This window comes from Solanum dulcamara, chromosome 6 (genome assembly GCF_947179165.1).
Source record: "Solanum dulcamara chromosome 6, daSolDulc1.2, whole genome shotgun sequence".
Taxonomy (NCBI): domain Eukaryota; kingdom Viridiplantae; phylum Streptophyta; class Magnoliopsida; order Solanales; family Solanaceae; genus Solanum; species Solanum dulcamara.
Genome location: NC_077242.1, coordinates 15,060,916 through 15,133,004, shown reverse-complemented (window position 1 = coordinate 15,133,004; position 72,089 = coordinate 15,060,916). Strand labels below are relative to the sequence as shown.

At 35.3% G+C, this 72,089-nt stretch overlaps 2 protein-coding genes and 1 long non-coding RNA gene across 5 annotated transcripts; all 3 read left to right on the top strand.

Annotated features, from left to right (window-relative positions):
* Positions 1–38,157: 38,157 nt before the first annotated feature.
* LOC129893366 (uncharacterized) lies at positions 38,158–43,437 on the top strand. Of its 2 annotated transcripts, none has more exons than XR_008767423.1 (3): positions 38,158–38,255; positions 41,486–41,532; positions 43,225–43,437. It is a non-coding gene; the product is annotated as an uncharacterized LOC129893366 (long non-coding RNA). The 2 variants fall into 2 exon arrangements; XR_008767422.1 differs by lacking the exon at positions 43,225–43,437 and adding an exon at positions 42,558–42,914.
* Positions 43,438–44,718: 1,281 nt separating this feature from the next.
* LOC129892285 (uncharacterized oxidoreductase At1g06690, chloroplastic) lies at positions 44,719–58,465 on the top strand. Its single transcript, XM_055967852.1, has 10 exons — positions 44,719–45,102; positions 53,373–53,464; positions 53,562–53,602; positions 53,718–53,882; positions 53,980–54,002; positions 54,084–54,155; positions 54,381–54,548; positions 55,289–55,371; positions 55,450–55,512; positions 58,024–58,465. Exons 1-10 carry the CDS (start codon positions 44,892–44,894, stop codon positions 58,207–58,209), a joined length of 1,104 nt encoding a protein of 367 aa, XP_055823827.1. The 5' UTR covers positions 44,719–44,891; the 3' UTR covers positions 58,210–58,465.
* Positions 58,466–61,323: 2,858 nt separating this feature from the next.
* On the top strand, positions 61,324–64,972 carry LOC129892284 (transcription factor PIF4-like). Of its 2 annotated transcripts, XM_055967851.1 has the most exons (10): positions 61,324–61,395; positions 61,508–61,557; positions 61,851–61,932; positions 62,046–62,898; positions 62,977–63,075; positions 63,169–63,234; positions 63,516–63,581; positions 63,850–64,155; positions 64,289–64,415; positions 64,670–64,972. In XM_055967851.1, the coding sequence occupies exons 3-9, from the start codon at positions 61,862–61,864 to the stop codon at positions 64,376–64,378; spliced, it is 1,551 nt and encodes a 516-aa protein (XP_055823826.1). In that variant the 5' UTR covers positions 61,324–61,395; positions 61,508–61,557; positions 61,851–61,861; the 3' UTR covers positions 64,379–64,415; positions 64,670–64,972. The 2 variants fall into 2 exon arrangements, with proteins under 2 accessions (XP_055823826.1, XP_055823825.1); XM_055967850.1 differs by lacking the exon at positions 61,324–61,395 and having other exon boundaries at positions 61,432–61,557.
* The last annotated feature ends 7,117 nt before the right edge of the window (positions 64,973–72,089 follow it).

Here is a 72,089-nt window from a genome sequence, read left to right as displayed (position 1 = left end):
AAAACAGGAATAATAACACAAAGATCTTTTAGTGGAAAACCTCCTCGCTAAAGGAGTAACAACCAAACTTTCTATTACCTTTACAACTCAAAGTTATATGATTACAACTAATAATCAAAGGAACTAACTCTAGTACCTAAACAAAAATAATTCACTAGAATTGTTTCAACTATCTCTATCTAATACAAGAAGTCAAACTCACTCCTTGCAACAAACACTCAAACAAAAACGATATAAACTAGCTTCTATCTTGCCTCACAACTAACTCTTGATTAATGTGTATTGCTCTTCTTCAAACTTCTCTCTATTCGTGTATGTGTTTTTTTATCTGTATGACCTTTAATGGTTTATATAGACTCAAGAATATTGAATCCTATTTAAACTTAAATTGCGAAGTTGACTCTTATTTGGACATAGTTGCTGCAAGTGACGAAATAGGCTTGGCTTCCCTTTTTCTAGTTGGTTTGCAATTCTCTTTGATACTCTTTCCTTGTTCAACTAGATTTTTTCAAAAATAAACTTTGCCTCATCAAAACATGTAAAACCCACGTGCTACTCATCTTCACTCTTCAACCTTTAAATGAAAGAATATAATAAAAGAGAAAACATGTCAAGATTCATAGCAACAAAAGATGTGTATTTTTCAATTGTCTAACTATGTATGAATTTTGTTCCTACTTATGTTAATTGGCGATATCCTTGTCCAAATATACAAATCGTCAAAGTGTGTATGGAAATCTAAGCGACTTTCCAAGCATTCATTTTAGCCTTTCTTTTCTTCATTTTCTTACCAAATTAAAAGAGAATATGATTTGCTTATATTATCTTTTTTGAATAATGGTCAAAATGCCTTTAATGTAATAAAAATGGCTTTAAAATGTCCTCGTTTAACCGATTGGATTAAATTATCCATCATTATCGGTGTCTTTAATGTATTAGACATGACTCAAAAAGGATAATCATATGTTCACCTATTTGATTAAAGTTTTCTCAAACATTATTTTCAGGCTTAAAATTTATTCATCCCTTAACGACACAATTATATGATATTTAATTAAATTAAATTAAACACTTGTTCTTAATTAATTTTAGAATTCAACTTGATAAGAGAATCATAGATTTACTGTAAATATTGATCAAGCCATTGCCAATAACATGATCATATCATTCTCATGTGCCATGAACATGTCAGAAATACAATGGCTGATAACTTGCAGGTCTGAGCTATGAAATTTATTCAATAACAACAATAATAACTATGGGCTCAAGTAAGACATAATAAAGTAATTTTTTTAAAAAATACAGAAATAAAGGGGACACATAAATAATAGATTCAGCACTACATTGTATTCCAAAAATAAGGAACAATAACAACATTCAAACAATGTGATAATCGAAGCACAAGAACGAACAGATAGTAATGTAAATCATAGGACAAGAAATTATGAAAAATAATGCTACCGTTATTGGTATGAAAGGAGAAAAAGGTACGTTGCACCACACTACCACCAAGCTTATCCCATAGGAACGAGAGACAACAGTCAACTACCTACTATCTTTCTATCCTAATCCACAATCTCCATATATTTTTCTTGTTCTCAATAACTTGAAGATGTGTCATGTCATGTCTAATCACATTTCTCCGATATTTCTTCAGCCTATCTTGACCTCTCATTAAATCCACCATGGTCAGCCTCTTCAATGGGGCATCTGAGCATCTCTCTTTCACATGGCCAAATCATCTAACCCTCTATTGAGCTAAATAGCTACAGGTGCTAGGGATAGCAATGTGAGCTACATCATCTATTATATTGAGAATCATTGGACATAAAAATTTAATTTCTCAAAAATATAAATATTTTGGTTATATCATCAATTATATTGAGATCATTGAACAATACACTTTAATTTAGTCAATACTTGAAATAAGGTACCCTACCTAAATTTTTGAACCTTATTTGGCAAAGTTTGGTGAAGGAGTAATATGATAGATTGGTTAATGAATAATAAATGGCCTGAATCGGTTTGGAGGCTACTCTTTCTCGGAGGCTCGCAGCGAAGTTTAATAAGTGTTTGGCCCTAACTAGTTTTTGAGAAAAACATGAATTTTTTTTGAGAACTAGTATTTGTCCATATAATTTGCCATTTTTTGGCAAATATATTTGGCAAAAATCTCAAGTTCCCCAGTTCTAGAAAAAACTAGAACTTGGAAACTTGGAAAGTTTTATAAATCACCCCAAACTTTTATATTTTATAAAAACACTCATTATTTATTAATTCCAACTAAATATTTATCTACCAACTTATTCCATTAATATGATCAACCAACACCATTAAATATGACTGGTGTACTGACTTTTCGAATATTTCTATCAACTGATTTTTAAAAATAATTATAAGTTATATTCTTTAATGGAGCTCCTTTACAGTTGATGATATTTGTATTTGCCTTTTTATAGGATTGCATTGGTGCAATTGATGGAACATATATTCAAGGGGAGGTCCCAGGAAATAGGAAATGGATATATCGTAACCGCAAAGAAAATACTTCATAAAATGTCTTATGTGCATGTTATTTCAACATGAGGTTCACCTTTGTTGCAGCAGGTTGGAAGGGTACTTTCCATGATAGTAAAGTGCTTGAAAATGCAATTCTTGACTCATCGGCTAACTTTTCTTTTCCACCACATGGTATGTAAATTAGTAATTTCATTTTTATAGTGTATTAGAAAGGAAGAAATAAAGAAGAAGCGTAAGTATCATCTGAATTACATTTCTTAAATTTTTGTAGAAAAATATTACGTTGTTGACGCTGGTCTTAGAAACACAAAAGAATTTCTAGCTCCATCTAAAGGAGTGGCATATCATTTGCAAGACTACAGGGGAAGTGAAAGAGAACCTAAGAATGACAAAAAGATGTTTAATTATAGACATGCTTCTTTGCGTAATATAATTGAAAGAACATTTGGTGCGTGAAAAAGTAGATTCAGAATACTACGGCAAGGCATGAACAACTATGACTTAGACATGCAGGTGAAAATACTAGTTGCCTGAGCCGTATTACATAATTTTTTGCGTGAAAATCAAAGCAGTGATGGAATATTCACTGTATATGAAAGTGATGATATGATCGTTGATAAAAATAATGAACAATCGACTGAGAGTAACAATATTGCTTCGTCTTCTTGGTCATGTGATCTAGAAATGAAAGCTTGTCGGAAAGAGATTGTTCGTACAATGTGGGAAGATTTTATAAAAGAATAGTTTGTTATTACCTCCCCGGAAAAGAATAGTTTGAGTGACAAGATTGAGAAAAAAATAATTTGTTTTTAATTCGATTAATGTATTGATCTTACCCATATTGTTATTTTGTTGTTATTAATTGTTATCAATTATGTTATAAGGTTATTTTTTAATGGAACATGTTCATTATAAAATGATAACACAAGCTTATGTGTATTTTTAATAATTTTTAAAACGTACAGGTACGAAATAATATATTTTAAAACTTCACTAAAACTCGGAAAAATTTGTGGCCAAACACATAGTAAAACGTTATCCAAGAATAACTTGCCAAGAATATTTGAGAACTTGAGGCCAAACGGCACCTAAGTATGAAGTGTTTGCATCTTTTCTTAGACAATTTAGGTCAATATGTTGGATGAGCTATTTGACTCCTAATATGATTAATTTAGATGACTCTTTTAAATATAATATACTATATATTATCAATTTTAGTATCTGCCATTTATTTAATAAAGAAAAAGTCACGTAAATACAACTTTTTAAAATGACAATTAAAGTGTTAAAACTATTTTCTGAAAATTATATTTATACAATTTATTTAAACCAACTCATCTTTAGTCATCCACTAGATTTTCAAATACACAACATAAACTTTTCTTTTTAGTGTACTGACCGTCTGCACCTTGAGGCAGATAGATTAACTTCATGTATATATTCCTTTGATTTACTTGATAGATCTCTCTTAGGATAAATCTCTCTCAAGATGATCCTGTTTATTTATTGAAAGCTTAAACAAAATTGGATATAAATATTAAAATCAAAAGCTTTAAAAAAAATTAACAAAATTAGCTTGAATACGAATATCTAAATTAAATGTAACACGTAATATCAAATTGAATACGAATATCAAAATTGAAAGCTTATATAAAATTAACTCACTTTGGAGAATATTTAGTAAATGCAAATCTTATTGATCAATTCACAAACCCAAGGAAAAAGTGATAATCTATTACTTTTATTAAAGAGTAAAGAAAAAACAATAACATGAATAATATATATGAAAGTATAGTAACAAGAGTTTGAAGAGAAAAAAATATGTTGATTTCCCTCTCTCCATGTTACAAAGAGAAAAAAAATATGTTGATTGATTCCCCTCCCCCCCTTCATGTTACACAAAGTTGATAGAGAAGAATTGAGACAAAATTGCCATTTCTATCTTTGAAAGATTGAGTTTACTACACTAGAAAAGTAGCATCGAAGCATTTTATCTTTTAGAAGCAAAAGAAAAGGGCAATAAATCCTATTTTCTCTAGTAACCTTACTTGAACACCACTTAATTGCAACTTGATAGTTGATATCAATGTAATGATGTGTATGTGTACATACATTCTGATTTGTACTAGACAATATAAATAAAAGAGAATTAACATTGCCTTCTTTTAGTATTCATAATTGGTTTTCTAGACTAAGGCATCATTTGTATTTATTAAGATTAAAATGTTTGAAACTGAATGCACATCTAAAGATTAAGATGTGCATTACGATTTAGAGGTATGAATCTAAATATACATTTAAATATTAAAATATTGCATTAAGATCTGAATACTAAATAGTTAAGACGATTTGTGTTTTCAACATCTAAATGTATAAAATTTATCTTTATTTAATGTCAAGACCCAGTTTCTCAAGTCATAATAACACATGCTAACACCCACCAGTAGGTAAGCATAACCCTTCACCCTTAGCCCGGAATCAGAGGCAGCGGGCTATCAAGTGGAAGATGAATGAGCAAAGCGGAAGGTAAATGCCAATGAAAAGAATGAGAACAACTGAAATAAAACATGAGGAACCACCTCAAGACCTGTCATCAGTCGGTAATCGAGCATCTAAATTAAAATACAAATACAAGGCTTTTACAGATACAAACATAAGTACATGTAGTCTCCGAAATCAAGTAAAGACTAGTCCTAGTCCAACATAGATGGAAATCGGCAACTCCGGACGCCAAAAGCTCACCAAATCTCCGAATCAAAGCTGCTCCGTACCAATCCAAATCAACGACGATAACTCTTACTATGATCTGCAGGGGGCAAAAGTATTGTATAAATACCAAATGAATGGTACTCAGTAGGCATAGGCCGACTGAGCTCCACAGATAAAAAAATATAAATCATAGGTAATCAGGTAAATATAGCACAAGTACACAGATAAGATCTAATAGAAGATAAGCAGAAAATGAGAGTAAAGAACTAAGATTTATAAGTAAAGGAGAAGGAGTTAGAGAAAGCACTAGAGTACACCAAGCCACAACCTATTTACAATAAGGAGGCACAAAAGGAGTTACCTAATTAAGGACGGAAACACTGTCTTCCACTGCTAACACAAAGCCACCTAAGGACTAAGCCAACCAAACTAACAGGAAATACCAACAATAATCCAGACTACGACACCGTGCAAACCAACTATAATACAACAAGAGATAATTACAGGTATAATCAAATAATAACCGACCGGACACCTATACCCCCGGAAGGTACAAACAATGACAAATATACCCCCAGCCCCCATAAACTGAGGGACCACACCAAACAAGTATGTTGGTGATAGGCGATGCTAATGAATATAAGTTTGTAGTAGAAACCAGTAACATCATTGGTGGCTCTCAGCGATCATCAACAACTGTATAGACCCACTCCGTCCCGCAGCCTGCTAGGTGGGACCCATGTAGCTCCCTCATCCAATTCAGTAGTGCACTGGCCAGAGAGGCCCATAGAGGACGCGAAAAGTCCGTATACACTGCCTGGGATCAAACCAGGTCTTACATAAATAATAGCATCCCTATATTCGTATCGAAGAGAGAGTGGCCAAGCCAATGTAGAAAAAGGCGATGCCACACCGGATAATGAAGTAAAAACTAAAGGCATCCTAGATGCTGTCAAGGTATAAAAAAGGCGATGCCATACCAGATATTAATAAAATTGAACACATCCTTGATGCCTCTTGAATACGGCCTCTATCCCAATAATAAATAATAAAAAGATGGCATCATAAGCTTATCGCCCAAAAAAAGCAAAATAATTGAGACATGGTTCAGAATCAGATAGGGGGATAAATAGCTACAGGATCAATGTCTTAACACAAAATATGCCATCTTAGCTCCCAACGAGCACAGCTAAGCCAAACTTATGGTTATGATAAGCCACAAAGGTCTCCGACACTAGCACTAAATTACACCAACTATCTCAAGCCCTACCGTGAGCTAGGCCTAGTTATAAGGACACTTGAACACAAAATAAAGAATCTAAGGCTCAATCTAGCCTAAGTCCATCAATACTAATCCTAAGAAGGTTAATCTCGCTAATCCAACACACAACTAAAGCCACAAGGCTAAGATAAGGATTTAATGAGACTACGCCAGTATAAAGCTCACTCGGAGTCAAGAAAATGAAATAAAGGGAGGAAAGCCCTAAACTAGGCTAATATGAACCTAAATCACATGAAATATATACTAGGTGATATCTATTAAAACTCATTCAAAGTGGGAGACCGTAGCCTACCTCAAAGCCGATCACGCGTGCTTTAAATTCACCAAATTGATGTTCTCGACCTCCGAACCACCTCCAATTTTAGTCATGCTAACAAAGTATCAATCACGATGTCAATACGAATGTTTTGATACCAAAATTATATTTTTCGGAGACGAACCCAAGATCGAGTCTAAAATGGAATTATGGGACCTACACTAAAAATTCTGAGTTTGACTTCATGGAAAGATGCATTTGAGCTAAATAAAATTTTGTACAAAAATACAATACAATTCAACGCTCGAGAATATGAAAATCAGCCTATGCGTAATTTTCATCATTAAAGCTTCAAATAAGAGGGAGGGCAGTCCCTTTTGGGATAGAATTACCTCAAAATGATGCTTTCCCAAGCTCCTCAATTACTCTACTATGAACCCACACTGATTCTTGATCAAATGCCTTTAAATCACCTCAATCAGAGGTGTAAAGATCTCAAAAATATAATTAGAAGTTGAGGGACAAAATTGAAAAACGTATCTAAAAAGACCACCACGGATCGCAAAAACAACCCCAAAGTTCGCTTAAGAGAACGCCTCAAAAGAGGCGAGCCTCGCTTAAGTGATGGACTTGTCGCTTTAGCGATCAAGGGTGGCTTTAGCTACTGCACCACGTACAGTTGGTGCAAGAGAGTTTTGAGAATGTCCAAGTCTCCGACGGGGTGCTTGAGATTCGTTTGGAATCCTGTGCGCTAAATGAACTTTGCTACCATACCAAATTTGACATTTCAGACTCAATAATTCATTTGAAATTTCCATTCGAGGTCATTTGATAAAAAGCAGGTCCTACGCCCAAGCGCCACTTTAAGCTAAAATTTATAAGGAGGCTCAGAATGAGATTAAAAGCCTTGAGAACTGCACGAAAGATCATTCTAGACCAAACTCGACATTTTAGAGCTAACCACGCTGATAAAATTTTAATCCGAGCGTGTTTACCAAGAATGTTGACCAAAGTCAACCTTAGGCAAAATTTCAAGGGCTAAAGTAACAGATGGCCCAAACTTACATTAAAATCCTCGATATTCATGCCGACAATGCTACTAGCCTAATTTGGCTATTTTGAAGCAGATGAGACCATAAAAATTCCATTCTGAGGTTGTTTACCTAAAGTTATGACCGAATTCAACTGTTTAAGCTCCAAGAGCTCCAAATCAGGGAAATGGGCATAAAACCCAAACAAATGACAAAGCGACCGAACTATAAGTGCCAGCAAGTCATAAATGACTTGGGGTCACTACATGAAAGCTCTAAATGCTGAAAAGATTAGAAAAGGAAGAAAATGACCTAGAGGGTCATTACAACATTTACTACTAAAAAGAACTTTCGTTCGCTAATTTAGAAAAATAGTCACAACCAGAAGGCATGAAAAGATGATGGTACTGGACCCACACACTCTACTAGGACCTAGGACACCTTCTTGGGTCTAACAACACCATCACAAAACTCTGGGTGAGGAAAATAAACCTCAAATTCACTTCAGACTCTAAAAACTCTTCCAATTCTTTTTTGGGCTCCAACTCTCGCTCAATCAACCCAAACTTGAACGAAAACACCAGATTCATCTGAGGAAGGCCAAACTAAATCAAAACCTCCAAAATGAGAAATACAGGACCATGGCAGATCCAACTAAACTCAAAATTCCAAATACTTACCTTTTGCTTTTAAATCCCTTTCTTCTAGCCATCCAGGGCATTTTTTCCGGTCCTTAGCTATCCTGAAAATTTCCAACACCATCTGAAACTTGCTTACAAAACCAAAACCATACAAACCCTGAAGGATCCATATATATCAATTGAACCTCCAAGGTTGATACCACCTAAAATAGGGAAAACAGCCTGGCCTCATGCCCAAAACCCTAATTTCAACTTCAAAAACCAATAGTCCAATCTAAATCTCAACCTTCTAAAGCTAACACTCCATTCTCAAGGACAATTATACCGTGAACGACAAGATCACTCTAAGACTAACTCCACTAACTTACTTCTACCCTAGGAACTTCTGAAACACCATTACTATGTGCCCACAAACTACTCTGCCATCTCAAATCTGAGCCACCCATCCTAGTCTAAGAGAAACCAAGTTGGTAGGCGACGTACAAACATAGAAAATGGATCGGTAATGGTCTAAGAGAACTAACTCCGACTCGCAAGCACTGAAATCTACCGAACACACCAAAAGCGAACCTCACATCCTCATAAATTCAAAATTACAAACTCCACTATTTATGTTGGCCCCATCCTATAGACAAACCTTCTAGACAGCTTTCTTTCCTCCAGCTTAGGCTACATCTGGAGCCAATCATGAACACCACTTCTCCAACTCTATCTGAAACTCAAAGCCTCGAGAGCTACCAACACAACCGTATAGGACTAACAACATCATTAATAAAGCACAATGAGAGATCATAACTTGTAATTGAGAACAAGACTAAGGAAAATAAGAAGAGACGACCAACTAGGATTTCTAGAATAACACATAAGGATACACTACCCTACTCACATCTCCAACAATCATGAAGCTCCCAACTACCAACAAAACTTCAACACCAAGACCGCCATAGTGTAACCAACCAAGTAATCTAGAAGAGCGCACCGCAACTTCACATCCTTGGAACTGAACCAAAGAATATCCAACAATAAAGATAGACTCCTAAGATAAGAAAATCAGAGTGAAAGAAGAGAAATACTAATCGAGGCGACACTAGCTATGCACAAAGATATGAGGAACTATTCAACTACTAACCCAACGGGACAATATACAACTAAGGCGACTTTAACGCCAACTAGATCCTCTAGTATCAAAACTCCCAGAACTAACACCACTGGTCTAGCCACCTATATAATAAGAATTGGCACCACAACACAATTGACGATAAGAGAAATAAAAGGGTAACAACTAATAAGCTCGACCGTAAAATTATCTCAAACTACAAAGGCAAAAGCATAGAGAGTTTCTTAACCACCACTACTCAAAATAGAAACTCGATCTAGTAGATTCACTACTAAAAGAAATCAACTACGATGCTAAAATATATACCCATGTGTCTAGATATGACAACCATAATAGTCAAGAGGTAACAAATAAGTCAAATAGGCACATATGGGTATGAAAACCCCAAAACCATACAAAATGAGCAATATAGAGCAAAATAAAAAAGTCAACAAATATGATCGATACCTGGATCCTAGACATATGACTAGCTTATCAAAGCATAGAATGGATCATGATCGACCTCAGTCTGAATACCTAAAACATCACCAGCAATACTCTAAGCACTACCTCTAATTGAAGATGACATAAAACCATGGTTGAGCAAACTGCGCAAGGGTACCAAGTCGGGGAAAATTTCTAGGTTGATGGACAAGCTCTCTATAGGTGTGACAAGGTCCAACTGCTCTAGCCTGGTGAGAAGAAAAAGTCTAAATTGTCTAAAATATCAAATCTCGCCTAGGGCACTCCCAAGACTAGTGGTCAAGTGAACCGCAGTCAAAATACTCCATAGCTAAATGCCCTATAATAACCTGACCATGGTAGAAAGGGAGTGAATCCGATCCTCTCGAGCTCCGACCCACCCTAAAACCACCCTGGCGGGGCTGACTTCCATATCTGTCCCTGCCCCTAGCTAACTGTACCGAGGCTGACCCCATGATCTAGGTGTCTAAAATGCATACCTCGAGATCCCAAACCTGAATTCTGCCCATCATAAGCTCCATAACCTGCCTCAAAACCTCCTGGGACCTGAGGTGCTACTGTCATAGGTCTTATGAGTCGAGAAGAAAGATGAACCTCGCTGAATTGATACTAGCCCTAAAGTGGTATGTTGTCACCACTACTGATGGCAAGTCCTCTTGCCATTATCTTTGTATGCCTTAAAGCATGACTACTCCACTACTGTCACATGGCTAACAATGTAGGGAAAAGTAGACCCAACTACTATTAAATGCTCTGATGCCAAACAGAGTGGCAAAGACAACTCCCAGACAAACTCCTGACTCATATACCGATCCATAGGGGATGATGTGGGGTTATTCCCAGCCCACTCAAGAAATTCCATGACATACTACGCTACTGAGGATGAACTCTGTTGGGGAACCACCAACCTATCTCTAGGCTAAGAACCATCTGTTGAAACTCTGGTAGAAACTACTGACGCTCCGATCGAGTCCACTAAAAATCTCATGCTATCCATCTAAGAAAGAATATTCCAAAGGATCAATTTTAGAAGTTATTCAAAGTAAGGACACACGATAGGGAGTCTAAGATAGAATTTTTTAACTATGCCCCATAGCCTCCCAAAGATAGGAGACAAACATCTCCGCACTGATCCGCAGGACTCTACTAAGCAGTTCCCTCATACCAATAATGTCGGTCAACCTAGGGCTCCGATACCAATTTTTCATGACTCAATTTCTCAAGTCATAATGGAACCTGCTAACACCCATTAGCAGGTAAGTCTAATTCTTAACCCTTAGACCAAAACTAGAGGCAACGAGCTATCAAGAAGAAGATGAATGATTAAAGCAGAAGGTAAATGACAATGAGAAGAATGAGAACAACTGAAATAAAACATGAGGAACCACCCAAGACCCGACATCAGTTGGTAATCGAGCATCTTAATCAAAATATGAATATAAGGCTTTTACAAATACAAACATAAGTACAGGCAGTCTTCAAAAGTAAGTAAAAACTAGTCCTAATCTAATATAGAGTACACCAAGCCACAACCTATTTACAATAAGGATGCACAAAAAGAGTTACCTAATCAAGGACATAAGCACTGTCTTCCACTGCTAACACAAAGCTACCTAAGGACTAAACCAACCGAACTAACAAGAAATACTTACAACATCCCAGACTAAGACACCCTGCAAACCAACTATAATACAACAAGAGATAATTATAGGTATAGTCAAATAATAAACGATCAGATACCCATACCCCCGGAAGGTAAAAACAATGACAAATATACCCCGACCCCTATAAATTGGAGAACCACACAAAACAAGTATGTTGGTGATAGGCGATGCTAATGAATGGAAGTTTGTAGTAGAAACCAGTAACATCATTGGTGGCTCTCAGCGATCATCAACAAGTGTATAGTCCTGTTCGAACCTCGTCCTGCTAGGTGAGATCCTGTAAGACCCTATAAGATAAAAAGTCTAACAAAAAGAAAATCTTAAGAAAAATCGACTGACCTTAAGTCTACGAGTTGGTTTACGACTCATAGGGATCTTTACGGGTCATAGACATGAGTTCAGGGTTGGAAAATTGGCTAAGACAAAGTGAAAGTCTACGAGTCGTATGATGACCCATCCTTTCTTTCTCTTCTTTCTTTTTGATACTTGGTTGACAGGGTCAGGGCCTTTCTCACTTGGCGAGCGCATCCGATTCTAAAGGGAAAGAGTCTATGACTCATAGAAAGGATTCGTAGTGAAGGCCTTAAACCCTGGAAACTACTGAGCCTCAATGATTCATCTATGACTCAACAGGACGAGTCTTAGAGAAGATTACGACTCATAGAAATAAGTCGTATGGAAACTTCAAAGACTATCTAAACTTGTAGGCTTTTATACCTGCAAGATGAGTCATTTTGATAACTCATAACCCCAATGACGAGTTGTAAACATGACTCGTAGAAGTAACTTCAGAGACTTGTTCTCAAGCCTTTTTAGGGCCTGCAGGTATGACTCATCACTGTATCTATGATTTGTAGACCTAGTCGTAGAGTTGCCCAATTCAAAATTTAATGAGGGGTAGTTTGATATTTTTCCTACATTCTAATAATGTATGTGGACGTTTTAAGGACTAGATTCATTAAGTATTATATCCTAAATACTCCTAAACTCTTTTTATTTCCCTCATTATTTTGCCAAATAAATTCTAGACTTCTCTCCCAAGGTTCCTCAAGAGTTCATCAAGCTTTGATCAGGGTTTTTTCAAGATCAAGTCTTCTTTCCCAAATTCAAGTCCAATTTCAATCAAGGTATGCGTGGATTGATTCATAGGTCCCTTCCACCCATGGAGTTCAAGGTTTATTTCAAAAATCTCATGAAATCTCATTATTTTTAAAACTTTAATTTTTATTAATTGTGTTGGGCTGTTTCAATTTCATTTATAATCATTACTAACGATCATTATAAGCATCTTTCTATGTAAATCACGTGATTTTAAGTTGAATTATGAATGCCATGCATTAAGTTATTTTTTATGATGAACTATATGAATTATGATTATGAAATTCAAGGTTTTCAAGGTATTCTTATTCTTTTCAGTCAAACTGATTATGTATATGAGTTTTACTCTAAATTCAAGTATGAATTATGATCATGAATTATAAGTATGTTTAAAATATGAATTTCATGCAAGTCATGAGAAAAGGTGACTTAGGGCCCTATGTGGTGACCTAGGATCTTACAATATGAATTATGCAAGTATGATATTGTAATGATAAAAGGTCAATACTTACATTGCAATTATATTATAAAATGAGATATTTTATGAATTATGAAGTTTATGAACAAATTATGATATATACTAAATATGTTTAATATGTTATGTATTCCGTGGGATTTGACTTAGCACCAAGTAGACTTGAGGTGGGGGCCCTACTAAAAGCCTTAGTAGTAGTCTCATGTCTCTTAATCTACGTGCCACCATAGGCTGCCTTCATGGCTTAGCTAGTGGATCTACATATAGCGTATATACATGACCCACCTAGGGGGTAGAGTCTACCTTGACAAGTAGATTCCCCTTTTCTTTGTTGTATGGGGAGACAACAAGATTTCATATTGTAGCTCGCATGGTCTTATTGTCGATTATGATTCCTATCCCACATATTTATGTGATTATTATTTTATTTTATGATCTTCAACTATGTCCCTTACATGCTTTGATCATTATGGTTTTTCCTCATGATTTTACTTATCCTCTTTACTATGTATGTTCTTGATCAATGCATCTTATAATTTATATTGTATGTCATGCTCGAATACTTAGTACATTCAAATGTACTAACGCATATTGTTGGCTACATTCTCTCATAATGTAGGGGTTGAGGTTGAGGATCATAAGCACACACGTGGCTAGTTGAGTTCATACGGCAAAGTCTTGGTGAGTCCTCATCTATCAAGGGAAATTTATGAATTGTTTCTTCTTTCAAAGACTTTTCATTATATTTTATTTTGAGGGTGAGATAGGTACATGTCTTGACCCCCACTCATGTTCATGATTAAAGGCATTAGTTGAACAAGTTGTTTTGAGTCTATGTAGTCAAGTTACATTCTTCTTTATGAATCATGGTTTAGACTCTCTTATGTTGATTCTGCATTTACTTTACCTTATGTATTCTTTATGGTATGTCAAAATTCTTGGTTGGAGCCCTTAGAAATTTTGATTATCGTGTTATGACTAGGACCTAGGTCAGATCGTGACTAACTTGGTATCAGGGCATAAGGTTTAAAATATCATAGGGTGTCTAATATGCCGCATCACGTAGAGTTTTATTCATGGGTGTGAAGTGCACCATATCTATGAATAAGAGTCTATAACGCATTTTAGGAAATTCTCACTTCTTTCATGGTCTATGTCATACTATAGAATCTACCATAAGACTCTCTTTCCCTAACATTTGTCCTTTGCAATTTTTAGAAAAATGTCTTTATGAAGACCACCGTTGCTAAGGGGGAACAATGCTAACAAAGTCCAAGATCCTCCGAATCCTCAAGGCAATGGCCTATTGCCCGAAAAAGTGACACATGCAGAGTTTCGGACCTTTTTTACATGCTAGCCCAAGTAGTGACCAACCAATGGGTTGTGGCTCCTCCTAATGTTCCTACTTTAGCCTCAAGAGTGAGGGATTTTGTACGAATGAACCCTCCCAAATTCCATGGTTTGAAAGTCGATAAGGACCCCCAAGAATTCATTGATGAGATCTATAAAATAGTAGGTATCATGGGGGTGACTTCGGAGGAGAAAGCGGAGTTTGCAGCCTGCCAACTCAAGGGTGTTACTCAAGTTTGGTACACTTAATAGAATATAGAAGGGTGGATGAAGGTCCTATATGGAAAGCCTTCAAACTTGCTTTCCTTGATCACTTTTTCCCTCTTGAGCTAAAGAAATCTAAAGTGTTGGAGTTCATTAACCTTCAATAAGGAAATATGGGGATGAGATACTATGCCCTCAAATTTACTAAGCTATCCATGTATGCTCCTTCATTGGTTGCCGATCTACGTGCCTAAATGAGTCAATTCATACCAGGGGTGTTCGACTTGGTTGCTAAGGAATGTTGTAAATCTATGCTTGTTAAGGAGATGGACATATCTCAGTTCATGACTTTCGGCGAACAAATTGAAGGAGAAAAGCTCAAGGAGAAGAGGATGAGAGATTCTAAGAGGGCCCGATATAAAGGATAGTTCTCTAATGCTAGGACCAGTGGTAGTGGTAGTGTCTATTTAGCTATTTTCAAAATGGCCAAGGTTCGGTAAAGAAGTTTGCTAAATATAGGGTGCCATACCCTAAAGTTCAAGGTAAAGGAGATGTGAATGCTAGTAGCCCTTCTTTCCTAAGTTTGTAAAGTGTAGAAAGAATTATGGGGCAAAATGCTTGATGGGAATGGGTGTTTGTTATGGATGTGGCAATATGGGCCATAAGCAATCCGAGTTCCCTCATATTGCCAACAAAGGTGAAGAAGGTCGTCCAAAAAGAATTCAAGTGCAACAAGGCGCCCAAGCTCAACCTAAGGGTAGATAATCCAACAATCAATTTTACACTCTTCATGCTAGGCAATATGTGGATGAAACTCCTGATGTGGTCACGGGTATGTTATGGGTCTTTAAATTTGATATTTATACATTACTTGATCCAGGTGTCAGCTTGTCTTTCATTACTCCCTACCTTGCTATGAGATTTGATATATCCCCCAAAGTGTTGTTAGAACCTTTTTCGATTTACTTCCGTTGGTGATTCGATATTAGCTAAGAGAGTTTAGAGGAATTGTCTCATGTCGGTCTTGCACAAAGTTATTCCATGTGATCTTGTTGAACTTGACACAGCCGATTTTGACATCATTCTTGGTATGAAATGGTTAGATGCCGCTTATGCATCTATATATTGTAGGACTAGTGTGGTTAAGTTTCACATTCCAAATGAGTCTATTTTTGAATGGAAGGGTAATGATTTAGTAGTTAAGGGTCGATTCATCTCGTCTTAAGTCCCGAAAAATAATTTTCAAAAGGTGCATTTATCATATTGTGCGAGTTAGGGATGTTGATTTCGAAACTCTTAACATTGAATCGATCTCTATAGTTAATGATTTTTTTGATGTATTCCAAACCAATCTAGTTTAGTTTGAAATATGGTGCACACTTTTTCAAAACTGAACACCGAAGAACTGAACACCCACCCCTATATAGCATGTGTACATGACCCACCTAGCGGTGTAGAGTCTACCTTGACAAGTAAATTCCCCTTTTCTACATTGTATGGGGATACAACGAGATTCCATGTTATAGCTCGCATGGTCTTATTATCGGTTATGGTTCCTATCCCACATATATATGTCATTATTATTTTATTTTACGATCTTCAACTAAGTCCTTTAAATGGTTTGATAATTATGATTTTTCTCATAGTTTTACTTATCCTCTCTACTATATATGTTCTTGATCATTGCATCTTATGATTTATATTTTATGTCATGCCCACATACTTAGTACATTCTGTAACACCCCCTAAAACGTTGTATGTGGTGTTTTAATTCTCAATAAAAATAATACTGCTTCTGTATTTTGGGCATAACTTTTCATAGAGTAGTCCAAATTAGGTTATTCAAATTTTTGAATAACTCCTACGGTATTACCTACAACTTTCATGACCATATCATAAGATTCAAAGAATATATAGGTCAAATAAATTAATTTATGCAAGATATAGTGTTGTGATGAAATAGAGTATTTGTAGAAGAAATATCATATCTCATGATAGGATGCTCCAAATCTATTGATTCTTAAATGACATGAAAGTATACTTCTAGATCTACAATTTATATGAAAACACTAAACTTTAATTAGAAAGTTATCTTGTTCAAACGCAGCTCCGCAAAAGGGTATTCTGTTAAAAGAAAGTTTATCTCACCAACCATAGAAAGATCTAGATCCATTTGAGATCACCCATGACATCAATAGTCCTTCATTTGATATCATCCATTAGATCACAATCATCCATTGAATTTTCAAGATTATTTTTTGTAATTATTTTTATTTATTGTTAGGTCCCTCCTCCACACCTATAAATACCAACCTTATTTTCTCATTATATTCATCAAGCTTTCTCAAATAAATCTTCTCTCAATACACTTTTTTACTCATTCTTAAATATAGTTTTAGTTTTTAATAGTATAAAAAATACTATTCTGGTGATTTTTATACTCTGGGTAGTACAAAAAATGCTCCGGTAAGGAAAAACGGCTAGGAGTTCAAGAGTAGTCATTGAGTTCTTCAATTCTGAGTAAAGCTTCGGATTTCAGGTATGTAAGGCCATTCATAGCATTGGATTGAGTTCGTTCATGCGTCCAATATTTAAATTCATCGTAATTGAGTTATATTCGAGTTTTATCCAAATTTTGAATTCTAAATTAATTAATTCTTCTTTTATTGAGTTAGATATATTTATGCATTGAGATTATTATTATTTTTATCTCTCATATTATTGGAATTATTTTTCATGGCTACTTTCTCATGAACCCTAATTGATTTGATGTTCATGAATATTTTTACACGTATTTTAAGTAAAGATGTTGGCTTTTAATATTTATTGATAAAAAGAGTAATTTAAATTAATACTATAAATGTATTTTATTGAGTTTTGAAAGAGCAAAAGAATTGAGTTTAAATGAATTTGAGTAAATGATGTTTTGAGCAAGATGTTTTGATGAGATGTAAATAATGTTTTGAAGTGTAATGATTGATGAAGAGGTAATAAGATGAGTTTGATGTTTTTCCAATAAGGCTAGATGATGATGTTAATATGAGCACATATTTTTGCAGTAGTATTGAGCACCAAGTTAGGTAACAGTTTAATTGACTCAAACTCCAGAACTATATAGCCAGCGTAGGATGGAGGCTATACCTCTTAAGTCCCAAAAAGAGGACTTTGATGATTGGATCCAAGATGGTGATGTCATTTACCCTGGCAGGGTAGTGGATGGATGTGGCAACGACATCGCTTCATTGTATCATCACTAGCTCATAAGTGATGGTTGTCGGTTAGAGAAACTTCCACCTGAGTAAGCATTGCTTATTATTATTATTTTTAAACTTGCATTACATATAGATGTTGAGATGATGTTGAGTTCTAAGCCGAGTCTCCCTGAGAGGAGTTTCTTGATATTTATCCTTACTTTCCTTCCATTTTACATATTCATACATTCCATGTACTGACATCACCAGACCTGTATCATTTTATGATGCAGATACAAGTGTTAGAGATCCTCAACAAGCGCATCATTGAAGATCATTACTTTCCAATTATTTGGTGAGTCCTTCTTTTATTCGGAGGAACTCTTTATCCTTTTATTATTGTTGAGTATTATATTTCTTTTGAGGTAGACATAGACATGTCATTGGCATCGTCTGATAGTGTTAGAGGCTTCATAGATAGAGTTTGATGATGTAATTGGAGTAGTTCTCCTTTAAAACTACTTCTTCTAAGGATTATTTCTTTCATTTTATATTGATGATGGTGAGACCACATAAGTATTCTTATTTTCACTTAAGTCTTCTACTGATGAACGAATAAGTGATGAGACCAAGTGATTCTCTCGAAGGCCAGAGATGGTTTTTGAGTGCCGGCCATGCCTAGGATACCCTCTCGGATCGTGACACATTCAAATGTAATAATGCATATTTTTGCCTACTAAATCTCATAATGTAGGGGTTGAGATTGAGGTTCATACCCACACACATGTCTAGTTGAGTTCATACGGCAAAGTCTTGGTGAGTCCTCATCCATCATGGGTAGTTTATGAGTTGTTTCTTCTTTCAAAGACTTTTTATTAATATTCATTTTGAGGGTTAGCTAGGAACATGTCTTGGCCCCGCTCATGTTCATGATTAGAGGAATTAGCTGGATGAGTGTTTTGAGTTTAAGTTGTCGAGTTACATTCTTCTTTATGAATTATGGTTTAGACTCTCTTATGTTGATTCTGCATTTACTTTACCTTATGTATGCTCTATGGTATTTCAAAAGGCTTGGTTGGAGCACTTTGGAGTTTTGATCGCCATGTTATGACTGAGCCCTAGGTCGGGTCGTGAAAGACCCATGTAGTTTCCTCATCCAGTTCAGTAGTGCACTGGCTAGAAGGGCCCATAGGGGATATGGGAAATCTGTATACACTGCCTAGACCCGAACCAGATCTTATATAAATAATAGTATCCCTATAGTGGTATACGAGAGTGAGTGGCCAAGCCGATGTTGAAAAGGGTGACGCCATGCCAGATAATCAAGTATAGACTAAAGGCATCCCAGATGCTTCTAAAGTATAAAAAGGCGATGCCACGCTGGATATCAGTAAAAATTGAGCACATCCTCGATGCATCAAAAATTGTCAGTATAAAAGGAGTACGTCCTCGACAACTCGTAGGTTTCAAAACTAATGTCCAAATATCCTAGGTGGTACGACTCCCATTAAGATAAGTTTAAATGTAGTAAAAATGGTAAAGTGTTTCTCTTAAAATAGTAGTGAAAATCCAATGACAATACCAGGATCAAACCCCAAAATGAGTGAATATGCTCAATCAATGCAAGCATGCTATCACCAACATTCAAACAAGGTACACACAGTCTGAATAGTACATCCAGTCATACCATACTAACAAGGCAAAGAAACTAACCTTGGGTCCTATTTCTCCTAGAATACTACCTCGGGCCCAATAATAAATAATAGATAAGATGGCATCATAAGCCTATCGCTAAACAAAAGCGAAACAATCGAGACATGGCTCAGAATCAAATAAGGGGAAATATATCTAGTATCGACGCCTTACCCCAAAATATGCTATCTTAGCTCCGAACAAGCACAACTAAGCCAAACATATGGCTATGATGAGCCACAACGCTCTCCGACACTAGCACTAAGTTACAACAACTATTTCAAACCCTACTGAAATCTACGCTTAGCTATAAGGGCACTGGAACACAAACTAAAGCATCTAGGGTTCAACCTATCCCAAGGCCACCAATACTAATCCTAAGAAGGTTAATCTTGCTGATCTAACATATAACTAAAGCCACAGGACTAAGATAAGGATTTCAGGAGACTAACCTAATCTAAGGCTCACTCGGAGTCAAGAAAATGGAATAAAAGGAGGAAAGCCCTAAATTCGGAAAATATAAACCAAAATCACATAAAATATAGTAGGTGATATCCATTAAAGCTCAGTCAAAGTGGGAGACTGTAGCCTACCTTGAAGCAAATCACGCGCGCTTCGAATCCACCAAATTGATGCTCTCGACCTCCGAACCACCTCCAACTGCCGCCACACAAAAAAAATATCAATCACGACGTCAATACGAACGTTTTGACACCAAAATTATTTTTCAGAGATGAACCCAAGATGAGGTCTAAAATGAGATTGTGGGACCCACACCTAAAATCCCGAGTTCGACTTCGTGGAAAGGTGCATTCAAGCTAAATGAACTTGTGTACAAAAATACAATACAATTCGATGCTTGAAAATTAAAAAATCAGCTCATGCATAATTATTACCATTAAAGCTTCAAATAAGAGAGAGGGAAGTCCCTTTTAGGATGAAATTACCTCAAAATGATGCTTTTTGAAGCACCTCAAGCACTATGAACCATGTTGATTTCGGACCAAACGCACTTTGAATCACCTTAATAAGAGGTGTAAAGCTCTCAAAAATGCAATTAGAAGTTGAGGGACAGAACTGAAAAAAGGGTCTAAAAATACCAACAGGGAACACTAAAGCGACCCCAAAGTTTGTTTAAGAGAACCCCTCAAAAGAGGCAGGCCTCGCTTAAGCTATGTCCATGTCGCCTTAGCGAGGGTCACTTTAGCAATCATCTGTCGCTTTAGCGACACTCGCCCAGGGTCCATGGTCGCTTTAGCGACACCCTTGTTGCTTTAGCGAAAAAGGGTGGCTTTAGCTACCGCACCAGGTACAGCTGGTGCAAAGGAGTTTTGAGAATGCCCAAGTCTCTGATGGGGTGCTAGGGATTCGTTCGGCACCCCGTGCGCATAAATGAACTATGTTATCCCACCAAATTTGACATTCCAGACTCAAAGGTACATTCAAAATTTTCATCCGAGCTTATCTTAATAAGAAGTGAATCCCACGCCTAAGTGTCATTTTAAATAAAAATCTACAAGGAGGCTCAAAATGAGATCGGAAGCCTCCCAAACCACACTAAAGGTAGTTCTAGACTAAACTCGATATTTTGAAGCTAACTGCACTGACAGAATTTCAATCCAAGTGTGTTTGCCAAGAATGTTGACCAAAGTCAACCTTAGGTCAAATTTAAAAAGAGAAAGCACCAAATGACCCCAAACTCACACTAAAAGCCTCAATACTTGTACCGACTATGCTACTAACCTAATTTGGCCATTTAAGAGCTAATAGAACTGTTAGAATTTTGTTCTAAAGTTGTTTAGCTAAAGTTATAATCGAAGTCAACCGTTCAAACTCTAAGATCTCCAAAACAAGAAAATGGGCATAAAATCCAAATGAATAACCAAGCAACCGAACTGTCAGTGTCAGCAAGTCATAAATAATTTAGGATCGCTACCGAAAAGATCTAAATGTTGAAAAGATCGGAAAATAGAGAAAATGACCTGAATGGTCATTACATTAAAATAACAATAAGTATAAAATTCAAATAAAATACTAAATTGATCTAATATTATTTAGTAAAATATTTTAAAATTTTTATATAGTGATTGGTGTTGGTGATGACTAACGATGGTGATTGTATTTATCAATTTGAGATGATGTTGACTGTGATGGTGATTTTGTATGGTATCTTATGGTATGATGATTGACAATAGTGATTACATGTGGTTGTTGATGGTGGAAGCTGATAATTTGATGTGAATCAGCCTAGGAAGGCAAGAACAAAACACAAACTTGAAAGACAAGAAAATAAAGATAGATAAATAGACACAAAATAGGAAACTGAAAGCAACTAAAGGGTATATTAAACCCTAAAACCTCAATCATATTAATCCTAAGAAGAACCTCACTCTAACGAACACCTCGAGGGAATTGAATTCACCTCGCAACCCATATTTCTAAGCAAAGTTCAACCCAAGCTTATAGCAAGCTCACAACACCTTTTCTAGAGTTTCATCATATCATATTCAAAATAATCTACCTAAGAACGAAGACAAGGCTAGCAATTTATAGTGTTTAGCTAGTTATTACAAAGATGTCCTAAAATTGACCCCAAATACTTTACGAAAAAAGCCAAATCTGGCCGATAGTCAAGTGACACCCAAAATGACGAGCCGTCACCCCCTTGATAAGGCATAGTTGCCTCTATCTCCCCTGGGCAGTGTATTTCTAGTATCATCCCAAGTGATACCCATGTTGATGGTTTGTCACCCCTTTGACACCCAAGTTGACGGTTGTCACTCCTAGGCAGTGAACAACTTATCTTCTCTTCCACCTCTAATCCAATCATCATGTTGTGGAACCCTTTGTATGGTCTCAAGATGTGCTAAAAAATGATCAACATAGCCATCTTCATAAATAACTTTGAAGAACTTGTAGCTTTCGCACTTGTTTCCTTGTAAATGAATTATAGATCTCATCATACTCCCTCTCTTGAAAAGCATTCATCCTCAAATCCAAGCCTTGCAAAACCATAAGGTAAACAAACAACAACAACATCCTCGGGGCATGAGGGTTAGCGTTAGTAATAATAATTTTATCACCATTCCAAGGTGGCACACACTTAACATATACCCAAGCATCAAATGGTTGAAGCACAAGTTTGTAACCCCAAGGCAAAAGACACTTGGCTACTAAGGAGATTTTGACATGGGGAAAAATCATAAGAACCAACATTGGCTCTACATTTAGGCAAGCGCAAATTCCCTTTCAAATCAAGTAAGACACCATAGCTAAGTGCAAGGTCATAAACAAGATTCACCCAAACTAAGACTTTACCCAACACACTAGCTAATTTCAAGAATAGAATTTCTCCCAATCCACCACCGGAGTCAAATACCAATGTAATGCTCACACAAATTGGAAAAATTATCTCTTTTGAGCAAATATGAGCAAGGAGTAACACCAAGTAAGAATCATATGAAGAAGAGGAAGTACTACTACATACTCATCATAATTTAGAACACCACAAGGCAAGATAAAGAATTTTAAGTTCCATTCACTTTCCTTTCTCAAATATGCTTTCAAAGAGAGTGCATCAACAAATGGAGCCATGCCATTAGAGAGATTAAAAGGACTATGGGACATATTTTCCTTCATTATATAGCTCTCCCACAAAGTTGGGTTCTCACTATTTATGAATCGTAGCACGCTCCTAAGACTCCATCCTAATATTATAACTTGTCTAACCACATGAATGTGACAAGGTGTAGGACACAAGAGGTTGGCATCAAGTATGCACCATGGACTCTTTCCAAAGCAACAAATAAATTTTGGCATCCGATTCAGAGAGCTCACATAATTTAAGCATAGAAATAACAAACCATGAAAAGTTTTAAGGAACATCAACACTCTCATGGTAGGTATGAGGTCACATAATTTTAAGATTCTACCTACCATAGGGAAACTATCATCATGTCTCCAAGGATCACTTGGGATAGACGGGGATGGGTACATACCTTAAGGATGGACCTTTGAGTTTACTTCTTCACCCATCTCACATTGTTCACAAAATCTTCCCCTCCCATGCATCAACTTGGACCAATAGAATTGGTCCCTCCCCGTTTCTCCTTAGAAGCTTCCTTGTTAGGTAATTCCTTCATTGAACTCATAAGGTTAGATGTTTTACCCCTTTTCACCAAGCATCTTTCAACCCATGGGAGTTTGTTCACCTCCCTCCCTTGAGTAGATTCTTCATCATTCTTTATAAGGTTGGAATCCTTGGATAAGAACTCTATGAGGCCTTCAGGCCTATGCTCACCAGGAACTCTATTTGGATCCTCCTTTGGAAGAATTTGCTCATGAACCTGCAAAAGAGAAGGGATGACACTAGGTAGAATTATATTATCATGGTTAGTACCAATCAAGAGATTGGTGTCGACAAATCCCATAATTAAGTGTTTCTTGTCCACATATTTCAAGCAACTTCTTGGCTCATCAATCTTGCATAATTTCTTTCTTTGAGACAAGTCTTCCTCCCCTTAAATAAGAGATAATTCCTTTACCGCCTTCTCAATTTCTTACCTCTTAGCTACTTCTCGGAGCTCCCTCATAATCTTATAGTCCCTACTCACTTGATTGGGTGTTAAGGGCAAAAGAGTGTGCTTTCGTCCTCTAAATACAAACGAGTACTTATCAAACATCCTTTGATATTGAACATCCTTATCAACTTGCCAAGGTCTACCAAGCAATATATGACATGCTTTCATGGACATAACATCACATTGTACTTCATCTTGGTACTTTCTCATGCTAAAACTAATGATTGCTTGCTTGGTCATCTCTATTTCACCACTCTTGTTAAGTCATTGGAGCCTGCAAGGCTTTGGGTGTCTTTGTGTAGGGAGTTTCATTCGATCCACAAATGTGCAAGACACTATATTAGCACTACTTCTCCCATTAATGACAAAGGAACATACCTTCTCAATTGTCATAAACCTTGTATGAAAGAGGTTTGCACTTTGATCAAGTTCCTCTTTAGAAAGATCCCTCATGATTTAATGAGCAAGATAAGTTCAAGCCTTCCTCTAATTTCTCACCCTCTCCTTACGAGGTTGCCATATAATTCCTAACATGGAAGTGTTTTGGTCTTGTCCATTTGATGAAGCATTGAGATTAGGGTAGAGAGTAGAATTTAGGGAGTTAGAACGCCTCTCCGTGTTTATCACTCTACCATTAATAGTGGGCATACCTCTTTTTAGTTCACCCATTGTAGAAGTTGGTAAACTAACACATCCCCCCACATTTGTCATTCTATTAAACATGGAATCCATTTGTTGAGTGAAGCCCATAAGTGCTTTCATATAGCCTCATTAGTAACCCTTTTCAAAGCATTTTGAGATTTATCTCCTGATGCCATAGTACCTGCTTAAAAGATACTCACAAAACAAAAACAACATTTGCAAAATGAAACTTCACAATCACTCGTGTTTACAAACTTTTGATTGCCTCTCAAATTGGTTTTAGCTAAGATTGAAGCTTGCTTAGATTTTAGTTAGTTAAGAAGTGTCAATTGCTACTCTTGGCTGGAGTAGATCTTTGTTTCTAGAAAAGACGAACGACTCAATTGAAAACTAAAGGACTTGAACCAAAGAAATAACTATAAAATAAAATGAGAAAAGCTCACAAAGAAATAACACTTAGAAAGAAACAAACTCAAAAGCTAATTGACAAGTAGGTAAAAATCGTTACTAGTTGTGAATTAGTTCTAGGAATCAAGAAAAGAGAATTTAAGAATCAGGAAATTGAAAGTAGGAATTAGATAAGAGATTACCAAATGATACCTCACTTGTCGGACGAAGATCATTAGTAATGGATGATCTAACGGTCTATCAGATGTGTGATGGGTCATCACACGTATCATCAAAAAAGGTTCTGAAAAAGTGAGCTACTGCTTAAGGGTGACGGTGCCCCCGACGGGACGTCAAGCAAGTGATAGTCCGTCACTCTCGTCATTACTACTCTCCCTTTTGGACTCCACAAAATTTACTAAAAATTTGATTTTCTTAGGCCACTTCTCGTAGAATTTACCCTTTTTGGAGTCAAAAACACCTTTACTTAAATTTGTTTCAAGGGTTTTAGATCAAATATACATTTTTCTTGCTTTTTATTCACTTGAACTTTATGAAGAACCTCAAGAACACCTTGAAAAATTCAAATATATAACTTCTTCAAATCAGCTCGATGAAGTCCATATTTCAATTGTAGCTTCATTTCATCGTAAAGAACAAAGCTCACTACAAATCGGAATCCAATAAACACCGAATCAAAGACCCATTTCGAAATCTTCAAATTCTTCAAGTTTTCTTTATGCAACAATGGTGGAAACTCAAAAACCTTCTCTCAAACTTGGTGAAATCTGTAACCTAGACTATATCAACACTAGAGAAAGAGATTCTAGCATTAGAAACATCAAACAAGACTCAAAAACACAAAATATTTTTGGGGATTTCTTCAAAAATAGAATTGACATATTTTTTGTAGTAACAAATCCAAGACTAGATTCGTAGGAACGAATCTAAACACGTCTCTGATACTAAATAATGTGAACCATCTTAGGAAGGCACGAACAAAATATAAAATCGAAAGATAAGAAAATAAAGATAGATAGATAGATAGATAGATAGATAAATAGATAGATAGATAGATAGATAGATAGATAGATAGATAGATAGATAGATGGACACAAAATAGGAAGATGAAATCAACTAAAGAGTATATTAAACCTTAAAACTTCAATTGTATTAATCCTAAGAAGCACCTAACTCTTATGAAGACCTCGAGTGAATTGAATTCACCTCGCAACCCACATTTCTAAGTAAAGTTCAACCCAAGCTTGTATCAAGCTCACAACACTCTTTCAAGAGTTTCATCATACCACTATTCAAAATAGTCTACCTAAGAATGAAAACAAGGCTAGTTATTTATAGTGTTTAGCTAGTTATTACAAAGATGGCCCAAAAGTGACCCGAAACACATTACAAAAATAGCCAAATATGGACGATGCTCAAGTGACGCCCAAAATGGCGGGATGTCACCCCCTTGACAAGGCGTCACTGCCTCCGTTTCCCCTAGGCAGTATGCTGCCAGCATCCTCCCAAGTGACGCCCATGTTGATGGGCCATCACCCCTTTGACGGCCAAGTTGACGGTTGTCATTCCTAGGCAGTGAACAACTTGTCTTCTCTTCCACCTCTAATCCAACCATCATGTTGTGGAACACTTTGTACGGTCTCAAGATATGTTAAAAAACGTCCAACACGGCCATCTTCTCAAATATGCTTTGAAGAATTGTAGCTTTCGCACCTGGTTCCTTGTAAATAGATTAGAGGCGACTTGGGTCGCATCATAATTACTAGTGAAATGACACTGATAGCTAATAATCGATATATAATATTGACTAATGGTGATAATTATCGATAGTAATTAGCCAATATAATAATGATTGGTGGTACTGATGATTACAAGGAATGACTACGATGATGACGATTGATTTTGGTGATTAACGGTACTAATTATGGTTGGAATGAGAATGGTGGTTGTGGATGGGTGGGTGATGGTGAATGAAAGTAATGGTAATTGTGGTTGAAATATTATTTGTGGTGGTGGGTGAAAGTATATGGACTAGCGATGGTCTGTCATCTTTGTACAAATACTTCTTAAATAGACATTTTAATGATATTAAAATGTTGTTATAAATATTAATCATTCATACCTATCCAGACCATTAAGTTCTTGTAAAATAAAAAAATAAACTCACTTAGGGGTCGTTTGGTAGGGTGTATTAAAAAATCGTCCATGTATTATGTATGGTAGTATTTAATACTATGTTTGGTAAAAATTTTGGGCCTGTGTATAACTAATACATGTATTAGTTATTACACCCTACAAGGTATTATATGGTGTATAACTAATACCTTTCATTTGTTGGTATTAGTAATACATAAGATTTAATACCATGTGATTAAATATGTAAAGACAAAAGTACCTCTCAAATACTTTTAATATTTTTTTTATTTTCTTGATTTTATATTTTATATTTATAGTTTTATACTAGTAAATTTATTTAAATAAGTTAGATTACGAATTTTATTTATTTGTGGGTTCATATATATTTACATAATATAAAAAAATATCATTTCAAATTAATTTTTGTTAAATTATGGTGAATAATGGATGTCTTAGTGTGTGTCTTTTTCCCAATTGGGGCTCATTAAAAGCGGGCAAGTTGTCCACTTGGTTTTTACTACATTTCATGGCTATAAATATAGCCTATTCTTTGTGTAATGTTTGCAGAAAAACATAGATAGAAAAGACAAGAGAACAAAGTGAAATAGATACACGGCAATCCTCTGTTTCTCCTTTTTTTTTCTCCGCCTTATTGTATGAAATTTAGTTTATTTTTACAATACGTTATCAGCACGAAGCTCCGACTATTTCTTTAAGGTAACAAAAGTGGTAAAAAATTTATTTAAATTTATTTTCATAAAATGGCAAATATTTCCAAACTTGAATTTGTTGCCCTTGATATCTCTGAAAAAGGCTACTCATCATGGACACTTGATACCAAAATTTATTTAGAATCAATGGGTCTGACGGCATCCAATCAAGACCGTGCTAAATCCATGATATTTCTCCGTCACCATCTTGATGAGGGGCTAAAATTACAATATCTTACATTAAAGGACCACCTTAAATTGTAGAAAAATTTAAAAGAAAGATATGACCACCTGAAATTGGTCATGCTTCCACAAGCTCGTCATGATTGGCTAAATCTGAGATTAATGGATTTCAAAAATATAACTGAATATAATTCTGCTCTGTTTAGAATTATAGCTCAGTTAAATTTATGCGGAGAAGAAATCACTGAGCAAGATAAACTTAAAAAGATATACTCTACATTTCCACTCGTGAATATACTCCTACAGCAGCAATATCGCGAAAAAGAATTTAAAAAATATTCTGAATTACTTTCTCACCTTCTTATTGTTGAAAGACATAATGAATTATTAATGAAAAATCATGATAGTCGGCCAGTTGGTTCTTTGCCACTCCCTGAAGTGAATCAGACAAATTATAACCAACGAGAAAGAGGTCATGGCCCCAGTCGTGGTTATGGTCATGGGAGAAAAAGAAATTATAATCATGATACTCGGCTGGCACCGAGAAATGATCAGCAATATAAAATGCAGGGTAAAAAGCCAGAAGCTTTACCTAAGAAAAATTCAGAAAGTGTATGTCATAGATGTGGAGGTATGGGGCACTGGTCGGACTTGCCGATCGTCAAAACGTCTGGTTCAGCTATATCAGGCATCATTAAAAAGGGCAGAAAATAATCCAGAGATAAATTTTATCTCTGAAGATAATATTGAGCCCATGTATTTAGATGTAGCTGATTTCTTTAATTTTTCAAACGATAATATGAATATTGATAGAACTAATAATATGTAAATATTTTTCTTTTTATCTGTAAATACTTATTTTATTTCTTATTGAAGAAAATATGAAAATGCCTCAAATTTTATTTTGATCAATGACCAATCACGAGGATATTTATGTAATTGATAGTGGAACAACCCATGTTATATTTAAAGACGAGAAATATTTTTCTAACTTGCTAAGAAGAAAAGCAAATGTTACTACAATTTCTGGTAATTCAAAAATGATAGAAGGCTTTGGAAGAGCTACTATAATTCTGCCTAAGGGGACAAAAATTATTATAGAAGATGCACTATTTTCTTCTAAATCCCCTAGAAACTTGTTAAGTTTCAAAGATATCCGCAGAAATGGATATCATGTTGAGACACTAAATAAAATGAATATTGAATATCTTGGTATAACCAAGAGTGTCTCAGGCCAGAAATATGTTTTAAAAAAATTACTAACTTTGTCGTCTGGCTTATATTATGCAAAAATTAGTGCAATTAAAGCACATATGGTAAACCAGAAGTTTACTGATCCAAATATATTTGTGCTATTGCATGATCAAATAGGTCATCCTAGATCAATAATGATGAGATGAATTCTTGAAAATTTAACTGGACATCCGTTAAAGAACCAGAAAATTCTTACAAATGATGAATTTTCATGTGCTGCTTGTTATCAAGGAAAATTAATTGCCAAACCATCGACCCTGAAGGTTGGCATCAAATCTCCTGGCTTTTTAGAGCGTATACATGGAGATATATGTAGACCTATTCATCCACCTAGTGGATTATTTAGATATTTTATGGTCCTAATAGATGCATCATCTAGATGGTCTCATGTGTGCCTCTTATCATCCCGCAACCTGACGTTTGCAAAATTGTTGGCACAAATAATAAGATTAAGGGTGCAATTCCCAGATTATCCAATTAAGTTTATTCGCCTTGATAATGTTGGAGAATTTACATCCCAAGCATTTAATGATTATTGCTTATCAATTGGGATAAAAATTGAACATCCTGTTGCTCATGTTCATACTCAAAATGGCCTTGCAGAGTCATTTATAAAACGCCTACAATTGATAGCAAGACCTCTACTAATGAAAATAAAATTGCCAATTACTGTTTGGGGTCATGCTATCTTACATGCAGCAGTACTTGTACGTCTCAGACCGACACATTATAATAAATACTCTCCGTCACAAATAGTATTTGGTCATGAACCAAATATATCCCATTTAAGAATTTTTAGTTGTGCAGTATACATGCCTGTAGCACCACTATAACGTACAAAAATAGGCCCTCAATAAAGGTTGGGCATATATGTTGGATTTGACTCACCCTCTATAATTTGATACCTTGAACTGTTGACTGGAGACTTATTCACTGCTCGATTTACAGATTGTCGATTTGATAAAACAACTTTCCCACCATTAGGGGGAGAGAAAAAGGAACCCCAAAAAGAAATTGTGTGGAAAGTTTCATCACTATCTTATTTTGATCCACGTACCCGCACATGTGAACAAGAGGTCTAGAAGATCATCCACTTACAGAAAATAGCAAATCAAATGCCTGATACATTTACTGATTTAAAACGGATAACTAAGTCACATATCCCTACAGTGAATGTGCCTATCTGGATTGATGTCCCAAAAGGACCATCTACTAGTATCATAGCTTCTGAATCCCAAACATGCCTGAAGTGTGGTAGACCATTAGGACCAAAGGATAAAAATCCTAGAAAGAGAAGTATAAGAAATAATCAAAATGATACTACACAAGAACCTTCTGCAAAAGGTCAAGATTTGAGTACTCCTGATATTCCTGAAGAAATCAGTGAACCTGAGAATCAAGTGAATGAAGAACTTTTAATAAGTTCTACTGGGGATGAGATAAATCTAGATTGATCGAAAATTACGGTGGATAATATTTTTACATATAATATTGCAATTAACCTCATGCAAGATAGTGAAAGTCTTGAGCCTAAATCCATCGCAGAATGTCGACGTAGATGTGATTGGCCAAAATGGAAAAAAGCAATTCAATCAGAATTAGACTCGCTTGCTAAACGTGAGGTTTTTGGACCAGTAGTCCAAACCCCTGAATGTGTAAAATCAGTTGGCTATAAATGGGTTTTTGTGTAAAAACGAAATGAGAGAAATAAAATTATAAGATACAAGACACGCCTTGTTGCACAAGGATTCTCTCAAAGACCCGGAGTCAACTATGAAGAAACATATTCACCCGTTATGGATGGAATAACATTTCGATACCTCCTCAGTTTAGCTGTACATAAAAATCTTGAAATACATCTAATGGATGTAGTTACAGCTTACTTTTATGGTTCACTTGATAATGAAATTTATATGAAAATCCCAGAAGGATTAAAATTGCCTGAAGCATGTAAAAAGTCTTAAGAAATATACTCAATAAAACTGCAAAAATCATTATATGGTCTGAAACAATCAGAGCGCATGTGGTATAATCGCCTAAGTGAGTACTTAATAAATGAAGGCTATATTAATGATGTTATTTGTTTATGTGTTTTTATTTTAAAAAAAACGGAATCAGAGTTTATACCCGCTGTTTATGTTGATGACATAAATCTCATTGGAACTCCTGAAGAGGTCCAAAAGGCAATGAATATCTAAAAAAAAGAATTTAAAATGAAAGACCTTGGAAAGATAAAACTTTGTTTAGGTCTGCAAATTGAACATTTAGCAGATAGGGTCTTTGTCCATCAATCTGCCTACACTGAAAAAATCTTAAAACGATTTTATATGGACAAAGCACATCCATTAAGTACTCCAATAGTTGTTCGATCACTTGAAGTGGAAAAGGATCAATTTCGACCTCCAGAAGAGGATAAAAAAATTCTTGGTCCTGAAGTACCATATCTCAGTGCTATTGGTGCACTTATGTATCTTGCTAACGCAACTAGGCCTGATATAACATTTTCTGTTAATTTGCTAGCAAGATATAGTTTATCCCCAATGCGAAGACATTGGAATGGTATCAAACATATTTTGCGATACCTGAAGGGTACTATTGATATGGGTTTATTTTATACTAATAAAGGTTGTGCAGACCTTATTAGTTATGCAGATGCAGGTTATTTATCACACCCACATAAAGCTCGATCTTAGATAGGCTATCTGTTTACACACGGAGGAACTGCTATATCATGGCGATCAACAAAGCAGTCTATTGTTGCTACTTCTTCGAATCACGCTGAAATAATAGCAATTTATGAAGCAAGTAGAGAATGTGTGTGGTTAAGATCGATGATACAGTTCATCAAAGAAAGATGCGGCCTGAAAAATAATGTTAAAGTACCCACAGTTGTATCCGAAGACAATGTCGCGTGCATAGCTCAATTAAAAGGTGGCTTCATAAAAGGAGACAGAACGAAACATATTTCACCAAAATTATTCTTCACACATGATCTTCAGAAGAATGGTGATATTGATGTACAACAAGTTCGTTCAAATGATAATTTTGCAGATTTATTCACAAAGGCATTACCAATATCAACTTTTGAGAAGCTGAGATATAAGATTGGAATGCGTCATCTCCAAAACATCAAATAAAGTTTTTATCAGGGGGAGTAAAATATGCGCTGCACTCTTTTTTCCTTAACCAAGGTTTTGTTCCACTAAATTTTCCTGGTAAGGTTTTTAATGAGGCGGCAATCAAGGTGTATTACCAGATGTGTGTACTCTTTTTCCTTCACTAGGCTTTTTCCCACTTGGTTTTTTCTAGTAAGGTTTTAACGAGGCACATCGTCTATGGATGTTCAGAATAACTCTCTATATATTTATTTATTTTTTTTACTAGAATTTTTTTTTAGACATCCAAGGGGGAGTGTTAAATTATGGTGGATAATGGATGTCTTAGTGTGTGTCTTTTTCCCAAGTGGGGCCCACTGAAAGTGGGAAAGTTGCCCACTAAGTTTTTACTATATTTCATGGCTATAAATATAGCCTATTCTTTGTGTAATGTTTGCAGAAAAACATAGATAGAAAAAAAGAGAGAACAAAGTGAAATAGATACACGGCAATCCTCTGTTTCTCCTTTCTTTCTCTTCGCCTTATTGTACAAAATTTAGTTTATTTTTACAACAATACTATATATGTATTTTATTGAGTTTTGAAAGAGCAAAAGAGTTGAGTTTAAATGAATTTGAGTAAATGATGTTTTGAGCAAGATATTTTGATGAGATGTAAATGATGTTTTTAAAGTATAATGATTGATGAAAAGGTAATGAGATGAGTTTGATGATTTAAATTAAAGTCCAATGAGACTAGATGATGAGATTAATATGAGCACATACTTTGGGAGTAGTATTGAGCACCGAGTTAGGTAAGAGTTTAAATGACTCAAACCCTAGAACTACGTAGCCAGCGTAGGATGGAGGCTATGCCTCTTAAGTCCCAAAAAGAGGACTTTGATGAGTGGATCCAAGATGGTAATATCCTTTATCCTGGCAAGGTATAGGATGGATATGGCAACGACATCGCTTCATTGTATCATCGCTAGCTCATAAGTGATGGTTGTCGGTTAGAGAAAATCCCAACTGAGTAAGCATTTCTTATTATTATTTTTGCATTACATATTAATGTTGAGTTCTGAGCTGAGTTTTCCTGAGAGGAATTTCTTGATATATGTCCTTAACTTCCTGCCATTTTACATACTCGTACATTTCATGTACTAACGTCATTCGACCTGCATTATTTTATGATGCAGATACAGGTGTTAGATATCCTTAACAGGCGTATCATTGAAGATTATTATTTTTTAGCTATTTGGTGAGTCCTTCTTGTATTCGAAGGAACTCTTTATCCTTTTATTATTTTTGAGTATTATGTTTCTTTTAAGGTAGCCATGGGCATGTCATTGGCACCATCTAAGAGTATTAGAGGCTTCATAGACAGAGTTTAATGATGTAATCAGAGTAGTTCTCCTTAGAAACTATTTCTTCTAAGAATTATCTATTTTCCTTTGATGTTGATGATGAAAAGCCCACATTAGTATTCTTAAGTCTTTCACTGATGAACAAATGAGTAATGAGACCAAGTAGTTCTCTCGGAAGCCAGAGATGGTTTCTGAGTGCCGGTCACGCCTAGGGTACTCTCTCAGAACGTGATAAACTTGGTATCAGAGCCAGGTTTAAGAGTCTTAGGGTGTCTATGAAGCCGTGTCTAGTAGAGTCTTGCTTATGGGTGTGTTGTGCACCACACTTATAATCAGGAGGCTATAAGACATTAGGAATTATCTCACTTCTTTTATATCTGAGTTCGTGCGATAGATTTTAACTCTATAACAACTTTTTTTCTAATTCGTGTGTTTACACATTTCAGATATGCCTCCTAAACATTCAGCTAGTTAGACAAACGCTGCCAGCACTGAAGTTCTCCAGTGAGTGATGCCTCCACGGAGAACTAGGGGCCAACCTGCAAGGTCTACTAAGGTACCCCAAGTACCTACTATTTAGACCACTCCTACTTCTGAGGAAGATTTTCGAGGAGCGATTGCTATGCTCACCCAATTGGTGGCTGCCCGAAATAGTTGCCAAAGTTCACCATTTCCTAGCTCTAGTTATCAAGAGTCGTTTGCTACTACGAGGATTAGAGATTTTCTGAGAATGAATCCGTTGGTCTTCACGGGTTCCAAGGTTGATAAAGACCCCCAAAATTTTATTGATGAGATGTGGAAGATACTATAAGCGATGCATGCTACAGAGATCGAGGGGGTTGAGTTGGTGTCCTATCAGCTCAAGGATATGGCAAATATCTGGTATAATCAGTGGAAAGAAAGTAGAGGTAAGGATGCAGAGCCTGCTCTTTGGGATGAGTTTGAAAGAGCATTCCTTGATAACTTATTTCCCCAAGAGCTACGTGAAAAAAAATTGAGGAATTTGTGAACCTCAAGCAGGAGAGTATGACTGTAAAAGAGTAAAGTTTGAAGTTTATTCAGTTGTCAAAATATGCCCCAGAAATGATTCCTCATATAAGGGCCAAGATGAGGAAGTTTGTCTCTAGCCTGGGCAAACATGTAAAGAAAGAATGTAAGGCAATGCTAATGATTTCTGACATGGATTATTCTAGATTGATTGTGTATGCTCAGCAGGTTGAGGAGGATAAGAAAAGGGACCGAGAAGAACACCTAAGCAAGAAGTCTAAGTCTGCTGGGCATGAGAATGAGCAGAAGCAAGGGAAGGGTAACAAGTCCTTCTTTCAGAAGAGGTCTTCTAATTATGTACCTTTCTCTACAAATGCTTTTACACCTAATACCAGGTAAGATTAGAGGTTGTTGAGTCACCAAAACTTCCAAGCTCAGGGTTTTCAGTCCCAATTAAGTGTGGCTCAAGATTCTAGAGGGAAACCACCATGTGCTAGATGTGGGAGGCTCCATTTGGGAGAGTATCGTATGACCACCAATGTTTGCTATGAATGTGGAAAGACAGGTCACTTCCAGAATGAGTGTCCTTCAAAGAGACAGGGAAATAGAAGTAATAGAGCTCAATTTTCTTCTGTAGCTTCACAGAATAGAGGTAATCAGAGAAGTGCAGCTTCAAGTGTAGGTGGGGGAAAAACCATCTGTATGCTATGGATAGTTGCCAAGACCAAGAGAATGCACCTGATGTTGTTACTGGTATGCTCCGAGTCCTTTCTTTTAATGTGTATGCATTACTTTATCCCAGTGCTACATTATCTTTTGTGACTCCTTACTTAGCTAGTAAATTTGAGATCCTTCCTGAGTGTCTTCTTGAGCCTTTCAGTATGTCTACTCTTGTTGGTGAGTCTATCTTAGCTAAGAGGGTCTATAGAGATTGTACTATGTCAATATATCACATGGATACCATGGCTGACTTAGTTGAGTTTGACATGGTTGATTTTGATGTAATTCTTGGCATGGACTGGCTTTATGCTTGTTATGCCTCAGTTGATTGTAGGACCCAAATTGTCAAGTTTCAATTTCCAAATGAGCCTATCTTAGAGTGGAAGGGGAGTTCTGTAGTACCTAAGGGTAAATTTATTTTCTACCTAAAGGCCAGAAAGTTAATCTCTAAGGGATGCATATATCATATAGTCCGAGTCAAAAATATTAATGATCAGGCTCCATCTCTTGAGTCAGTTCTCATTGTAAATGAGTTTCCTAAAGTCTTTCCTGAGGATCTCCCCGGAATACCTCCTGATAGAGAGATAGACTTTGGTATTGATGTCCTTCCTGATATACAACCTATCTCCATTCCTCCTTATAGGATGGCTCCTGCTGAGTTGATAGAGTTGAAAGAATAGCTGAAAGACGTACTAGATAAGGGATTTATTAGGCCAAGTGTCTCACCTTAGGACGCTCTTGTCCTATTCGTGTGAAAGAAAGATGGGTCCCTTAGAATGTGTATTAATTACCGACAACTGAACAAGGTCACCATAAAAAACAAGTATCCTCTCCCTAGAATAGATGATTTATTTGACCAACTTCAGGGTGACACATGATTCTCTAAGATAGACCTCAGATCAGGATATCATCAGTTGAAAGTGAGAGAATGTGACATCCCAAAGACGGTTTTCCGAACCTGCTATGGTCATTTTGAGTTTCTTGTTATGTCCTTTGGATTGACAAATGCTCCTGCAGGTTTTATGGACCTCATGAACTGTGTATTCAAGCCACACCTGGATACGTTTGTGATTGTCTTCATCGATGATATTTTGGTCTACTTTAAAAGCAAGAGTGAGCATGCTAATCACCTTAGGATTGTCTTTCAAACTCTTAAGGAGAGGGAGTTGTATGCTAAGTTTTTGAAGTGTGAGTTTTGGCTTGAGTCTGTAGCTTTCCTAGGCCATATTATATCTGGTGATGGAATTCAAGTTAATACTCAAAAGATTGAGGCAGTTAAGAACTGGCCCAGACCCACCTCTCCAACCGAGATAAGGAGTTTTTTAGGTTTGGCTGGTTACTATAGGAGGTTTGTTGAGGGATTTTCTTCCATATCCTCACCATTGACTAAACTGACTCAGAAAAAGGCTAAGTTTCAATGGTCTGATGCTTGTGAGAAAAGCTTTTAGGAGTTGAAAGCTAGATTGACTATTGCTCCAATACTGTCCCTACCTGAGGGAACGGATGGTTTTGTAATCTATTGTGATGCTTCTAGCATTGGGTTGGGATGTGTGTTGATGCAGAAAGGTAAGGTCATTGCCTATGCCTCCAGGCAACTTAAGACTCATAAGAGGAACTACCCCACTCATGACCTTGAGTTGGCAGCTGTGGTATTTGCTCTTAAGATCTGGCGTCACTATCTTTATGGTGTACATGTGGATGCATTCACAGATCATAAGAGCTTGCAGTATGTATTCAGCCAGAAGAAGTTGAACTTGAGGCAGAGGAGATGGCTAGAGTTGCTCAAGGATTATGACATAAGCATTCTCTAACACCCAGGTAAAGCAAACGTAGTTGTCGATGCTCTTGGCAGGTTATCCATAGGGAGTACGGCCCATGTGGAAGAGGAAAAGAAAGAGTTGGCAAAGGAAGTGCATAGACTTGCACGTTTGGGAGTTCAACTTATTGACTCTAGTGAGGGTGGTACAATAGTCCGAAATGAAGCTGAATCATCTCTAGTTGCAGAGGTGAAAGAAAAGCAAGATCAGGATCCCATTCTTCTTCAACTGAAGGATGAGGTTCACCAGCAGAAGATAATGGATTTTACCAAAGGGGGAGATGGAGTGTTGAGATATCAAGAAAGATTATGTGTTCCAAGTGTTGATGGCATTCGGGAGAGAATCATGAAAGAAGCCCATAATTATAGGTATTCCATCCATCCAGGTTAATATTACTACTATATAGAAATGTGAAGAGCAGGACGAGCAAGGATAGAACTGTCCTTTAGCTTACTTATGCAGGGGTAAAATAGTAATTTTGGATGTAGATTTAATGCAACCTTGTTTCTTCTCTACTCTTTCCGTTAGATTTTGGAAGACCATCTCTTCTCCCATCCAAGAATCGATGTAAGATTTGATATCTTTCAAGTTTTGCTCTTTAGGATTTCTGATTTTGTGTCTCTTCATCTTCTTAACTCTATGGGGCGTTATTGTTCATATTTCAGGTGTGCTTCTCTTTCAGTTTTGCCCAAATTTATTCCAAATATCTTCAGAGTTTTCATTATTTTACGAAATTCATGATTAATGTTGTTATTATATTATCTAACTCTTCCATTTTCTTTGCAAAATTCTTACTCTCCTCCGGCTTTGATCTGTCCCATTATTTCTTGACAATTGATGACTTTTAGGCTGATGAGATTCCACTTTAATGGTGTCTATATAGTACAAAATTGTCGTAAACAAAATTTGAAAAACTTGTTACTAGAGGATAAAATTACATCGTAAAGTGGTAACCAAGGAGATTTAGTTATTCGAGATATTTTCACTAACCATTGTTTAAGTAGGTTGGGTGACAAATCGGCTATAGGAGTACTCCGGAATATAAACCAGGGCAACAAAAGTGGAGCATACGACGATGATATTATTAATATTCAATCAAATCTGCAAAACAATTTTGGACTCCATTTATTTTTATTTGTCCATTATACTAAAAGTAATTGTACACTTGTACTTGTCACTTTAGCATATCAAGAGACAATTTTTTTCTATTTTTAAACTCAGTATTAATTACTCATCCCAAATATCATGATAAATATGTGTTTTATTTATTATTGTTTAAGAGGTGTGCAAAGTCTGTTGTGAACAAGTAAAATTTCACGGAAGGAACAATTTCTAAGATAAAAAAAATTCTCTTAGTGATCCCAATAAAAATTCAAGGAAGAAGCAAATAACAATGTAGAAGAATAGGTGGCAGAGTTTCAAGGAATTTGTTGTGTGTAAATTGTAGTAGTGTAATTGTGGCTAGATAAAACTGTTAAAATGCCTGAGGAGAAATCATAAAAATGATCAAACATTTGAAAGTATACAAGCCACAAGAAGTAGTAGAAATGCAACTAATCTTATATCATTTGGCCCGGTTGTTATTTACTTTTATTTAATATTTAAAGTCACTTTTTCCAGTAAGTTTTAAAAATAACTAAAAAGAAAAAAGTCTTATTTGACTATTGTAAGTTTTTACAAAACCTCTACATTTAAGTAGTTGTTATAGTCTTAGTCCAGTCATTTATTTTTTTAATTGCATTCTCTTGTTTTTTATTGACTGATGCGTATGCATGTCTCATTAGCTATAAGGATCACTTCACTTGAACACTTTTAGTGAGATTTTGTATGACTTTGTGTGTGTCTGTTTTTTCTTTTGGTAAATATGCAATTGATAGAACTGATAGCCGATTAGAGATGAGTCAAGCCTCAAAATTTCAAAGGCGTAAGAGAGGTTCACTATTAACTTCATTGGCAAATTGGGGAGAAAAAGGTGACTATGAGAAATTAATGCAACGAAGGTGCATTCGTTACTCGCAGTCTACTTGCGTTTGCTTGTTCAACTCGCAGTCCATATTCAGATCACATTTTTATTAGCTTTATAAAAAAACTTTAAAAGGAAAAAAAAAAGAAGAGATATTAATAATTGAAACATAGAAATTTTGACCTGGATAATAAGTGCATATGATCTGGGATATCTTTTATCGGATTAGTCTGCAATTCTTCTGAGCAGTTTTGATATGATGTGGGACACAACATACAAAGAAGAGAATACTTATTTTTACATGGATAAGACGTTGAAACACGTCTAAATAGTTGTAGTTTTATTTTTATGGTATAATTTTTGTCACTTTATATGCCAGTCACAGTAACTAGAAAGTTCTAAACTCACAAAGAAATGCCCCCCCCTCCCCCAAAGTTTAGTTATCCTCATTAGTCTATGTGCACCTCAATTTACTGAAGACATTGCACGAAACCTGTATATTTCTCCTTTCCAATCAAAATTTAATAATGCTGAGTTAAAACATCTTTTAGATTTAAAAATAATATTTGCGTCAAAATAAGGTACGACATAAAGTCCAATCAATCTCCTGACAGACAATAGAGGGCTCTGACATGACCACAGCTAATCAGTCTATTGTTCTAGTTCTATATAGTCTAACTGTGAAAAGAGAAAAATCATCATTTTTATCCTGGTCCAGGTGTGGGAGATCTTTACCATATAGTATAATAGCCCCGCCCTTCCGACAAGAGCAGTTACGCCTTTTTCCTTAAGCCCTTACTAAACCACTAGGAAGTAGTCTTCTTTAATATAATTTGGATTTTGCCTAGCTAGACAAGCTGGAAAAAAAAAGTCATCTTACTCTCGGACTGAATTTTTATTGCTCGGATAACGCAAGTGTCCTTCCTGATATTCTTTATTTAGAAATTCTCTACAACTCAATGCTGCAATTAAATGTTTTTCATTGTTACTTTGTTCAATCGTCTATCATTGCTAATAATTTTGCTGTAATCGCCTACCATTAGTATTAAACCTCTCTCTAACATTTCCTTATCATTTGTATCCTCTTGTTAGGAATTTCACATCTATCTTTTTTTTTATTTTTCTGCTTTTGCACAATCGTATCCCAATAATTAGTATATTCTTGCCTTTAGTTGAAGACAGAGGCAAGTAGATCAATGACGTATGTACCAAATTTTTATGGTTACTTGTAAATTTATTTTAATCAGTTATTTCTATTCGTTTTTTTCCCCGACTTTCCTAGTATAATTGGGTTTTTTTCCCCCTAAAATTTCCATATTTGGCTACTCCTTTTTCTTGTAGTAAAAGATTTATGACTCTATAAACAGAGGTTCATTCCTTCTAACATAGTAGCATTCACAATATAGTCCTAAGGGGTTTTGAGAGTTTTGTGTGGGGAGGGAAACTGTGAGACACAAGTGATACGTTATCACTTGTGTGAGGTTATTTCTCTCGATATTTTGTACTCTCATATTTATAGTGGATTGCTTATCTCCTCTTGTGAATGTAGGTGGGTTGACCGAACCACGTTAAATGTTTGTGTCTCTTTTGGATATATTTCTCGCTTGTCTTTTTACTCATGATCATTCGAAGTTTGCTTTGTTAGTTTTCGCATAACACTTAATTATTTCGGTTCTAACACTTTCCACTCTTTATCTGAAGGACATTGATACAATTATATTGAACTACTTCTCACTAAGAAAATAAAATATAGTCTCTTCGAAATTTGATTCAGTGTTCTGGAGTTGATGACGGATTGTGCTTTCAACAGAGATGATTTAATGAATTAAGAAGGAAATTGACTTTGAAAACAACTCTGTGTTTCACTATTTGGGATAAAATTGTGCGTTATTGTTTGCCGAATCAACGAAACACTTAGACTGGTTCATGCAGGATGGAGCACTCCTGAAGCTTTCAAATAGATAAATGGAAATATTGAGGTATAACCCTATCATTTTTTGTTTTTTTTAAGGGTTTATATATGTTCTCATTTCCTTTTGTTTATCATAATTAAACAGTTAAAGATGGATCAATTCTATGCTAATTTTGATGTACAACTCCATTGTGGAATTTCTCAATTACATGAATCACAACTGACAGAGTTGAATACAATTAGCTCAAAAGTTTCAAACATTTAGAATAATACGACATAAATAGAGGGTCCCTATGACTTAAGTCAGCACATTAATAGGTCTTCCTGTTCTTTTGGTGGCTATAGGTGTCTGCTTCTTATTACAATGATCGAGTTAGAGTAATGTTTGTATACTTCTTTTTCCTTCATTTGAAATTAATAAAAGTAGATAACATTTAGCATGTGTATTACTTCTAATTTCAACTTAGTTGAATACTTCAGTGAGTAAAATGCTTCTCTATTTTACCTTATGAGTGCCATGACTTTCTTTTGATAGTTTTTCTTACTTCTCAATTATTGAAGTTATTATCTCCTGGAATCATCCCTAGCTTATCTTGTAAGTACTTCTCTTTTCTTATAGTCATTGAATTTATCATTTTCTGAAACTTTCAAGACAACTTGTAAATTGAAGTTCTCTAGACATATTTTGCTATTATCAACGTGTTCAAAGTTTCATTTCCTTTTCTCTTTCTCTTCTTTTTTTTTTTGTATCGGAGCTATGATCTTTCTGTTTGTGAATTAATTTACTATCTTATTTCTTTCCGCTTTCAATAGCTACATGTGCAACAACTTTATCTTTTTTCTTCCCTCCCTATAAATATATGTGCATATTGTATTATTTGTTCAGTTCTGTGTATTTCTTCATTCGACGTCCGCTTTATGTCATAACAATAAGATCATATATATATATATATATATACACTTCTAAATGAATTTACCTTCGATATTCCTTAACACAAAAAATTATTCAATGTAAGGTATACTAGATACAAAGGTTTATGTTCTGCTTATTTTTTTATTAAAATATTTTTTTCTTCTTGGTTAATTTTTCAGTCCATATACAATATCTCAAGAAATAAGGCACACATCAATGCCACCTTGAAAGTGGTGTTGAGGTGGATCCACGAGCACATTCAGATGATATTTTAAACTTATGAACCAACTATCTTTATGTGATGAAAGCTATCTTCAGCTATAGGCCAATGCCTACTGTCAATTATTTAGCAAAAAATACCTCTCTGAAAAAGATAGTCATTTGATTCAAGCTTTTTGTACTCTCAATTGTTACTCAGAGTGATAATCTTGAGAATTCTTTGTTCGTTACTTGTCCATTTATAAATGCTTGTTAGGGAATGTTGTTTTTATCACAAATACATTTATCTTAGATATAATGATAGAATGAAGTGATGCTCAGCAGAAAATTTGGGCTCTCTTTGTTTCCAAGTTACTACTTGTATTTCCGGCTAATCATTCAGGATATATTGTTAATATATTTAATATTGTTACGTTCATAATAAAATTTTTGTTTGTTCTAGATATATATAATTAAGATTATTATTGTTGTGGTAATTATTTTGTATAATTTATAGTTCCTAATATATTTATTATTGTTACGTTCATATATTTTCAACTGTGCAACTCGATAATTAAATGACAATACATTTATTTTGCTAAAAGAATAAATGATACTGAGAAGTAAGTTTTGTCATGATATTTGCAGTGAGTAGCAACACAAAGGATGGTGTTTATGGGTGATCAGGTGATTAGTGCTTCGTCGAATTTGAGAATAATGAACCACAAATATTTTATACTTGTACTTGGGTAAAGATTAGTAGTGTAGGAATTAGTGGTTTACTATCATTCTTATTTGTTGCCCATTGGCTACTTCCAACTTCTTTGAACATTCAAGTTGGATCCTCAATTTTTCAAATAATTTCTCCAGGGCACGATTAAAGAATGATAGTTACAATATTTTGGGCCCGTGCAATTCTTATCTAGTTTACATAATATATCATGTCAAATATTTTTTGATAATTAATTTAGTTGATTGATTTTATTGATACAAAATAAAGTTTAATCTGATTGTTAGATAAATTCTCAAAGTTCGAGCAATTTTTTAAGATATTAACTCTATATTAAAACTACTTGTAATTTTTATATGTAAACGTAGATGGTTTATTTAATTTATTATTATTTACCGTATGCCTTTTTTTTAAAAAAGTAGATGGTATATCTTTATTAAATTGAAAATTAACGTTTTGTGAGTGATCAATTTATTAAGATGACAATTATTTACCCTCAAATAATTCAAGTGAGAAAATAACAAACATGACGACAAAATCGTTCTTCTCCTAGCTAGTTAGAAGGCCACAAAAAGCGTTCTTTAATTTTAACGTTTTAATTTTTTTATATTTTATTTAATTTTTTTCAATTATTTTGATATCCATCCGAAATTAACTAATTTTAAATACAAGCAAATGTAATTAAATTTGAAATCATATCAAAAAGGGAAGACAAATAAAATAAAAAGAGTAAATAAAATCAATAGAAAAATAAAAGAGAAAAGACAATGAATGAAAGTAAAAAAAAGATTTTTTTAAAAAATAAAAATCATGTGGATTAACTTAATTTAAATAAAAGATAAAGAAAATAAAAAGATTTTAAAAATTATTTTTTTAAAAAAAATTTAAAAATTAATTACTGGCATGGCAGTGAGTGTGTACAAACACAACCAACTTACTTGGTTGAATGTGTCACGTCAGCACAAAAAATGCATGAAAATATAAAAAAATAACTTTGAGAGAAATAAAATCTTAATTAAATTAAGGTGTCTCGTTTGAAATTTTAGTGATAGTTTAGGAGATAAACAGAGTGGAAGTATTGGATTTGCAACCTCATGTGGTGGGAAGATTTGGGAGCCAATTGGGCATATAACCGTATGAGAAAAAACCAGACGGGGACCGCCTACCAATCTTCTCATGGGCCACATTTGTGGCGTAAATTTCACGGTCATGTAACTATCATTATTTTTATTTATATAAGTCATTTAATTTAATTTTTAATATAAAACTACATACCATAGAAATATTACCAACTTTTTTATGAATAACCCATTTCTTTTTCTTTTAAGAGTTACAAATAAAAGTTTAATTAACAAGCAGTGACCACCGATTCAATCCAAAATTCAAAATTCATATGAACAATGTAAAATATTAAAACAATGAAATATAAGTACAAAACGTATGAGTTTTGTATTTTGAGTCGTGGGGGTCATATTAACCTTGTATTTTGTAGTTACTTGTGACATTTAGCGGAAACAGTGTCATCAAACTTGTTACATATATAGTAGACAAAGAATGATTGAGGTTCATTCACACTTTTGTTAAAATGGCTTTGCATTTCAGCAGTGGCTGTTTGTGTTGTTTAAGCCAGATGAGGTCTCAGAAAATCAGAGGTGTAGCACCTGGGAGCAGTGTTACTGTGAACTCAGAAGAAGATAAGGTGAAGCTTGGTGGGTCTGACTTGAAGGTAACTAAGCTTGGAATTGGGGCTTGGTCTTGGGGTGACACCAGCTATTGGAACAACTTTGAATGGGATGGTCAGTTCTTTTTTCATTTTAAAATTAGAGAATTGACAAACTTTTTGATAATTTGGTAACCGTGAGTGTGAATCTTACTAGCTCAGTTAGTTGGCTACACGATTACCTGTCCCTCACACACTTTTTTTTTGGTGAGGGTTTGCATGAGACTGTAATAGTAGATCAGTTGGTTGGTTATACTCAACTTTTTACACCTTGCCTTGTAATATTCTGACATATTTCCCTTTTACTATAACAATATTGCAATTTTGGTAAGCTGGTTAATCATTTTGCTAATTGGTTTTTCCTAATCCTGATGAACTGATTCTGTGCTAGGTTTGGGTACTGTGGAAAACTATTTTCTACTCATTTCTTATTTGGTCATGTAAAAAGTGAGTGTTTTCAAGATTGTTTATTGCAATCCATGATTTGATCATTATGGGTTTGGATAATTTAATTTGAAATCTATTGTTTGTACTTCTTTGGTGAATTTCTTTTTATACATATACAAGGATTAAGCCAAAGGTACGGAGGAATCGTAACGGGTATAGGTCCCTCTTTTCCCTTAGTATTGTGTCTGTTTAATATTTTATTAGTCAAGGATTTAGTGGGATATTCATTCTGGAAATTTGAGAGATAATACATACATAGAGAGCTGGATACTCTTGTTAAGATGGTCTTGTTTGCTGGTATTGAACATACCTTGAAGGGAATGCCCCAATTGATTTGACTTGAATTGTTACTTTTGTTCCAAAGGAAATTGAATTGAGGCCTAATGGAACCTTTGTGTAATGTTCACCAGTACACGATTGTCATTGATTCAGGACAATCTTAACGGTAGTGAGAACAAAAGTATCCTTGATCCGTTGATTCCCTCAGCTGAATGTGATTTTCTTAATCACATTACCTGTGGCGTTTCATTAAGAAACCGAGAGTTTGAAAGGGAAATCACTTGTTTGGTCGAAACAAGAGAATCCCATGTTTAGGATAAAAAGTGGCTCCGTGAAAGATTTATCCGTGAAGGATATAAATCTGCATTTGAAGGGTACAAAGCAGGAGACATTGACATGCAACAGATGGTGAAGGATACACTCAAATCATATAGAAGTTTTCTCTTGGATAGTAAAGAATATTGCTTGAGAAAGTGGAGTTGAGAATATTGTGCAAAGCAGAAAAAAATTGAACTGTTATTGCACTTATGGACCAGGGAATCATGCAAAGCAGAAAAAAATTGTCATCTCTTATGGACCAGGCGCATTCCTACTTACGTTTCCTTTGAGAAAATATATTGATATTTGTTACTGTTGCTACTGGAACTACTGCCGTTGTTAGATGTTCTTTTTCCTTTCTAATTACTTGAAGATAGTCAGGAACTTTATAGCTATTTTTGCCTCTAGCTATGTGACTATATCTTCATCATTGTTTTTCCTCAATGTAGATATTGAAGTTGCAATTGCTATAACAGTTGTAAACATGTTAGAAACAACTGAGGTTATTCCGGGCTACATTAACGTCTAAGAAGCAGTTTTATAAGTAGAAAAATTTAGAGTTGTTTCAGCAAAAATAAAAAACATTGAGGTTTATTGTGGATTGCCTATCTGATTGATGTAGTCTTTAAAGGGTGTTCTGATTATACCAATTACACTTCTTCTGCTTTTGACTCTGTCTTCAATTTCCTTCATTTAATGTAATACTCCAATCCTCCCTTGTGACATTTTATGTTTATTTTGAATGTCTTCTTCCCTCATGTAATGGATCCTACCATTTCCCTTAACATCAGTTGATTTGCTAGTTCAAGTATCTGATTTTTCTTTCCTTTTCTCGTTAAGTAGCATCCAATTTATTACCCTCTTTGTTCATCCAACTTCTTTTTTTTTTTAATTTTGATAACCGGTAAATCGCCTGGGCCTGTGGTACACGGTTCAAAACTCAGTGGATAATGAGCCCACCCTATACCCCCCACCACTTAAATACCATGCATTTAAATACAACACGCTTCTCTTTTACCACTAGACCAAAGCCCTGAAGGCTCTTTGGATAAAAAGGTTCTTAAAAAGATTTTCTGTCTTATAGCTTGTTTGGCCAAGTTTTTGGGAGGCCAAAAGTGCTTATTTTAACAAACTGAGATGTTTAGCCAAGTTTATGGGAGAAAATAAGTATTTCTGGGAGAAGCGAAAGCTATTTTTCGGGAGCTAAAAAAAGTTGTTTAGCTCCAAAAGTACCTTTTTGGAAAGCACATTTGAGAAAATATACTTAAAACACTTTTGAAAAGCTTGGCCAAATACTAATTGATGCTTCAAAAATGCATTTGTTTTTCATCAAAAATACTTAGTTGAAAAGCACTTCTAAAAAAGTGTTTTCCAAAATAAGCTGATTTTAGAAGCTTGGCCAAACAAACTATTAGTCTGCCTTTACTAAGAAAAAAGAGCGCACTTGTATTCTGGCTAACAAGGGGAAGCTTCTCTTTTTATTTTTAAATATTCAAATCCAAGTTTGTCTCTATTAGAGCAAGCGCGGGCGAGCAGCCTTACACCAAAGTTAACATGAAGGCTAAGGAAAATATTTGAGAAAGCTCTCCTTTCCGACTTCTATACTTCTTATTCTCTTCTTGCAAACGGCCCTTGAAAATTTTCCTTTTCTTTTCAGTTTCTAGAACATTTCCATTTTCAGCTTCCTCCGTGAATAGTATCTAGTTTGGAGAACGGAAAATATTTTTTTTCGAAGATATTCTCAAAGATTTGCACCTAAAAACTAAGCATGTGTAAGGGCATGTGCTATAAGGTATGTGATGAAGAAAGGGCTTTATGCTTAGTTCTTGCTACCTATGGTGCCTGGAAGATGAAGATATGGAGAGCTAACAGTGCCAGCGACTGCAGAGGATTGAAGAACTGTTAGTCAATTTACAGAAGTGAGGCTCAATCTCCAATGTTGGAGCTTAAATTACGTTGGAGCTTTCCAATGTTTTCCAAGTCTGAATATTTTCTTTAAAATAGAAAAGAAAATAAGCCTAGGTTTTGCATTTTCATAATATTAAATTTTGGACATACCTGTTAGAAAATGAGATTTTCTAGATAGTTTTTAAGTCTAATAGTGTTCTCTTTTAAATATTATGTTTGGTTTGTAAAGGAAGGGTAGTCCTTGTTTTATGGAATTTGTTTTGTAAGTGGTTGGATAGGTATAGACTCTACTTACTTTTTGAAAAAGCTTATATAGCTATATATATTCAAGCCTTATGTAAGATGTCATATAAATGTAAAATCTGTTGCTAAACCTTATTTTTTCTTATCTATTTAAAAATCTAACAATGGTATCAAGAGCCCTTCTTCTTGAGGGATCTGTGAAGGCAAGAAAGCCAAGGTTTTCTCCAGTTCTTCTAAGGTGAGCTGAGCAGTGAGCAGCAGTAACATGGCATCCAACAGCTTCTTGGGTGCAGGCCCTCCTATGTTTACAGGAGAAAATTATCACATATGGGTGATAAAGATGAAGGCTTATTTCAAAGCTCTTAGTCTATGGGAAACAATTGAAAGAGAAGATGATCCTCCTCCACTTGGACCAAATCCAACAGTTGCACAAATGAAGATTTATGAAGATGCGAAGTCAAGGAAACCAAAGGCTCTCACATGTCTTCATTCAGCACTTTCAGATGTGATTTTCAAAAGAATAATGACTTGTGAAACACCTAAAGAAGCATGGGATAAGCTAAAAGAGGAGTTCGATGGAAGTGATAAAGTGAAGGTTGTCAAACTCTTAACTCTCAAAAGAGAATTTGAGATGTTAAGGATGAAAGAAGGAGATACTGTGAAAGAGTATTCTGCCAAACTTGTGGAAGTTGTAAACAAAATAAGGTTGTTTGGTGAAATCTTTCCAGATTCAAAGGTGGTGGAGAAGATAATGATAAGCTTACCAGCAAGGTTCGAGTCCAAGATTTCAGCAATAGAGGAATCTTGTGATTTAAAGACTTTATCAGTTGCAGAACTGATCAGCAAGTTGCAAGCCCAAGAACAAAGATCAAGCATAAGAGATCGAGAAGTAGCAGAAATGGCATTTCAGGCACAACATAAAGGCAAGCAGCTTGTGAAGGACAATAGAAGGATGGAAGGAGATAAAGTAGCAAAGGGAAAACCATGGAAGGAATCTTCAAAGAAAGGGAAGTTTCCACCTTTCAGCCACTGTAAAAGAACCAATCATCAAGAAAAAGACTGCTGGTTCAAAGGAAAGCCATCCATTCAATGTAGATTCTGTAAAAAGATGGGCCATATTGAGAAAAATTGCAGGGTCAAGCAGAATCAGCCACAACAACATCATGCGCAGCAGGCAAATTTTGTTGAAGAGTCGGAAAAGGAAGAAGAAAGCTTGTTTATGGCTTCTCACGAAGAAAACACAAGCTACAAATCCTCATGGTTCATAGACAGTGGATGTACGAGTCATATGTCACACAATGAGCTCTTGTTTCACACACTTGACAAGTCGTTCAAAGCTAAAGTTAGGATGGGAAATGGTGAAACAGTCGATGCACATGGAAAGGGTTCAGTTGCCTTTCAAACTACACAAGGTACAAAGTTTATACATGATGTGTTGTATGTTCCTTGTTTAGCATGTAACTTGTTAAGTGTGGCTCAAATGATGTCGAAAGGTTGTTCCTTAATTTTTAAGGGCAAACATTGTTTGGTTTTTGACTCAAAAGATAGTTTGATTGTTAAAGTAGAAATGGTGGATAAATCTTTTCCTTTAGATGGGAAGTTTGATAATGCAAATTTTGCAAGTATGGATGAGTCATGGTTGTGGCACAAAAGATATGGGCATTTTAACTATGCTACTTTAAAGTCTATGTATGAGAAAGACTTGACTAAAGAGTTACCTGAGATCTCACTGTCTAAAGAAGTCTGTGAGGCATGTCAGATGGGTAAGGTACACAGAAAATCATTTCCTAAAAGTGCTACCTGGAGGGCAACTGAAAAACTTGAATTAGTTCATACTGATGTGTGTGGACCTATGCAGACATCATCTTTAGGACAAAATAAATATTTTGTTCTCTTTATTGATGACTTAACAAGGATGACTTGGGTGTATTTTTTGAGTAACAAGTCCCAAGTATTTTCAGTTTTTAAGAAATTTAAAGCTTTTGTTGAAAGACAAAGTGGTTGTAAGCTGAAGTCTTTGAGATCGGACAATGGTGGTGAATACACTTCAAATGAGTTCAATAAGTATTGTGAAGATATGGGGATTGATCACAAGTTGACAGTAAGTTATTCACCCGAACAAAATGGAGTCTCGGAGAGGAAAAACAGGACTGTTGTTGAAATGGCTAGATGTTTGTTGCTTGAAAAGAAACTACCGCAAAGCTTTTGGGCAGAAGCTGTTTATACTTCAGTATATCTTTTAAATAGGTTGGCAACTAAAGCTGTGGATAAGAAAACTCCTATTGAGGCTTGGAGTGGAATAAAACCATCTGCCAAGCACTTAAAAATCTTTGGTTCGATTTGCTATTCTCATGTTCCTTCAGTCAAAAGAAGCAAACTTGAACCGAAAGGTGAATTGGGGATCTTTATTGGTTATTCATCGCAAGCCAAAGGTTATAGAGTTTTCAGCTTGCAAACAAAAAGTATTTCCATCAGAAGAGATGTTGTAGTAGATGAGCATGCTTTTTGGAACTGGGATAAGGAGCAAATTGAGAAAGATAATGCAGATTTTCAGAACTTGCGTACGCTGCCTGAAATCCAATCATTTGGCTCTGAAAATTTGGAAAAAGATGAAGAATCAGATGGGGAATCCTTACTTGATTCGCCCATTTTGAAAACAAAGTCCCTTTCTGAGATATATGAAAGATGTAATGTTGCAATCTCAGAGCCAAATAGCTATCAAGAAGCATCAAGACATGAAGTTTGGATTGAAGCTATGAAGGAGGAGATTGGTATGATAGAGAAGAATGATACTTGGAAGCTGGTTGATAAACCAAAAGACAGAAATGTAATAGGGGTGAAATGGGTTTATCGAACCAAACTTAATCCAGATGGTTCAGTTTATAAATACAAGGCAAGGCTTGTTGTGAAAGGTTATGCGCAAGTTGCAGGTCTGGATTATGGAGACACATTTGCACCAATTGCACGACATGATACAATAAGGCTTCTATTTGCTTTGGCAGCTCAATCAAATTGGAAATTGTATCATTTGGATGTGAAATCAGCATTCTTAAATGGACAGCTGCAGGAGGAGATTTATATCGACCAACCAGAAGGATTTCAAGTTGCAGGAATGGAGGATAAAATCTACAAGCTACATAAGGCATTGTATGGATTAAAGCAGGCTCCTCGAGCCTGGTACAGTAAGATTGATTCTCATCTTATTTATTGTGGCTTCAAGAGAAGTGAAAATGAAGCCACTTTATATGTGAAGAAGGCTAAAAGAGGAGATGTGCTTTTGGTGTCACTCTATGTTGATGATCTTCTGTTAACAGGAAGCAATGAAGCTATGATAAATCAATTCAAGCAAGAAATGGAGACCAAGTTTGAAATGTCTGATTTGGGTGAAATGAATTACTTTCTGGGAATGGAGATTCGTCAAGCTACAAATGGAATCTTCATTTCACAGAGAAAATATGCATGGGATATTCTTAAAAGATTCAAGATGGAGAGATGCAAGCCTGTATCGACCCCACTAGTTCACAATGAAAAGATTTCGAAGTTTGAAGGAGGTGATAGGGCTGATCCTGCAGTTTATAGAAGTTTAATAGGTAGTTTGCTGTATTTGACAGCAATAAGACCTGATCTCATGTTCGCAGCAAGTCTTCTATCGAGATTTATGCATGCTTCGAGTCAAGTTCATCTTGGTGTCGCTAAGCGAACGTTGAGGTATATCAAGGGAACTGCTAATTTTGGTATTTGGTTTAAAAAGGAAGAGCAAGGGAAATTGATGGGTTATTCAGATAGTGATTGGGCAGGAAGCATTGATGATATGAAAAGTACTTCTGGATATGCTTTTACACTTGGTTCAGGCATGTTCTCATGGAATTCAAAGAAGCAAGAGGTGGTAGCTCAATCTTCTGCAGAAGCTGAATACATCGCCGCTGCTGGTGCAACTAATCAAGCTCTATGGTTAAGAAAGATTCTATGTGATCTGGAGCAAAATGACATTGAAGCTACTGTCATTAAGGTTGACAACAAGTCAGCAATATCTATGGCCAAAAATCCAGTGCAACATAGTCGTAGCAAGCATATAAATGTGAAGTTTCACGCTATTAGACAAGCAGAGAAGGATGACGAAGTTAAACTTGTTCATTGTAGCTCAGATCAGCAGATTGCAGACATCATGACCAAGGCTCTTCCTAAGGGGAAATTTGAAGTTCTAAGGGCTAAGCTGGGAGTATCCAAGAAAAATCTCAAGGAGGAGTGTTAGAAAATGAGATTTTCTAGATAGTTTTTTAGTCTAATAGTGTTCTCTTTTAAATATTATGTTTGGTTTGTAAAGGAAGGGTAGTCCTTGTTTTATGGAATTTGTTTTGTAAGTGGTTGGATAGGTATAGACTCTACTTACTTTTTGAAAAAGCTTATATAGCTATATGTATTCAAGCCTTATGTAAGATGTCATATAAATGTAAAATCTGTTGCTAAACCTTATTTTTTCTTATCTGTTTAAAAATCTAACAATACCGTGGAACCAAACAAGATGTAACCTTTTCCTCTGTTCTGTAACACCAACATCCTGCCTATGGCAAGTCCCACGAAGAGTCTGGGGTTGCCCGGTCGGAGTCATGATCGAACATGACGCTTGCTTGATAGACTTAGTTAGGAAATAAAATTATGCATTTGCTATCAGCTATAGCTTTTGGCATGATGATAAGTGTCTGATCCTAGCAAGTGGTATCAGAGTCAATGTCATGGGTTCGATTCCCAAGAGCAACATGTTGCATGAGGTATGTGTTGGGAGGGGGGTTGTTGGGTAACGCCAACATCCTGCCTATGGCAAGGCCCACGAGGGGGCTGGGGTAGCTCGGGTCAGAGTCTTGATCGAACATGACGCTTTGCTTGGTGGACTTAGTTATGAAATAAAGTCGTGCCTTTGTTATCAACTATAACTTTTGGCATGATGGTAAACGCTTGATCCTAACACCCTCTTATTTTTTTCTTTTTTGGTTGAAGATCTTATGGTAATTACTAATAGCATCTGAAATGTCAGCCACTTTTTTGTTTTTCCCTCTTTAGTTATTTTGTTTGAATTGATACCTAGCTTGTTCCGCTTCTCCATTATCATAACCAATATGATTTAACTCTTTTTTTTACTGGAAATGATGATAGATAGAAAGCTCAAGGCTGCAAAGACTGCTTTTGATGCCAGCATTGATTGTGGAATAACATTCATCGATACTGCTGAGGTTTATGGTTCAAAGGTGAGGAATGGTTTTTATTTTGGCTATTTCTTAGTCTGCTAAATTTTACAGAAAAAGTGGACAATCACGAGAAAACCACTATTTCCTCTACTTGCAGTTCTCATTCGGTGCGATAAATTCTGAAACACTACTAGGAAGGTGAGCTTTGAGTTCTTCTAAATCTTCATTATTTTTACTTGCGGACAAAAGAATATCAATTTGCATGTTCTTCACATTTGTTGTTTCTCCAATATAATTTAATGTTTTGTTTCAGATTCATCAAGGAAAGAAAAGAAAAAGATCCAGAGGTGGAGATTGCTGTTGCAACTAAATTTGCTGCATTACCATGGAGGCTTGGCCGTCAAAGTGTCGTAGCGGCCCTAAAAGATTCTCTTGCACGTATGGAACTTTCTTCAGTTGATCTTTATCAACTTCACTGGTAGGCTTCTTAAGCGCTCTCCTTTCTGATTATTTTCTGTTATTCTCTTGAGCAAACGGTCAATAGCTGATAAAAGCTTTTATGGTCTAATTCTCAGGCCAGGAATATGGGGAAATGAAGGTTTGTCATGTCTGATTCCCTTGTTCAATTCAACTAATTTAACATAGACAAAGCTTAGTCAATGAGAAAATCCCTTTTCAGGTTATATAGACGGTTTAGGAGATGCAGTGGAGCAGGGCCTTGTTAAAGCTGTGGGAGTATCTAACTATAGTGGTACACTCGTTGTTTCTATTCAATTAAATGTTTGGACAGTCCTTTTGATGACTACTTTTACTTTTCTCCGGCCCGATAATATTTCAGATCGTTCTTATTAAGGGTGTTATGAGAATATGACTGGGTCAAATTAACCAAGCATTCTCCCCTTTTTCCAAAAATGAAGAATAAAAAAATTTCATGCTACATACAATATTTGGCCGATGGAAGTGGTTCTTGTTTCAGAAAAGCGTCTTCGCAATGCATATGAGCAGCTGAAGAGGAGAGGTATCCCACTAGCGTCAAATCAAGTTAATTATAGTCTGATATATAGGTTGCCAGAGCAAAATGGTGTAAAGGCCGCCTGTGATGAATTGGGGATCACGTTGATTGCATATTCACCCATTGCTCAAGGTAAACCCTGATTTTGCATTTGTTAATTCTGGGTATACAACTGTTTTCTTGTGAAAATGTGTTCTATAATGACCCGATTTACGGCCTCAATGAACTAGACATGAAATAAATAGTCTATGAGGCTTTATGCTGCTGATGAACCTAAATTTGGAAGCTGGTTTTGCTGCACTTTAGTCACCCCTGTATATTAATGATATATGTCATCGCACTTGTATATAGTGTTTACTGAAAATGTATATAGACTTGCTAAAAATTCCTCCCTATTGCAACCGCCTACTGTCCCAGTCATTTTTGCATCATAGTTTAGCCAATAGTACATATTTAATAGTTCTTTCCAAACGATCATGCATCACACTAAAAAACTGCTTATGTAGCCTAGGTAAAGGTTACGCAATGCAAGCAGTTGGTTTCAGACTTCTATATCAATTTTGAACGGAGGATATGAGGGGAAGCACACCCCTTCTACTCTCCCGCCATCTTATTGGCATAGGAGGTCTATTATAACTCTTATGTCATACCTGTCTTATCAATTAAATGCAATGAACTTGGACTTATATGGACTTGAGCAATTCTCCCTCATGAGCTAGCTTTTAGGGCTGAGTTAAGACCGGATGTCATATCTTTACTATATGTTTCAGTATCTTAATTGTTTTCTATTTCAAGATCAAAGTAAGAAAATTCACATTAACTTTTCTTTGGATTATGTGGCCCGAACTCGTTACATTTCCCAACTTATACAGGAGCTTTGACTGGAAAATATACTCCAGAAAATCCTCCAACTGGCCCTCGAGGACAGATCTATACTCCTGAATTTCTTACCAAAGTAAGGGCTTTTAGTATGTGATTAGAGATTATTAAGAATTTCACTTCTTATGGCTCATGAACTTTTGTGCACTTGCAGTTGCAGCCACTCATAAGTAGAATAAAGGAGATTGGAGAAAGCTACAATAAGACTTCAACGCAGGTATATCTTCCTTGTTTCTCGAAAATCTCATGCTTTGGCTAGCTTAATTCTTCAGGTGTAGCTTTGTTTGGAATGCTGTAAGGCTAGTCATAGTAGAACCTGTAAGTTACTTTGGTTATATCACCTCCATCCCAAATATGTTGTCTTTTAGCAGGAAAGATAAAGTAAAACTAGTAATAGATCGTATAATTAACCCCTTCTAACTGGTTGTCAGGACTTCGATTCAGTAGTGAGAGCGCAACATGTGATGGGTAGATTAGGTGCATGTCATTAGTTCAAATCGTGGAGAAGGGTAGATATTGGATGTACCTATTAAAAAAAGGGTATAGATGGACCCATTATTCACTGAATTTCGAATCGTGCGTCATCTAGACCTCAGTGATTTCTCGTTCACCAAGAAAAGAAAGCCTTCAAGCTTGGTATAATAATCTTTTTATCAATGTTAGAATATGAATAGGTATATACAATCCTACTTAGAGTAGGAATAGAAATAGGAATATTAATAGGAATAGAAATAGTAAATAATATCCTTCTTGGTAAAGGATTGTATTGTAGTGTCTATAAATAGGGTCTTTGTGTAATAATGTAGCTACACAATCTAATAATATTTTCCCCCTATATTTCTCACATGGTATCAGATCCTCTACGATCTTGGTAGAGAATCAAAGAACTTCTGTTGCGGCAGGCGGCTATGACCCATATATGTCGCTCGTCTGGCCAATGATTATGTTAACAAAAAAGTCGAGGTCACCGTGTATCTTTTCGGTGACTATTTTCTCATATCTAATTTGCGTAACGCCGTACATTTTTCGGTGACCACTTTTTCATATTTAATTTGAGTAGTACTAGGCATCTTTCCGGACTACTTTCTCATATCTGATTTGTGTAGCACCGTGCATCATTCTGGTGACTACTTTTTCATATCTTATTTGTGTAGCACCGTGCCATCTTTACGGTGATGTGTATCACTGTGCCATCTTTTCGGTGACTACTTTTTCATATCCGATTTGTGTAGCACCGTACCATTTTTCCGGTGACTACTTTCTTATTTAGATAGAGTCGTGCCATCATTCCGACCCTACCCATATCATTTCTATTTTTCAGTAGGGTCGTGCCATCATTCCGACCTACCCATATCATTCTCTTTCTCAGTAGGGTCATGCCATCGTTCCGATCCTACCCATATCATTTTTATTTCTCAGATTGTGACCACTTTCAGCCATCAAATTTCATAATCCAACGCATGCGCATGTTCTGACCATTTTTATGGTGACTGTCTTATTTAAAATCTACTCATTTCTTGATTTTGAATCGTTCCATATATATTTTATACCAGATTTCGAGCACTTTCCAGCAACCATTGCATTGTTTCCAAGAATCTGAGTTTTCCTGCAATATTTTCTTTCTGTTTCAGATTTACTTTTGCCAAAAAAGAAGAAGAAGAAGGTATACTTAGATATTTAGGCTGGATTACAAAGATTTTTTTCTCTCCCGTGGCTAAAATAGTATATGTCCGCCTTTTTCTATCTATAGTTGCCATTCTCCATTGACCTTTTAATTAGTTGGACATTAAGATTTTTTTTCTCCACTAATCTCTAGGAAGAAGTCTATATGGAGCAACCACCTAATTTTGTTGCTCAGGGGGAGTCTGGTACCCTTGTATGTCGATTGTGTAAGTCACTCTATGGTCTGAAACAATCTTCTCAAACTTGATTTAGGAAGTTCAACACTGCAATTCAGAAATTTATCACTCGGTGTTTTATTGACATTATGCCCCAAATCCAATATTTCATGAGAAGACCAAACACATTGAGTTTGACTAACATTATGCATCAAATACAGTATTTCATGAGAAGACTAAGCACATTGAGATTAATTGTCAATTTTGTGAAGTCGAGTGATCAATTTGCACATATCTCACCAAGCCCCTCATCGGTCCTCGTATTATTTACATTTGTAATAAACTCGGGACATATAACTTGTATGCATTAGCTTGTATTGTAGTGTCTATAAATAAAGTCTTTATATAATAATGTAGATACACAATTCAATAATATTTTTCCCCCGCAATTAAAATGAGACCTTTTATTTTGTCTTCTTCAAAAGTTGTGGTCTTTGATAGTTCTATAATCATTAGTAAAGTCCAAAGTTCACCTTTGAGTTTCTGCCATTCAGAATTCAGTACATCTACCCTAGCTAACAGAAATAGAACAAGTGGCCTTCCACATTAATTGTACATATGTCCTCATCAAGTGGCCTTCCACATTAATTATACATATGTCTTCATTTTTCTCGAACCCTGCGTATAGCGGGAGTTTAAATGCACCAAACTGTCCTTTATGTCCTCATCCTCAATCTCATATATAAATATTTTTAAAATAATATATTTTGCCTACATATCGTATACAAAAATAAAATAAAAATAAGAAATCCACTTATTTTCTCAAAAAATATACATTTCCTGATTTTCAAGATATTTGTTTGCAGTGATTATGTTGTTACCCTTGACAGGTGGTCCTGAATTGGTTGATTGCACAGGAGAATGTTGTTCCCATCCCAGGAGCCAAAAATGCAGAGCAAGCCAAAGAATTTGCTGGTGTATTGGGTTGGACACTCACCCAACAAGAAATCCACCAACTTCGTTCTTTGGCGTCAGAAATTAAACCTGTCATGGGTTTCCCTGTCGAAAAGTTATAAGCCTCACAACATCATTTTACATGTACATTATTCTTTTTTTTATCAAACTTTTTTTTTTACATGTATTTTACAGTGATTAAGAAAGTCTTGGAAATGTTAGTACTGCAGACTCCTCAGTGTGAAAAAAAAGTAGTACTAATAAATCAAAAATAACTACATATTCTGTGTAATTCCATAAGTGAGATTTGGAAAGGATGGTGTGTATGCAATTTTAGACCTATCTATTTTAAGAAGGTAGAAATGTTGTTTTTTGATAGACCCTTGGCTCAAGTAAAATAATAAAAATCAAGTATATAAAGCAAATACAACAGTGAAGAAGTCATGTGAAAAAAGAGAACTGTAGCAATAACAAACAATATAACCAAAGTTTTGTTATCTAATATGTATTACAAAAATATTAGAACAGCTATTTTGGTAACAAACAACAAAGTTTAAAGAATCTTTTCAAAACCAGAAACTTAGAAGCAGTAAAAAAAAAGAATCAGAAACAAAGAAGAAAATCAGTTCACCGAATGCACAATGTTTTCTTAAGGAAATTATTCTCCTCAAGTACCCGAGGTTAATGGAATATATCCTCCCAGGATAGAGCGATCTTACTCACCGGTGTATCGGTACCTAATACTACAGTGTTAGCGAACCGCTCAACATCAGTAAAATACACTAGAATTTGTTTGTGTAGAAGAAGAAGAAGCTCATAAATTTATTGTCAATAATGAGAGAAAATTCACTATTTATAGACAACAAAGGATAGTATGAACTGGTGCTTATTGTGATTTATCAGAAATGTTACAACCATTTGAAAAACTCATAACCTTTCAAAAAAGTAACAACTTTTCGAAAAAGTCACATCTCTTCAGAAAAGTCACAACACTTCATTTTCATTCACACTATTCAAAACCCAACGAATGAGAAAATATGTAATACTAGAATCAAAGAATAAGATAATAAGAGAGTAATAATAACAATACTAATAAGAAAACTAGACAATGCTCTATTACTTACTAATAGTTTTCTACTCTAATTTTCAACCTCCATATTTTTCTATCTAAAATCATGTTCTCAATAAATTTTATATATTTCATATTTTATTTAATCACTTTTCTCCAACATTTTTCGACCTTCTTCTTTAATTACTTCTCCCAATACTCATCATAGTGAAGAGGAGATTAACAAAAGGAAAGAATATCTCACTACCTAGAATTTTACTTGTCTTCTATTAAATAAGTGGAGTAATACTTGAGGATATTATATACAAATGAATATGGAAACAAAAAAAAGGAACAGAATATTTCACTGTCTTGAATTTCACTTGTCTCCTATAAAACATGTGGAGTCATACTTAAAAAGGATATGAATATAAATATGAATATGAAAAAAAGCAAAAAAAGAAAATAAAAAAGGTAACCGCCTGAGTAGTTGGGAAGTAAGAAAAAACATATTTTGTTGATTTCTAGATAGCTCAATTGGTGAGTTTTGGACTCAAATTATTTTCAATAGATTTATTTTGGTCCTTTAAATATAATTTGAATATTTTTAATCTCGTAACTTTGCTAAAATGAAGTATTTTTGGTCTTCCTAACACAACAATGTTAAAAATAAATGGCAAGAATAATTTTAACTGATAATGTTATCTCTTTCTTGATTGAGGCACATTTTATTTTTTCTTGCCTTCTTCATTTCTTAGGATTGTAGTTGCTAAGTATATCAGAAGGCAATACTTTAGAATGCAACAATCTGCCCCACTTGAAAATAGTAATCATTTTTCCACAAAGACAGTAATAAAATGGCCTTAAAGATACGACAACACAACCTTGGAAAAGAAGAATGATTTTGTCTGAATGGTTTTATATTTTACAAGAGTCACGTGAGTGTTCCAAGGATTTAACACCGTTACTTTTAAATGGTAACTGTTAAAGAGATCAGAAGTGCCCGCTTTAGTAAAGTTAAGGAGTTAATAAATGTACATACTATATTTGAAGGATCAAAATGAGCTACTCCCATAAATAAGGGATAATTTAATTCAAAACTCTCACTCAATTGGAGATTGAATTTTTACTATTGATAAGAATTCAATTTCTCACCTTATAAACATTTTTCATTTTCCTTAAAGCATTTAAAATATGAAATTAAACAGTCAATTAAGATTGAAACGCTCTTCATTAGTATCTATATATAACACTAATTGAATTCATCACAGAAAAGTTGATCATAAACAAATTCAACAACCAACTTAAAGTAATATACATCTGAAAAGTGAATCTATCATTTGATTATTACAAACATAAAATAACATACTACTTCAATCATAATATATTAATTGACTTGGTTACAAACATTAAAAAACACACTACTTCAATCATAATATATTAATTGACTTGGTTACAAACATTTTTAAAAAGAGAAAAACATACTAGTTCAATCATAATATAATAATTGACCCCAATCTTCTTGTCTCCTTAATTAACATCATTAGTAGTCGTTGAACACAATAATTAAAAAATATGTACTACAAGTGAATACATAAATAATAATTAAAAATAATAGTAAAAAAGAGGATAAGTGCGAACGTGGCTAAAGAATTTAGCAGTATTAGATCCACAAGGTGGAAAGGGTCCATAGGAAAAGAAAAGAAGATTTCATGCAGCTAGGCTAGATGTAGGTTGTATCATTTATATATCATATATTTATATCAATTTAATATTTTAAAAGTAAAATATAAATTTATATAAAAAAAATTCATCAAAATTATATTCATTTTATCTCAATTCACATGATTTTCTTTTCTTTTTTAGTCAGTTTCAGAAGATAAAAAAAATGATATATCTATAATTTATTTTAAATTACAAAATCTTTATATCAAGTCAAATTATATAATATAAATTGAGATGAAATAAATATTAAATAATAAATAATAAATTAAATTTATAAAATTTAAATCTTGAATTCGCCGCAAATAACCCTAATATTGACAGCTAAAGCCATAGGTTTTTGATGTATCCAAAAATAATACAGACGTCATTTTCTCTCTCATTAATACTATTATTATTAGTGTCCAATTCCAAAAATGATGCTCACATTTGCTGTCTGTTTCCTTCTTTTCTTCTTATTCTTAATTGAGTGAAACAAAGACAGTTTTTTTTCCCATTATAAATTTTTTGGTGTTTCTTCCATTTCTGAAGCTAAAAGGTTTGATTTTTCTTTTCTTGGTCATGTTATGTTTGCTTTTTTAGAAATGGGGTGTAAAAAGATTGATTTTTTAAGCCATTCTTGACTTGTTCTGTTTATGTTGTGTGTGCAGGTTTTTGGTTTCTTGGTAATTTTACTTCTCTGTTTCCTTATTTCTATAAGGTAAAAGGCAAAATCACTCTCTACTGATATAGAAAAAATCAGTCTTTCCATTCTTTCTTTTTGAAGGTTTTGGGGGTGGGGGTGGGGGTGACATGGGAGAAGGACAAGTAGTGAAAAGTAGAGGAACTATTGAAGCTTCAAGTGTTATGTCATGCTTATCTATATTTAGTTTCCTTTTTGCTCTATTTTGTATGATCAAGAGATTCACTTTTTCTTGATTAGAAAAAATCATTCTTTTCTGAGACTACCCTTTTGCTGTTGGACTAAAAGCTGATTCTTTTCTTGATATGCAGTAGTTTTAGCCATGAATCCTTGTCTTCCTGAATGGAATATGGAGACTGAACTTCCTGTTCCACATCAAAAGAAGTCCATGGGGTAAATATATATGTACTCTTTCTTGATTACATAACCAAAGTATATTAAATTTGTCAAAAAATAAAAATAAAAATGATGTTGAATTAGCTTCAACTGGATGGTCTTTTCTATAGATTTGATCATGAGCTAGTGGAGTTGTTGTGGCGAAATGGGGAGGTTGTATTACATAGCCAAACACATAAAAAGCAGCCAGGCTATGATCCTAATGAATGCAGACAGTTTAACAAACATGATCAATCAACAATAAGAGTTGCTGGAAATCAGACTAATTTGATTCAAGATGATGAAACTGTCACGTGGCTCAATTGCTCTATCGATGATTCGTTTGACAAAGAATTTTGTTCCCCTTTCTTATCTGATATTTCAACAACTCCTCCCCTAGGGGAGGCTGCTGATAAGTCAATTAGGCAATCAGAGGAAAATAATAAGGTTTTCAAGTTTGATCCTTTAGAGATCAACCGTGTTCTTCCGCAATCACATCATTCTGGTTTCGATCCAAATCCAATGCCCCCTCCAAGATTTCACACCTTTGGATCAGCACAACAGCAACATCATATAGTAGGGAGGAATCAGAAAGGTGTTAACTTTCCTCCACCAATAAGGTCCTCCAATGTGCAACTTGGTGGCAAAGAAGCTAGAAGCAATCTGATGCTGCAAGATATTAAAGAGGGGTCTGTGATGACAGTTGGTTCAAGCCACTGTGGCAGCAATCAAGTTGATACTAGCCGGTTTTCAAGTAGTGCAAATAGAGGGTTGTCTACAGCAGTGATCACTGACTATACCGGAAAAATCAGTCCACAAAGTGATACAATGGACCGAGACACATTTGAACCAGCTAATACATCTTCGTCTTCAGGAAGATCGGGTAGTAGTTATGCAAGAGTGTGTAATCAATCTACAGCAACCAATAGCCAGAGCCACAAAAGGAAGAGTAGAGATGGTGAAGAACCAGAATGCCAGAGTAAAGTAGGTTACATTTATCTTCTTAGTCTCTTGGCTTAAAGTAAGTTACATTTATCGGAAGTTCCATAATTTGCTATGTAGGCTGATGAGCTAGAATCAGCTGGAGGAAACAAGTCAGCCCAAAAATCTGGAACTGCCCGAAGGAGCCGTGCTGCAGAAGTGCATAACCTCTCTGAAAGGGTAGAAGTTGTTGACCTTCCTTTGCATATTTATATATGTTATTACTTCTTTGAAGAAATACACCTTAATCAACAAATGGCTTTCTCTTTGCAGAGACGGAGGGATAGAATCAATGAGAAAATGAAGGCCTTGCAAGAGCTTCTTCCTCACTCTACTAAGGTATGGGGCTGAGGAATCTGAGGCTGATTGTAATTTTCGTGGACAATAGTTGTAGTTTTCATCTGATCATGAAATTGTTAGCATTTGAAAAGTACAAATAGTATCTGGCACAACCTTAATAGCACAGAAAGTATACACGATCTTGATTCAATCGGCAATAGTTTCTTGGTTGACTCTAGAAACGCATTAATGAACCGCGTGACTGGGACTATTTGGTGTCCTACTGAGCTTGCTTTTTTCAGGAATTTCTAATTTTCTGTTTCATTGTTTACTATTTTCAGACAGATAAAGCATCTATGCTGGATGAGGCTATTGAATACTTGAAGTCACTTCAGATGCAACTGCAGGTATGTACTCATAAAATCATTCAGGGTGAGTTAGTGAATCATTTGTCCATGAACTCAATGTTTCTACGTTTAACTTATATACAATGACAATGTGGAAAAAAATTATATACTATCAATGTATTCAAACCCGTTGTAGAAGGTTACACATCTCAATTATTATGGACCATTACTTGTAGTAATCGTTAGATGACCTGATAGCATGTAAAATTTCTTTTACACTAACGGCGAATATAAGTTAAGCGCAATGTTCCTTTATGGTGATTTTTAGATGATGTGGATGGGGAGTGGCATGGCATCAATGATGTTCCCTGGTGTCCAACACTACATGTCCAGAATGGGAATGGGGATGGGTCCGCCTTCAGTGCCTTCCATTCACAATGCTATGCATTTTGCTAGGCTTCCTTTGGTTGATCCAGCAATCGCTTTGACACAAGCTGCGTCCAACAATCAAGCTGCAATGTGCCAGAATTCAATGTTGAATCAAGTTGACTATCAGCGCCATTTGCAGAATTCCAACTTTCCAGAGCAATATGCTAGTTACATGGGGTTCCATCCACTTCAAGGCGCTTCTCAGGTTTGATCTTCCACTTGCCATCTGTATTTTTCATCAATGTATACCTACTTTCATCATGTACACTTGCTATAAATAGCAAAAATTGTTTCCTGAATTCACTTCTCTTTTCATTTTATCGTTTTTTGGTTAGCAGCCTATAAACATTTTTGGCTTAGGTTCACATACAGCACAGCAAAGTCAGCAGCTACCGCATCCAACTAATAGTAATGCACCCACCACTTGAAGATTTATCACTGAGGATGCTATCGGTGGAAAATTAGGTAAGGGACTTTCTCTTGCTTCACCATTTGAAAAGTTGCATTGAGTGAATAGGCTCTGCTAATAAGGAGTACCATGACACCTTTTCTCTGTTGATGACATTTCTAGTCTGCTCGATTATATTCTTCGATTACTGTTCTATTTTCATCAACAAGTAGTGCTTGAGTAGACCTCAGGAAAAAAACACTGTTGCACCAGGAGTTTAGCATCTTTTAGAGTTGTCTGATTTGATAGTACTTCTCTTCTATTTTGACAGGACAAGGAACTTGCTTCATTTGGCCTAATGTTTATCATGGTATTAGACTCTGGCAATCAATGCCGGAAGATCTGAAGATTTTGGAAGCTAACCGTTCAAAGATGTAAGAGACATCGACATTACATGGACTTCATTGTATGAGACTCATGGAGACTTCCTCATATAGCAAAGCTATAAGTTTTTTATTCTATAGGAGCTTAGCATATTTCTCATGAACTTCATTGAATGATTAATAGTTAGAATCTGTAACTTACTGTATATAAGTAAATTTAATGAGGAATAAGAAACTATTTGGTTTTCAGATACTGATTTCTTGCTTAATGTTTTATCCTTTGTATCATATCATATATATATATTTTCCATGGAGATCAACCTTTGCTTGTTCTGTGGGGCTAGGCTTAGCTTCTTTTTATTTTGCTCTTAATCACATCATCTGCCATATCATTTTTAATGCCTATCACCACACCCAAAATGATTTTTAGCGGCAATAGATTGTTTTTTAGAGGGAATTACTAGTAACTATTACATTTTAACATTCTTTGTAAATAATCTCTAAAGACTATAGTGACATTGAACCTAACGGCAATTAACTAATGTCAGGCAAGGCTTTAGCCCTCTTTGTTAAATATACATATTTATTACCGCTAAAAATTATTTTTGTTGTAGTGTAGCAAGAAAATGATGCAATACTTAGTTGCTTGCTTGTAAAATGGAAGAGAAAATCTAGTTCAAGCTAGTAAATTAGGTTAAGTCTAAAAACCAGTTGTTTCTTAAATAAATTTAAATATTAATTTTTATTTTTCCGAAAAATTTAGAACTTCAACATTATTAAACAGGTACGAAAAACTATATTTCTATCTAAAGTGACCGTGAAAGTTGAATTGAAATAAAATTGATTGATTTCAATGGACAATTGACCAAAATTGAGTTATCTAGGAGTCTGGTCTCAAAATGGCACGTTTTCAAATCTAGCGCATCAAAGGAGTTGCCAAAAAAAAATTCTCCTGAAGATGTGATTGTCATCCTCTAACACTAATGAGCTTTGTTCAAATTTTATTTCCCTCCAATTCACCAATGGACATTCATCTAAAATAAAGAATATTAAAATATCAAAAAGGGTCCAACACTCTTTTCCTATTTCCATCAGAGGGAAGCAAGACATTTATATCTGAGATCTTCTTTACTTTTACTTCATTTAACAACCACAACAACAACTATAAAATGTTCAATTAACCTCTTTATTTCAATTGGAAAATCACTAGTCCTTTCAAATGATTGTACTAACATATTCGTACTTGCATACATCTATTAGAACAACAACGCCTCAATCCCAATTAAATTATAGTCAATTATATGTTCGTATCGCTCCTCATAAATTCACCTTGATTCAATATTATGAAAAGAGATTTCTCAACCACTCTAAAGGGTCGTTTAGTATGGTGTATAATTAGAAAAAATGATAGCAGGGATTAGTTATGCTGACATTATTTTTCATCGACTATTTAGATTGTTATATTAAATGAATTAACAGGATGTATTAGAATGAAATAGTACTAAATATGATGAATTAGAATTAAAAAATTACTATATTGTATATGATAATTAAACCAAATAAGGTGTATAACTATGCTACAATTACATATCCAAACAGTGCATTTCCTTATCAAGGTGCAACTAGCTAGATTCATATTGACTAGTGTGTTGATGCAAGTTGTGCTTCACAACACTACTTTATAGATATCTAAAGTCAGAAAAAGACAAGTTGAATAATATATGGAGATAATAAAAACCATTGAAAGATGGTGGTGTGTGGACCAATTACATTATGTCTATCTTTTTCTTGATGTTAAGAGTTGGAAAAGATTGATGCCTCAATAATGGGATCCACCACTCCAAAAAATTATGCTATCTATCTTTGTTTGGTATTGGTCCACAAATTCTCTACCGTTTAGATCTCAAAGTTGATGCATGGTCACAACAATTCCTCTAGCTACTTGGACAAGACTGATCAAGAATGAGGGAAAAAAAGGTGGAACTCTAAAATAAAGAAATTGCATCATTCTTTGTTAAGTCTCTTCCTTGTCAATGATTTCCCTCCTTTTCATCCTTAAAAAATCTTATTTTATGATTCCCCCAGCCTTATCGGTGGAGGTGGAGCTAGAGGCGAAAGGGATTCATCTAAATTTCTTTGCTGAAAAATTACAATGTATATATAAAGGATAAAATTATTTTTTTTCTATATATAGTAGACGTTGAAGTAACTGGTAAAGTTGTTGCCATGTGACCAGGAGGTCACGGGTTCAAGCCTTGGAAACAGCCTCTGGCAGAAATGCAAGGTAAGGCTGCGTACAATAGACCCTTGTGGTCGGGCCCTTCCCCGGACCCTGCGCATAGCGGGAGCTTAAGTGCACCGGGCTGCCCTTTTTTATATAGTAGACGTTGAATTTTCTTGACTTCTTCGTATGTTTATCGATTTTTTTCCTTAGTGAAAATTTTGATTTCGACACTGCTCTTGCTTTGATTTAATCTCAAATGTAGTACAATCTTGGATGTGACATACGTGCATCTCTCGAGATCGAATCCTACTTGTAAATAGAATATAATGTTTAAGTGAAAAAGGATAGAAAGATAGATGCTTTATTCACCAAATTTTCATGCCTAGTTGGTATCATGTGAAATTTACAAAATGTGTAACATACCAATTTTCATGGGTAGTTGTTGGAATAATTAATTTCTCGATCATCAGCCGGGCGGGGGGGGGGGGGGGGGGGGGCGGGGATCTTTTTCAATTATTTCATGTGCAGTTGGAATCATCGTATTTTTAAAAAAATCTTTTTTTATAATTATTAAGAGTCGTGAAATTTACAAAATGGGTAACATACCAATTTTCATGGGTAATTAAAATCATTAAATTTCTCAATCATAAGGGGAAATAAAACCTTTTTTCTATAATTATTAAGAGTCATGTGAAATTTACAAAATGTGTAACATACCAATTTCATGTGTAGTTGGAATCATCGTGTTTACTGATCATTAAAAAAACATCTTTTTTTTTATATAATTAGTAAGAGCCCTGTGAAATTTACAAAATGTGTAATATATCAATTTTCATAATTTAATTTCTCGTTCATAGGGGAAAATAGAAAATCTTCTTCTATAAAGGCCATGTGAAATTTACAAAACGTCACTACACCAAAAAAGATGGTTAGCATCAATAGATTAATTGCTGCTAATAAATATATATATATATATATATATATATATATATATATATATATATATATTTATATATTGTAAATATCCCTAAATCATATAACAATATTGAATTCAACAATAATTAATTAATGCTGATAAAGATTTTATCATTTTTTGTTAATGTACATATTTATTATCGCACAACACAACAACTTTTATGCATAGTTGGAATCATCGAATTTCTCGACCATTAAAAAGAATTTTTTTTTCTATAATTAGTACTAACCATGTGAAACTTACAAAGTGTGTAACATGAAGAACTATGTGAACCATGAAAGTCTATCTTCAAGGTCAGCATGATCGATCATTATAGGTCTGCCAAAATAAATGAGAGTAATAATTAGCCAAAAAAGTGGGATTAAAACAGTAATATGTGATCATTACTTAATTAGAGAGAGAATTAAGAAGCATATAGTTTTTACGTTTTATAACTGATTATTTTTCTTGTTACTGTTAGGGGTAAAAAGGTAACAGACTATACAACTTTCAACTCTAGGTAGGACCCCTATCTTTTTTGTCTTCTGTAATAGGAAATGTTCACACTACACAACCATTAGCACAACACAATTAAAGCTTGAAGGCTAAAAGTGGAAAGCATTAAATGACCAAAATAACCCTTCGGTTTGGTTTTGATAAAGTTCAGTTTGGTTCATCAGTGTTCGGTTTTGAAAAAGTGTGCACCGTATTTCAAATCAAACTAGATTAGTTCAGTTCGGTTTTTTCAACTTCGGTTTGGTTTATTTCGGTGAACGCCTTTATGCTAAACTAGAAGAGAAAGGTGGGGATAGGAAATTGTTCAAGCTAGTTAGGGTGCGATAGCGAAGGGCACGCGATGTGGATCAAGTGAAGTGCATTAAGGAAGAGCATGGAAAAATATTTGTAGAGGAGACCCTCATTAAACAGAGATGACAGTCGTACTTCCATAAACTCTTGAAAGAAGAAGGGGACAGAGAGATTGTGTTGGAAGATTTGGAACATACAGGGAGGCTTCACGATTTTGGGTGTTGCAGGAGTATTTCGGTCGAAGAGGTTAAGGGTATTGTGCGTAGGATGTGTTGGGGAAGAGCGACCAGACCTGACGAGATTCTTGGGGAATTTTGGAAGAGCGCGAGCTCAGTAGATTTGGAGTAGATGACTAGGTTATTTAATGTCATCTTTAAAACAACAACGATGCCCGAAGAATGTATCGAGCGTAATGATCCCTCTATACAAAAACAAAGGGGATATTCAGAGCTGCAACAACTATAGAGGTATCAAGCTTCTAAGCCATACTATGAAAGTGCGGGAAAGAGTGGTGGAGATGAGGGTTAAGAGAGACGTGTCTATTTCAGAGAATCAGTTCGGATTTATGCTGGGACGCTCAACTACAGAAGCCATCCATCTTATGAGGAGACTGGTGGAGCAGTATAGGGAGAGGAAGAGGGACTTGCATATGCTATTCATCGATCTAGAAAAGACTTATGATAAAGTTCCACAAGAGATACTATGGAGATGTTTGGAGGCTAAAGGTATACCTGTGGCGTACATTAGGGTAATCAAGGACATGTATGAGGGTGCCAAAACCAGGGTAAGGACAGTAGGAGGGGACTCAGAGCACTTCCCAGTTGTGCTGGGGTTGCATCAAGGATCAACCCTTAGTCCATTTTTATTTGCCTTGGTGATGGATGGATTGATGTGACAAATTCAAGGTGAGGTGCCATGGTGTATGCTTTTTGTGGACGACATAGTCCTGATCGATAAGACTCGTAGCAGAGTTAACGCTAAGCTGGAGGATTGGAGATATACCTTGGAGTCTAAAGGGTTTAAACTGAGTAGGACCAAGATAGAGTACTTAGAGTGCAAGTTCAGTGAGACAGCTCAGGAGGTTGGAGCGGAAGTTAGGCTTGGTGACCAGGCTATCCAAAAGAAAAGTAGTTTCAAGTACCTTGGGTCTATCATGCAAGGCAGCAGAGAGATTGACAATGATGTCACACATCGTATTGGGACAGGGTGGATGAAATGGAGGCTCGCTTCCGGTGTGCTATATGACAAGAAGGTGCCACCACAACTTAATGGCAAGTTCTACAAAGTGGTGGTTAGACCGGCTATGTTATATAGGGCGGAATGTTGGCCAGTGAAGGTCTCTCGTGTTCAAAAGATGAAAGTAGCCAAGATGAGAATGTTGAGATGGATGTGTGGGCAAACTAGGAGCAATAGGATTAGAAATGAAGCTATTCGGGATAAGGTAGGAGTGGCCTCGGTGGAAGACAAGATGCAAAAAATACGACTGAGATGGTTTAGGCATGTGAAGAGGAGAGACACAGATGCCCCAGAGCGAAGGTGTGAGAGGTTGGCCATGGATAATTTCAGAAGAGGTAGGGGTAGACCATGGATAATTAGCGCACTATAATTTCTTGTGCTCTGACTTCTATTAGTATCTTTCTATCACTTTCTGTACTTTGATTACTCTATTTTATCTGTGTCGCTTTCGTTATTTGCGTTATTCATTATTTGCTTTCCCATAACGCTTTGAACTTCTTAGCCTTATCTGACCTCTTTTAATTCTTCTTTTGAGCCGAGGGTCTTTCAAAAACAGTTGTCCTACCTTGGTAGGAGTAAGGTCTGCGTACACTTTATCCTCCCCAGACTCCATGTTGTGGGATTTCACTGGGTTGTTGTTGTTGTTGGTTTGGTTTATTTTGGTATTTTTAAAATGATATTTCGGTGCAAATGAAAAATACAAAAAACATAAGATAGTTCACAGTTCACACTCTGTTTCTTAAGTTATAAGTTATATTAGTTGTTGTTCACAGTTCACTGCCCAAATAGCCAACTAATAAGTAATAAAATTATAAACATTAAAATTATATTGGATTTAAATCAGTAAATTAATTTGAACTATATTAAATTCAAGAAAATAGTCCAAATAATGTGACAATCCATGTCAAATAAATGAGCCACTAAAATTATGCCATGTGTCAAAGTTATGTGACAATCCAAGTCAAATTAAATAGGCCACTAAAATTATGCCACATGTCAAAGTTATGTGGCAATCCAAGTCAAATTAAATAAACCACTAGAATCATGCCATGTGCCAAAGTTAGGTGGCAATCCAAGTCAAATTAAATAAGCCACTAAAATCATGCTACATGTCAAAGTTATGTGGCAATCCACGTCAAATTAAATGAGCCACTAGAATAATGCCACGTGTATATGTGACATGTTATGACCAATTAAATTGAAGCTTTTCACCAAAGGCATCTGATTGGTCAGTTCAAACCGACCAATAAAATCACACAAGCATACCACTCCCTACAATTATAAATAGAGGTCATCATTATTCTCAGGAGGGGGAGTTTTCAAGAACAAAAAGTAAAAAGAGAGCTCGTGGATCAGAGGCCGCAAATTCTCTACAAAGCTACAAAGTTCAAGTAATCAAATTTAAGTTCAAGTTCAAGATCAAGAACGAAGGAATATATCAAAAAGTTTGAGATCAAGTTACTTGTTCATACTTATTATTTGTCATAACCGTACAAGTATTCGTGACGAGTAATTCAAATTCAAGTTTGAAAATGAAGATTCAAGATCAAGCTATTCAAGTCCTCGACTCTAAATTAAATTCAAGTTCAACATATTCCATATTATTTGAAGAATCAGAGGATTATCACAGAGATTGTAACACGCACTATATTTTGAAATCAAATATTACACTTTGTTACTCCAATTTTCTGATCTTGATTATTTATTTTTCTCGGCTCAAAAATTTATTGTTTATAAATTTTGGCACGCCCAGTGAGATAATCTCTACCTCTCATCTCTTTACATCGATCATCAAGCTTCAAGAATACTTAAATGGCATCTAAGAAGTTTGACTCTAGGACTACTATTGCTAAGGCTACTGATTCCAAGTTTTCCTCTGAGGTGGAGAACATACTGGATGCTACTATGGGAAGTTTGGGACCCATCACTAGGAACAGAGCAAACTTGCTAGGACAACAAGCACTGATAGTGCCGTCCGCATCAGTTTTTATTTTTGATCTTCCATTTTCAAAGGGGAAAAGATTCTTCCGAATGAATTGGAAGAAAGAGAGAATATAGCTGATATTGTTGAAAAGACGTTGGCTTGACTTAGTCCTTTTAATACAATAAATTGCACTATTCAAGATAAAGATGATGTCTTGATCAC

Coding starts and splice junctions, on each gene's coding strand:
- LOC129892284 (XM_055967851.1), top strand. CDS start 61,862: ATGAATCCTTGTCTTCCTGAATGGAATATGGAGACTGAACTTCCTGTT. Junction 62,899..62,976: donor AACCAGAATGCCAGAGTAAA/GTAGGTTACATT, acceptor TTTGCTATGTAG/GCTGATGAGCTAGAATCAGC. Junction 63,235..63,515: donor TTCTTCCTCACTCTACTAAG/GTATGGGGCTGA, acceptor TACTATTTTCAG/ACAGATAAAGCATCTATGCT.
- LOC129892285 (XM_055967852.1), top strand. CDS start 44,892: ATGGCTTTGCATTTCAGCAGTGGCTGTTTGTGTTGTTTAAGCCAGATG. Junction 54,003..54,083: donor AGGAATATGGGGAAATGAAG/GTTTGTCATGTC, acceptor ATCCCTTTTCAG/GTTATATAGACGGTTTAGGA. Junction 54,156..54,380: donor GGGAGTATCTAACTATAGTG/GTACACTCGTTG, acceptor TTCTTGTTTCAG/AAAAGCGTCTTCGCAATGCA.